Here is a 72,089-nt window from a genome sequence, read left to right as displayed (position 1 = left end):
CATTTATCACGGACTGCGAATAATAATGTTGTATAGGTACGATTTTTTCCTGTCAAACAAAACTCACCGTCAATGGTTCCTAGAATTCGAACCTATCGATATATTATTATTATTTTTGTAAAAGACGTTTATATTATAATACAATATGGTGTACTCGGTATAAGGTATGGTCTGTTCCTCGGACGACTGGATTTCGTACATATTCGACGTATATTGTGGTGGGTCACAGTTGGAAGACCACCAGCTGTTAATTATTATTATTACTATTATATATATGAAATCGGGTCCGGAAGTCTATATGCTCTCTGTCTCATTTTTCACCCGATCCGACACGGCCATGCTGGGCACTTATGGATTCAAACTATATAATGATGTTTATGATATATTCGTCTATATAAAATAATGTAGTTCACACTTAACGCGCTTAACACGGTACCTATATATATATATATATATATATATATATAATATAGTGTCATCCTGCAGGGTGTGACTTCTAAGAACTGTATTTTTTCTTATTTCTCTTGTTGAATTCGAGATGCGAAACGACTTGCGATTGAAGCTGTATAGACATTATTATTTATCGTTGCCTTATTGTGTTATACGTACGCTTTACCTATTCAATAATATTGTATATAAGTATAACAATGTGGGCAAATAGTCTAAGGTCAAAATACGCTTTTTCAAATCCAGGTTGTTTTTAGGGATTATACATGTATTCGATTAAAATACGCTTATATACATTTATATATATGTGTGTTATGCTCAACACCTACATATTATTAAATATTATATTGTTATTAGGTACTTATAAAATATGTATATAGTATGTGCCTCTCTGATAGATTTGCCATTTTGCTGACAAACCGTAACAATAAATCGAAGTTCGACAAGAAGTAACACAGCCGAGAGGATTATTTTACTCTAAGATTAATCAAAACCCTTAAAAAAATGTTTTGTGTGAATGCGTTTTGTCCATGTTTCGTTTGCAGAATTCTTAAAATTAATATATACTTATAGATACATAGATAATTTGTAGGATGTAAAACATTGTAAACTGTATTAAAACGGAATAGCGAAAGTGCGTACCTATGAAAATCTGCACCATAATATAAAATACAACATATAATTTAGGACACACTTTCAAATTGAGTTACTAATTTTGATACCTGATAAATTTACAATGCTGTAGTTATCAATTTTAATATACATAGATGAAGATAATTTGGTTCCAATTTAAGCCGAATGCATTTCGTTGTTTCACATTGCTCGCGTATAATTCACATTTTGAATTATGGGTGAGAACGCAGGTCCCCCAAATTTAAAAAAAGATAATTAATTTTATAACATTTATTAATTATTACTGTCGAAATATCGAAAGATAATTAAATAGCAGCATCGTGGTATTCAGTATTTACAGTTACTTCGATATTAGTCGCATGAGCATTCATATTTCACGAGAAAATCCTAATTGTTTATTGAGTAATTGATAAAAATATAAATTAAATTATTAAGGTATACAAGAGACAGATTTTATTATTATGAGTATTTGTACCTTTCATATATATTTAGAAAAATTGATGAATTTATAAACATCGTTGATCGTTCAATACGATAACGTTGTACTGTCCGAATTGGCACGGATACAGTGATCAATTAATTTTATAACTTACTAGTTGTAGACAATTATGTATTTGTTTTAAACACATACGTATACTTTATATTATTTACTTTGACTTTATGTCTTTATGTACATTTTAATTATTCTTGAAATGCATCATTTTAAAATAAACATAATCGGTGAATGATTTAATATTAATATAGATATTATTATATTAATAATAATAATAAGTCTAAAAGATATGTATTAATTATTCTTTAAAGTGGCGAAATTACCATTTTGATATGTTGAAAAAAGGGTGCGAATTGAAATTTGAGTAGTTACAGGATTGTACAGATTACATAATGCTTTTTTATTTAGTTTCATGAGGTACAAATTACATTTTATTTATTTATTTTTATTTTCAGTTGTTTTTAACGAAAATTACATACACCCCTTATATGACTATATAACTGAAATTAAATAATACGAGACAATAGATAATCTCGATGCTTGTCTCGGTCAAATTAGTGATTTGTTTGTGTTTTACAATATTTTTTTATAATTTGATTTATACTTCAATCGTTCAAACTAACTGACTAAGAGATGTAGAGTGTATAGTTAATAGTTATTATTTTATTAAGATTCAATTTCATTCTAAAAATACGTAAAATAAAATAAAATGTTTTGTTTCGTGACGAATTTTCAGTAAGGTAATATATATTTTGTTATATTTATTGTTTCTTCAGCATAAATTAATTACTATTTAATTTAATTAAAACATAATATTTAATAAATACATTTATTAAACAAGACGGTTGTGGTGTACATACAGACATACAATATACGCCATTATATAAACAGTGAACACGCAATAAACGAACGAATAAATATTATGCATTTCATGGTTTTTAATCAATTTCATATTTTATAAATCAAAATAAATTATTGTATTGTATACACGTAATGTTTTATAATATTAAATTTTACTTTGTTTACTGTTTTTTCTTGTTTAAAATCACAAATAAAGTGTTCTAGAATTAATTTTTAATTAACGAACAATCTTTAGTATTACATTGTAGTCATTGTACATTTACTTGACGACAATAAATACACGTGTTGTACACCAATGAGAAAATCGATATATAATTGATGAGGAATGGTCCACACTGCACATCATAATAATACACTGTACATTTTTAAATACAAAAAATGATTCTAAATTATTTTTATTTTCAACCAATTTACTTTAAAATTCTTTGCTTATGCAATATATACACTAAATAAGTATGAAAAAGTATCCCAACAATAAATTCTAGTTAGTTATAAAACATAGTCTTCAATTTTAATTTTCCATGAATTATAATAATGCATTTTTCTATAACAGAATTTAAAAAATAATAACCATTAACGGCGTTAACATAGTATACTTGTAGGTACATACTATTGTAGGCATTTTTATGCGAGTATTAAATTGTCTTTTTTTTCGTGGAATCAGTCTCTACACTGCACGCATTTAATTTAAACCTTAAATAATATATCTACCTACCTGGGATTAAGAAGCCAATGAAAAAAAAATCACTGCACAATAGACAACACCTTTTGTAGCATTATAATAATTTCGACGATAATTTATTTACAATAACGCGACTGTATGATGATAATACGGACCACGCACGATACAACTATTTCGCACAAAATACCTAATATGTTATAAGTTATATTATACGCGACGTTGTCGACGTACTATTAAGTTATTAATTTTACCCGTTACTATTCATATCATTTTCGTCGGCGTGTACCGGATATATAACACGCGTGTCACAAATAATATCGCGTACCTACAATATAATAATAATATCATATATATACCTACTTTGTGTGTGTAAACCACTGAATAGACACGTTCGCCGGATTAACTCTGAAAGCTATGGCCATTAATATATTTTTTTTTTCATTTTCGACAGCAGGGTCATCGTAAAATTATCGACTTCGGTCGACAAGTTAAATGGATATTATGCTCAGTATTGTACATATGTATTATAGATATATATTGTATACAAAAGATCAGTCTTTGTGACGCTCATTCTTAGAAATTCCTGGACAATTGGTTTCAGAGTTGGACACTTGTCAACTGTGGTCATGGTTTATTGGATTCGAATAATTCCGTTTTGTATAGATATTGTAAGATAAATACACAATGTCCACACTAGATCAATTGTGAAATTGTAAAGTGTCAACAATCGACTGCTGTGAGTATCCGCACCAAAGTCTGTCGATAATCCTGTGGAGCACGCACATTATACTTAGCCATGAAGAGATAACAGGTACGAAAAAAAAAGATTTACAGTAGAATTTGCTAGTCCCTAATAATACATTTCTGATTCACTTAATATTATTAATAATAATAATAATAATACATTTGTTCTTTTTTCACTTGGTTTTTTTTTCCGGATATTCTTTATTCCCTCCATTTTCCCTTAAAAGTTAAAATCACATTTTATGTATAAATGAGTTATAATACGTATTATTATGAGTTTTATAATACATAACATATCAGTATGGCTATATTATTATTGGGATAAGTTGAAATTTTGAATGAACATAATTAAAATAAAAAATAAAACGTTTACGTTTCTAATAAAGTAATAAACATGTATTATATCCTTACAAATAAATATACATTGTATTATATTCCGATATTTCTTTAAGAAGACCATGATGGAGTGGAGGGGAAATAGAAATATATTTTCTATACAAAAATTCCAGCCGAATTAAATATTATTTAGACGATAACCACGTTCCGCTTCCACATTGTATACCTTTATTATAGCGTGTATTAAATTTAATAAAACCAACTCCTATAATAAATAACAAACGAGCAATAGTATTTTCTTTTAAAAGGATATAACGCTAGTTAATTACATGGAAAAAAAGTCATAAATCCTGCATGTACAGCTGCGGTGATCGGTGATCACAAAATGCACACTTTAACACGAACGGAACTGGGCCAATCGTAAGTTCGATTTTTCTGTACAATGCAATTTCCTCAGTTTAATTAGGTTAGGTATCGTAAGTTCACACTATATTAACCTATGTTTCTAAATTCAGCAGTCAGTCGCTTGAATCGTGAGTAGGTATTAGGAAACAAAATTCCATACAAAACAGGTGCCATTGATTAAATATTATATGATATAGTGATATACTATATCAGATATAGTATATTTAAATATATTTGATTAATGTCGGTACAAAGTTGTCCACGCTCCGACATATTGTATGAAGTGGTGTAAGTGGGGGGGGGGGGGGTATGAGAGATGGCATCACTCTACTTTTTATATAATTTACATTATTCCTCCACCAACCATTTATATTGAGCCACTTCGACTCTATGTAGGTACAGTGTGCATGTATACTCATCTAATATTATTCACCAATATAGGTATTGGCGAATGACATGTCATAAGTCATTTGCTTCATAATTATGTTGTACGTGGTGCGCATCACACGTGTGTATTTTAATAGAGCGATAACCGATGTAATAATATCGATAAATTATTATGCCATGTTGACGGGTATCAGGATTGATGTCAACACTATTGAATATCGTTGATAAAATATTATATGAATACAACGTTTAATAAAAACAATGTCAAACATACATAATCAATTATAATTTATAATATAAAATTATATTGTTTTTGAATAGGAAAAACAATAGAAAGTTCCCAGGTCCCATACACAACATCGTACGATTCGTACGTGCAATTGTGCAAATGTGCAAAAGTTCTATCTTAATCGTGATTCACGTACAAATTGTTCCTATAACTCGCTACGTACATAGGTATTTGGTGTGTGCCCTGCGTCCGTGGAAATCGTAAGAACAATCATTAACGTCATACCTACATTTAATTTTCAAAATACAATGTTTTTTAGTTTGATGATAATATTTTTTTTCCCGTGATCAATAATAGGTGTATGACCTCGGTATATCAGTCGTATATAGCGGTGAATTGACGAAAAGGTGAAAACTTTGATTATTGTGCAGCTTGAAAATCTGTGAAAAACTGAAATTTTCATTTATCCGCGCACTGCCCGTATAAATGCTCGTGTTATTAATATTATCGTCGTTGTCGGTTGGGTTGGAGACGGGTAGAGGGTCGAACCGTGGTTTAATATAACAATATAATATTATTATTAATTATTATGATGTATAGGTGCCATTATATTGGAATTATTATTATATCGTTGGGTCCGTGTCGCCAGGGTGGGCCGCGGGTGGGAACTTAAGCAACGGCGATGCAGTGGCAGAACGGTCAACGGGCGCACGCGCGTATTGAAAATTACGTCGCCTTGCGGATCGCCGGATTTGTCATTATTTATGATCACCCCCAACCACCGACACACCACCGCCCAGATAAACTTTTGTCGCAAACTTTTCCACTTCTTCGCTGTATACATATTATATAAAATAATATACAGCTATCCACACCGTTCGCGTATTTATCGTTTCCTCCGCTCACACCTGTACGGGCCGCGATACCGGCCCGGTGTTATTACTATTATTATTATGTTATTACATAATTCAGAGTACGATTACTATTAGTTTCCTGTAAATCCGGATGCGCTCAGGCGGCCGACAGAGTTATAATATACGAACGACGACGACGACGACAACGACGACGACTTGATAATAATAATGTAATATTCAGAATCCCACAGAAAAGTAGAACTAGCTAGCTTAATATAAATTTACCCGAATGTTTTCAGGTGCGAACTCCTTTGAAGACTATACGTTTTCTATACTAACGCGAGTTCTGATATTTATAACAATTATTAATACATAATATTATAATTTATTAGACTCCTATAAGTTAGCGCTGACGTATTTTTCAAAATCATTGATCCGTCATTGGGTAAAATATGATAAAAAATCTGCAAATTTAAATGGTATGCGCGAATCCAATAATATTATTGGTCACTTGTCAAATTTGTTATATTTTCACATACGTCGGAGAATAGAATATTGATTAGCTATTTATCTCATTTATATATATTATTATTATTATTATATTTCATCACCAACTACCTATACTATCAATTCTAGCTAAGTATAATAGATACCGGTAATAAGTATACAACTGTCAAATTTCACAATTCCAAACGAATATTTAAAAAAAAACAACGATGAATAGTAAACAATTTTTATTACACGATTTCCAGTGAAAAAATATATTTCATGTGAATATGACAAATTTTAAATACTTTGAAAATAAATACTAATGACATTATAAATCTAATGATATAGAGTGTGAACGTTGATATCATAATGGCACTTCTTATTCCGAGCCTACACATTTTTCAAAGGTATAATAAACAATTTATACTAAAATACACAATTCGATTTTGTAATTTCTGTACTGGAGCTTTTTTTTTATTATTTGTAAATAGGCAGCCAGGTAGACATCTATATTTTTGGTTATTTTGACGACGTAAATCGCTGATTGTTTTTAATATATTACTTTATTAATGTTTATAATTTTTTTTTACATAATTGTAATTTTTTTACCATCAGCAGCATTTTTAAAATTATAAAATCATATTACATAAAATTTAAATTGTATCATATATATATATGATATGATATAGGTATGTTAATATAAAGTATAATGTATAAGCACGCATTAAAGATACAGTAATTGAGTTAACCAGGGTTTTTTTTTAATTTTTTCTGACTGCACAAACTTATTCCCACTAGCTGTTGCGTTATAGTTGGGAATTTGTCTACGGCTTACGCTGACCAAACCCTACAGACCATTATCCGTTGAACTATCAGGGTTGGCTCTAGCCTCCCCCCCCCCCCCCCCAAAGCTGTATTTCTAAACAATTGTATACTGTTAAAAACAAAATTACCAAAAAAAATCATCGACATTTTCTGAAAATGTCTGAAAAAAATCCTAATCACGTCTCTGGAGCCGCCCCTGTCAACTGTGCTGGCTATACGCCTATACTATACCTACTAACCTACTGTCTACTGTATACTGTACTAGGTATCTACATTTTTTACTTTCATAAGACTACATCAGGTACCTACTCAAAAACGATATGTAAAAACATATAAATCCCGACTCAGGATAATATGTATATCAAATAAATCATTTTATACTAATGCACTATTTTTAATAATTAAATTAAATAATAATTTTTAAATTTTGTTTGTAAATATAAGTAATAATACTTTTAAGAAATATTTACTTGAAACACGTAATTTGTAATAATAATAATTGTTTATAAAAATAAAAACAATCAATTGACTAGGAAGGTAGGTACCTAATTTCTTTATCATTTTTGTAATATACTTTTACATCAAATTATAGTCAAAATGATAATTTTTACAGAATCAAAATGCGTCTAGACCACTACAGCTTTTACAAAGAAAAATTGTTAGGATATGTTTAAGTAAAAATACTTTAATTGGTTCAACTAAAGAAAACTTTAAGTTATTAGATGTGTTACCATTTTAGTTTGTATAAAAAATAACTACTATATATATAATTAAAAACTTTGAATCATAGATTATCTAGATACAAAACACTACAACTTAATACCAATAAATATAAAAAGGGACATATTCTATACATAATATTCAAGATCTATACAGAAGGGAATCGTATAACTATATAGAGATGAAAAAAAAATCAGTTTTAGTTATTTTCAATACTTGAATAAATAATAAGGAATTATATTATAAGATAGTATAATAATTATTATACTCAAATATTAATTTTAATAGAAACATTTTTTATTTTTTTTTGAAGTTTATTCAATTATTGTTTTATAGTATACAATAATATATCCTATCACCCTGAAATTGTTTTTTTGTACTGCACAAAGTAACAATTTTCACTGCACAATTACTTTTCTCACTGCACAAAATGTGTCTCACTGCACACTAAAAAAAACCCTGGAGTTAACTCCAAACAACTATGCTATTATGCTAAATATCTATTGATTTATATTTTATACCCACGACAATAAGACGTTAATTATAATGTTCTGTATAATATATTAATATTCGATATGCATATATTGCATTATTGCAACCAATTTGAAATGCCACGTGACCAAATTTTCACGATCATTTTATATACACATTTAGTAGTTAAGCATACTTGTATACACCATTAACCTTTAGGGCTTGGAAATATTGGATATTTTTTAAAAATCTCGGGATCACCGTACAATGATAATTTTGATTTTGTATAGCCTGTGCGTTTTTTATTAGAAGCAAAAATGTATATTTTAATTAATAATTAATACAATACACTACGAAAACTATAAAATAAATAAATTAAAGTTAAAGAGTAATTGCTAGATATAAAACACAAAACAATTATTTTATTTATTGATAATAGATATAACCACGGTCCATGATGTATATAATACCTATAAGTTGATTTCATCTTTAAATCGCTATTATGACCAAAATTAATTTTGTTATTTGAAAATTTAATTAAATAATTATAAACATAACATAATATAGCAATGAGACGAATGCGACAACTAGAGGTGTAATGAGATTTACCTGGTTTATGGTTTTCACACAAATAATTTGCTTTTTACTGTAGAATTTTTGTAAGACTCCTTGCTTGGATTTGCTCTTAAATGAATTCAAATTTAATTTGGTTGATTCATTTTTTTTGTCTACAAATGTGAAAATCCCAATTCCTAGTTTACGTAAATAAAAATATGATATTAAAAACTGTTGTTATATACACTATAAGCTTTATGGCCAATATTTACATACATTTTTTCAACATAAATCCAAAATTAATTACGATAACGATAACAACCGATATATTATTGTCTATTGAACAATAAACGTAAAAACCCACTGGTATTTAGTATCACACTGCAAGATTAGTTTATAATTATAATACTGTTGTAAACATTTTTTTTAATCTCCAACCTGGTGGTCGTTATCATATCAGATGTACTTAGTATACGACGTAAATGATTTTTACACTTGCCTCACGTTTTATGGAAACTTCCAAATCCTATGAAAGTGTACATAGATTTTAGGTACTAAGTAATAAGTATGATATTCTATATTTGTATATTTAAAAGTTAAAACTTATATAACTGTGTACAACGATAATTTGTAATTATTGGAAATAGTATAAACTTTAAATGGAAATCAAATTTTCCTAAAGCACCGTATTACGATTTCATAAAATAATATACATCGAACTATTTAATAATGGTTAATTAATTATAATTATAGCTTGTAATGGACAAAAATAATTACGGGTAACACTGTAACAGTAACTATTAAAATAGATAAAGAATGTGGTTCGTTAGTCCTCTGCAACAATCATCCATCTATAATAAATCTATATTAATCCCAGATGGGTTAGATGTTTGAGACTGGATTTTTCAAATTTATTAGAAATGTTTCCTGAAAAATTTCATATTTGAAAAGTTGAAATTATGTTACAATTTGGATGGAATTCATTATTCATTTGAAACTTAAAAGTGTGGGTGGATATAATCTGGTGTCACGGTTAAAAATCATAATTCTTACGAATATTGCATTAGTTGATTTACGTTTAAAATACAGCAGCCAGCAGTTAAAAGTTTATTGACTATTAATTATAAAAGAAAATAATTTAGATCCCGGATAATATAAAATATGATGTTTGATTTAACGCTCTTACGCCGTAAAATATATATTATATGTTATTACATTGGTTATCGCGTAAACGAAACGACATGATACAATATTATATAAAACAGAATAGTTACCTCGTAAAATCAATATAATACAACAGCATTATGGTATACATTTATGATTACCAGTGTCACACACATACGTTTATTTTAGATACCTTTTGACGAAACTGCTTCGAATGCACAATATATATAATATATATATGTTTTGTGTGTGTTTGTGTTTGTTTTGTAGAGACTCTTTAGACTTTAGTACGGCCAAAATAGTTCTTTCTCTCTCTCTCTCACACACACACTCTATCTTCATATCATACACACAATCCACCTTACAAACGTCTCATAAGTTGTACGTCACGGGAATGACCTTGGGGAAAGTTTTTTCGGTTCATTTTTTCCGTGGAGTTATTTTGTTGACCGTAAGCATTTCCCCGAAGACGCGGTACTACACGTACGTATTTCGATATGCTAAACGGACCCGTCGCAAAGGACCACCACCGTCCAAGGTAAAATATAGTAAGTATATCGACGTGCGGTGAATGATAAATTATATTATGCGGTTGTAAATTATTACGAACGGCAATAAATCATTATAATTTAGAAAAAATAACATATTATTATACATAGATATAGATATACTATAGTGATACTCGTCGAGTATTGCGCAGAAGTGCAGTTGTACATGTTGATGTTTTATTACCGACGGTAACAACAAAAACTAACAGCCCAAAATCGCGAACATTCCGATCCGAGTTTTGGCTACAAGAGTACAAGACCGTATTCACGATGTGTGTACATTGTAAACTACAAAAGTGGCACAGAAACAAAAGTTATATGAGCCACATTGATGAACGAAATTTATGCAAAAGTGAAAATAACTAAAGTAAAACATAATTTGATATCACGAGTTTTTTGAAACTAAATAGCTTATAATCATCAAAAATCTATAGAGAAAACAAAAAAATTTTAAATTAACTATTAAAAACCTAAGTAATTATTAATTATTAAAAATTGTAAATGTTGTGTCAAAATGTTATTTATTCACATTTCTATACGCGTTTATACATTTGCGAACGAACTTCAAGTTGGCAGCCTGGTTATACTCATCGGCTATCATCCTTGTTACATTAAAATTTATTATAACAATTAATACTGTTGACATGCATAATATGTGCTATATATAAATAAATAATAATATTAGTCGGAAGTCTATTATCATGCTACATTTGTATATTATCAGCATGTCAAGCATATTTTGAAATAAATGTAATATTTTACGATAGTTTTATTTGGATTTTAGGTATTTATACTTCAACGTCGCCTATATACCCTCACATAATATAGGTACTCAATACTGAGAGTCAGGCGAGTCGACTCCATTTAGTGGTGTATTATATAGGGGTGAGGGTAAATGTGGGCATTTATTATTCTCCACCTTGTCAACGCGAGCTACTTTTAAACGTCCATTATATTTTTTTACAACTTCACACGTTATTGGTAATTATGTCCTGATTTTCGTTTTTATTATTGTTAAATATAATTACCACCTCTCTGTTCTCCCCTCTGAAAAATCTTGAATACGCCACTGTGCCGTTTTAATAAATCTGCAGTACCATAAATGAAGCGTATAAATAGTATAAAATACGTCTTCAAAATAGCCAATATAGGTATAGGTCCGGTTTAAACGTGGTTCTAGTGATTTTAGTTACCTAAAATCTAAGGTAACTTCGGTACGTATATACCATAAAGGATTATTACGGGTCTTTTAGTTAGTGGAAATACTTGGATTTGTATTGAAATCATAGTAACGGGAAAAATTTTACTGATTATTTTAATAATAATATACATGATTCGAATACATTAAGATTTAAGAACACTCAATATCTCACAAGTTCTTGCTTAGTAATGTCTTAATATATACATTTGAATATTTCAAAGTAGTTTTAACATTTTGTTTGTATTACTCTAAAGACAGTTCATATTTTTGTAATTTCATATTTTATAGTTGTGTAGAATTTTGGTCAGAAAAATATGTCTATGTATAAAATATATCAATATTATACATTGATTGAAACAATTGAGTTTATAAAAATTTGTGAACGAAGTAAAATTAGAATACAACAATGTTGATTATCATCCCTGACCACTCAACTCTTCTAGAAGTTTAAAATGCTTACAAAAAAAAAAAATCAAACATAATCAAACGTTTTCAGAAAAATATTTTGCTCCAGAGTAAATGTAATTAAAAATGTGTGTCTTTTGGTCTTTAAATAAAGAGAAAATAAGTATACATGCGATAATTGGTAGTATAGCTAGTAAAAATATGAGTGTTGGAATTACTTCATATTACGCACCATGTGGCACCATAATCACGTATTTTTTTTCACAATAGCAAGACAAAAATTGACGTGAGATAATGAGTGCATCGCGTTAAAATAATCCCACCGTGTATATAATATTTATACATAATAGTATGTATATAACAAGCTGTCGCACCGCAGCACAGCACACTTTGTAAATTAATCATTGTGCATAATAAAATATGTACAGACTTGGTAGTTCGTGTAATAACCTCGGTGGAAATATTAATACATTAATGCGCTTAGGAAAACAAACGAAAGGTAGACGTTTTATTTAAAATATTATTTTTTCCAATAATATTTACGTATAATGTATAAACAGAATATTATCGTATTCTGCAAATACAGGCGCAACTATATATAGACCAACATATTTTGTATAGACATTTTAACGGATTCCCAGACAAGCTAAGACCTTTCACACTGCTAACATATATAAATCGATAATAATTTAAAAATATTTATATTCTAATACTATATTTTAATATAAGTGAAGTGCAGCTTTTTACCACTTAACAAAAAAAAAAAAATTGTTACGACTATTTTAATATGATTTTTCAGTTCAATAATTTATATTATATTCATTTAAGTTAGTTAAGGGCGACTCTCGATTGCTCAAGCCAAAAGTTCCATTACAATGAATTATTTTAATTCAGTAGAGGAGTATTTTTAATCGGGCTGATTTGAACTAGAAGCAGAACGGCTTGAAACTGGAAGACTTGGATCGTTTATTTAATATAAAGTTTTTTTTTTACAATTACTTTATATTTTGTTAACTATTTTAACACTTATTAAAAAAACCTAGGTATTATTAATCCTTTAATATTATTATTTGCTGTAGAACATATGTGATAATATATACATTTAAATATTTTATTTTCATAAATACCCATACAAATTTGTTGAACAACACAATTTAACTGTTTACTTGTGTAGTAGGTAGTGTTAAAATAAAGTATAAATAAGGAATTAGTGTAAACGTGCTTACATTCAAATGCAGTTCTGCATTTTGCTAAAGATAAAAAGAAATATCATAACCTATGTTCATGTAGGTTAACATACTCATCCAAGTTATTTTATCGGTATATAATATAAGAATATTATGATACGAATAATAATTACGTACAAATCCATAGCTTCTGTTCAATAAAACAGTATTGATAAACTAAAGATTATTTCATAATATTATTTTATAGCTGGGAACATAATATTATGATTGTTAAATGCTTATTGTAATATTTTTCAACCTACGGTAACGGTATAATATGTAAATTGTAGGTAATAGGTATGTAGTACAAAATTCTCGTATTTATTGATAATATTTAATCCAAAATATTCTAAATAAAATGAAAAATGATTTTTTGGGGAAGCACAAGTCCAATGTTCCCCATCCTCTATTATAGTTGCGCCGATAATCGTATTACGAAATTATTGATAATAATATAATATTGTTGTATGTACTTAAACGGTTTTCAGTGACATTTGCTGCAGCATCCGTTACTTCTATATATAGGGTGTTTCATTAAGAACGCCGGATTAATTTTTTTGTTCTAACTTTATTAAAAAAAATTATTTTGAAAAAAAAATCACATCAACTTGTAGTATAATATGATATTCTGCGATTTAAGTGTGGAATATCATATCTGGCATATATATGTCCATCTAGGCTTCGCTGGCAAGCTTTTGCTGATCTGACGAGATTTGTTGTCACTTGCTGACAAATCTCCGGGTCTTACCATGGTCACAGAATACTATTAATTTGTGCCATGGTTACAAACTTACAAACATAACCGGAGAGTTTATAGATAACAATTACAAAAGAAACAAGTCAGCGAATACACAAAGCAAAAAATCCCAGCCAAATTAAATCCGGCGTTGTTCAATGAAATACCCTATATATAGGTATTAGCTATATTATAATTATTAACGTCACTGTTACAATAATAAAATGTAAGCCTCAATACAAAATATGTCCGTGGTTTGTGTAATGATGGAAATGTATTGAATAAAAAAAATCTTGAAGTGTATTCGCACCCTTTTAGTTTACAAAAAAAAAAAAAAAAAAATGGAAACAATAAACACGGAAAAAGGTGAGGTGTTAGATGAATCACCGAGGTTCACTCGCTTTTACTAAAGTACTAAAACGTGTAAGTGTGTGCGAGTGTGGAGAGGGATAAATAACAAAGGAAAGTTCGCGTAACAATATCAAAAAAGTTGTAATCCAATTAAACTTATTAAACGTGAAATACTGGAGTCAAACTAGTGAAAATGTCAAATTCGTATACAAACCTTTTATAGTTTTAAAATGCAAAAAAAATGTATGACAATTATTAACAATAATAATTAAGATCAGACCTTAAGTCCGAACAGTGTCGTCTGACGCGACCGAGGCTCTGAGCCTCTTTTTAGTTTATATACCTATTACTTATTTGCGTATCGTATGGTTGTACTCATGGACCAAGATATACTACATTTTCGAAAAGTCGAGGAGAGTAAATCCCCCAGCTTTGGCCCTCTTCCTATTACTTACAATATTGTAGGGTTTGAAAGCTTATGCATTTGCATTATGTTTTTAATGAGTACATCAAAAAGTTTACGGCTACACATTTAAAACACAAACTAACAAGTTCAAAAATGAAATTTTAGTTTGAATATTTTAAGATTTTTTTCTTAAATATACATATTTTAAAATACATTTAAAAAATAAATAATATTTCATGAAAATGACCTTCCATATCTATACAGGTGTCGATTAAAATACCAATAATCAATATCCGATTTCAATACTGTCAACCCAAACTCAATTCTGTGAAGTATACTCAATACCTTCTATATAGCAGAGCGACTTCTCTGGTTATTGTAATTTAATACAATTATTAATTATTAATTTATATGAGTATCATAAATTGTATGCCAATATACTAAGATTGTAAACAATATAGGTAGTAAATTATAAATTTGTTTCGATTGATCGGCGTATATAAATATAGTTATAGGTTTGTGTGATTTAATTGCTTATGGAAAATAATAATTTAAAATTCATATAAATGTACACGACGTTTAAGAATAATATAAAGTTTTGAAAAATAAAAGATAAATATTAAAATTCATAATTAATAAAAATTATCATTGGATTGCAATATAATTATTTTTTAATACCAATAACCTACAGTTTAAAATTTAAAATTGCTTAATTTTTAAATATGTCACTTTTCATCCAATATAAATGTATAATATGAATACATCGCACGTCCAATATGGCGCACTTCATTATTGCGTATATGTAATACTCTTTTTTTTATTCCATAAAATTGATATTTACATTTGTCATATTGAACTTGAACGGTAACCGAATTATAGTCTTTATATTTAATTATTTTATCGCGAATAATGTTTTGCTACATGTTTTAAAGTGATTAAAAAAAAATTACAATACAATAATATTTTCATTAAAAACATAATATTATATTTATCGAGTTCAAACAACATAATCATGTTATATTTCAATAGTTTATCCAAAATGCTATTAGTTTAATTTAGTCGACTGCAATTTATAATATTGAATAATAATAAATATAAAATACTCCACTGACCACCACTCACATCAAAATATAATAAATATATTGCAGTCATATTTTTCTAAACGTTCAATTTCATGGAATGATTTGTTTATATTTAAGTATTTTTAAAATTTATTAAAATACTAAAAATATTTATTTAATTACAGTATAGCTATATTTGAATCTTTTATGCGTTTGTTATTTTGTTGTGTGCCCACTGCCCACCTTTATAGACATTTAATCGAGAGTCCTTTTTGTAGAGACTACGCTTTCGATTATAATAAAATCGTATGACTATGGAAAATTTAATTTTTGCTGCTTGTGTATTTTAGATTCTGAATGTATTGATTTTATGATGTTTTTTTTTTTTTTATGTCTGTGTACAGCATAACTATAGTCGAAATAATGCTTCAATTTCAAACTTTGGGGGTGGTTTCCGATGGAAAAGTGAATAATCCTTGGTGCATTATACAGGTCAAAAGTTAACATTTTCCAACAGTTTTCAAAAAAATCGAGAAAAACAAAAAAAAAAAATGACAGAAAAACGAGAATTTTTACACAAAACCAGTTTTCAACAAAATCGATTTTGATTTTTGACGTAACTTTAAAACAAATGACCATTGATACATGAAATTTTCACCCAATGTTTATATAATTATATTTTATCCACCTTGCAATTTTCAAAAATTTTCGACTTAAATTGAACTATTCATAGGCATATGCAATTTTAGATCATTATTAGTTTTTTTTAAATTAATATCGATAAATATTTATTTTTTGGGTAGAACATCTTGAAAATTTAATACAATACTCTTAATATATTATTACAATAGCAGTTGAAAAATAAAAGAAATTCATAGTCACGATTTTTTTTTTATAAGCATTCAAATTTTGAATTTTGACAAAATACGTAAAAATCACAAAAATTCGCAAATTGTTTCAAGCTAGAAATTCATAAAAAATTTTCTTTTTAAATCTAAGGTTTGAAAATTTAATACAAGATTCCTTACAAATTTTTCAATCTTTATTAAAAAAAAAAAATGTCCACCGGAAATTCAAATTAAATTTTTATTAGCATTTGAATTTCAAATATTGACAAAAATTCGTCAAAACCATGAATATTTGCAAATTATTTTGTAGTTCAAAATTCATAAAATTGTTTGTATTTATATCTAAGGTTAAAAAATTCAACACTAAGTTTTCCATAAGTTTTGCTTCAAATAGCTATAGAGAAAATTTGAAGCGTCATTATAGGAAAAATGTTTTGAGCGTTTGAGTTTTAAATTTTTATGAAATCGCGTAATGATAACGATTTATCCTCAAACCATGTATATCTATGATAATATAAAGTGTTATGAATTATGATAACTACATGCAATGTTTTTGGAAAAATTGATTAACCATGCCTTATGCAAAATGCGTCTTAATTGAAAAATAAAATATTTGTTTCAAAATAGAATTTAATATGACAATATTTAAATATAATATATATTATCCTAGACTGACAAATCATCTCCGTTCAGAATCGTTTTTCGTATACAATGATAACTATCGTTGCATTCAAATCTAACCTACCCTATAGTCAGAGGTCCAGCCCACCACCTAATGTACAGCAGAGCGACATCCACTTACCCGCTTTTTTAAGTTTTAACTTATTTTTTCGATTATGTCATGTACTCATGTTCATTATTATTATTAAATTTTTCTAGTTTGTGATATCGTACCTTATATTTATGCGATTGATTCATTTTGTGTAAAAACATGTTTGTTACGTATAATACTTACATTCGAAAATAAGGAACTATAATTATTAGTTAGAAATGTTTAGTCTCGTTTTTGTGCCGTGTTATCTTGGGTAAGGTAAATCCTTACGATAAAAATAGGTTTTTAGTGTGATCCAGCACTAAATCAAATTTACTTCAAAAATTAAAATTGTGAGTGTGAGGCAATTCAAATGAATTTATTCTACGATTTTTTGTGATTCAGTTTGTTGAAAAAAAATCACGGTTTCTTTTGGCGTACTTTTTTTCGTATTTTTGGAATAATTATTATAACCCGTGTAGTATAAGTCATTTGTTGCATAGTATATTATGGTTTAAATGGCATTTTTATTTTTAATCTGAAATTCTGACACATAATAATTTTATTCAATATAGATTTCAATGTCAATTCTTTGAGATGTGGTTTATTATTTATACACGGATTTGTAGCGGTACAGTAGATAAAATAAATTTGAAATAAAAAATTTAAAATTTGGTGTTTTAAACACTTATAGATTCATCACTTGTGGAGGTTATATACCCAACTGATATTATAAACTTGGTACATTTTAAAAAGTGAACCAAATAAATATATCATGGTGTTGCAGAGTAATCAAGCCAGTAGATTCTCAGCCAGTGAAAGGCAAAGTAGGCAGTTGCCAAGGCGGTAGATTTTTAGTCGCGGCAATTTTAGGCTAAAATGTTTTTGGGTATACTAGGTTTTTTAGATTTTGTAATGAAGGGTGAGATTATTCTGAAGGATGGCAAATAAAAATGTTAAATAATAGCATGAACTGATGAACTCAGAACTATTACCGTTTCGATCTCTTTTCATTTAGTAATTATATTATGCATACAAAAATGTATTCAAAATATTGGTGATAGGTTATACTTTAATAAATATTGTATCGGTGTACTATTTTCTTAATCAGGAGAGTTTATAAACATAATCAATAATTGTTGTTTAGTATAATCAGTCTTAAAAATTTATTTTTTGTTGTAGTTATATTAAATAAGTACATAAAAATACGTTTTCTCATTGATAAGTTTAATAAGGCGGCAAAATAAAATTTGTATGCAATTGTGTAAATCTATTCTGTGTCTCAGCACTGTTCTTCGTTCTCGGTGTACCCACTTGTGAGGCATGACAAACAGTTGTAAATAACATATTATTATTATTATTATTATTACGTATATAAAAATACTAAATCGTATAAATCAAGAATATCAATAAACTACAATGCACACTCCGTTATACCCAGAGATTCGACCATGGAGTGGATTTACGACCTATTCGAAAATACAATAACTTTATTGAATGCGATTCTATGTAGTTTATACACCTATATGTTACGTATATATATATATAATTTATATGTATTATAGTTACCGTTGCGACTAGCTCAAAAGAGCCGCAACGGTCAGACATCACGTTCACAAACAATAGCACACCGTCAACACCGACACCGTACGGTTAGATTAAAGACGAAGTCCCGTAATACAAAACACCCTTAAATTCGTTTTAGAAAGTCTTTGAAACGGCGAGACGTCTTCTTACATGATCCAGTGAATTTCCCTTGTAACACATTTATTGGTGCCTATAACCGCCCTTACCACCCGGACGGCGATCATTGAATTCAATCCGAGCCATCCGAGGACGACTGTTCTGGGCTTCTGGCCGTTCTGGACACGTGTGCATTCTCACTTCTTTTACAAAATTCCCATCTAAATTATTTAAAATTACACTCATACTTCATAATATTATACGTATAACGGTCTATATAAACATTCAAATGTTAGGTTTTTACATTTTATGATGTGTATTTTATCGACTTGTTATCCAGATATCTGCAGAAATATTGCCTATAAAATATATACATGTGAAATTAAAATCCATTATACGCAACAATAAATTGTTTTATAGTTAATTGTCATCGATAACTGATAAGTGTGGAGAAACAGAAAATATAACTCCTACGATAAAATTGCAAGTATTTGCCAGCTATATATAGAGATGGTATAAATAACATTTTTTCTTTCGTACTCGTTGAACAATCAAATGAAGTATGCCAACAATAACAAATGTTATCATTATTTATTTATGTAGCAGTTAGACTACGCGATGATGACATCCAGGTAATTAATGTATACTCGTATATCTATGCACGTTTTGATAGTAATCGTTAAAATACGAATTTAAAATTTGAGAGATTTATTTTGTTTGCCAAAACCATGGAATATATTCTATGCCAAAACACGCATTTTCTATTAAGTTTTAATGCATTAACTGCATGTACTCTGATTGCCACGTTTTCTTCTTTGCAATATAAATTATTAGATATAGATAATGTTCTCGGATAATAAATGGACATTAATACCGATTACTGATTACTGATTAGTTGGTATTGATCAAAAATGTAATCAGCCTTTCAGCCTCATATTATATTTTTCGGTATTTTTCACTTCATCACAAGACTGTTATATTTTCCGATTGACAGACTAATTTTGAGCCTACATAATAATCGATTATGTACAAGATATAACTTAATATACTTATTACTATATTATACAAACCGGCAAATATATACGAATAACTGTGATTTATAAACGTATAGATAAGTGCATCTCTCTTGATATTGACGTTTATATTACAGCCGAATGTGTCGTATAGTTTTCACATATTAGTGTTCGATCATGATTTATATCTCCCCCTCTCTCGTCATAAGTCTATTACTTTGACAGAGGAAATAGGACGCCTTAATTAAATAATCTTAGGTTACCTATGTCGTATAGTAAATAAGCCGTCCTTGTCAATTCTTGAGTCTATCACGTTTTCGACGCCTAAAGGTCGGTAATAGCGTCAATGATGATAAATCAAAGAGTTTTCTTAACATCACATTAAGTCACTCTTTAGATTTCCCCTGAAGTTATATACAGTATTTGTAAACACATTATTATGACTGTTGGGCATCAGACATTTAAAAAAAAAACACCGTACTAGTTAATTTACTAAAAATACTAATATCACGTTACATTTTTATAATATACTGTACAATCAACATTTAGTTTATTTCCAAATCTCTATTGCATGGTATACTTAATTGCATTCATATGACTTAATTATGTCTTATATTTATCTAAAATACCGTGTGTTCATTTTAAAGGTAAACATTTCGAACGCATTATACTTAGAATTTGATTCGGTTTTTTTTTTTTATAGAAAAGTAAAATTTAATTTCGTATTTCTTTATTAAGAATTGCATTTTTTCGCTTTTAATAATATTAATCATTGTTTGTTTTCACAATATTATTGTTTATTAACTTCAAGTTTTGGTTTAGGAACCATAATTACTACAAGATAATAATTTGTTGAACATCAAAGCAGTTTGTTATTCAAAATATAGATAGGGTTTTGCGTACTTGTTTAAGTTTAGTTGAAATTTATTTGTAATATAATTATAATTTGTGCTGTAATTTAATAAGTACTTTATCTATTACTAATGATTTTATATTATAAACCTAAGACAAATAGATGTAACTAAAATTGATTTATTTTATGCATTAGGCATATTATATTATATAATGGGTATACGGTATACGGCGTATACCAATGCACATAAACTTATTTAATAATCCTAGTAATTGAAGCCTTTATGTTAATAAAAAAAAAAAAAAAAAAAAAAACTTATTTAAATTAATCTGCTATATACAGTTACGTATACGTCTCAAGACTCAAATACAATGCATCTATAACTGGACCATGGGCCATGGGTGTTATCAAATTAATTAATATAACAATTACTAAAAAACCTATTTCTGATAAAAGATATATTATAGCGACCGTACTGACATAATTCTTTATTTTTAATTTATTAGAAAAAATTACCACGATTTAACAAAATTTATCATTGGATTGATCAGCGGATTTCAGTCATTCGTTGTTGACTAAAAAATCGAAAAGTACTTATCAAAAATGGGCTTCCGTTAATGACTTTTCCATAAATGTCTTTAATTTTGTTTTACGGTTTCAGAGAGTTATTTCTGGAAGCGTGATCAAAACACCTGCGATCTATATTTGGCACACATATTAGGTGTATGCAATTTCATAAAAAGGCAAATGGTGATCATTGGTGATCAATTCCATCCAAACTGTATTGTTTCTACAGACGTTTAATAAAGGCATCGTTCGATTTTGGTTTTTGCTGAAACTATTTCTACTTGTCATTATCAGTTGAAAAGATGATATAATTCTAAATCACTTTAAGTACAGCTGCTGTTATCGGAGACCACCAAGCCGTGTGTAATGTGAAAATAATAATTATTGAAGTACATCACAAAATACGATCGTATCAATATTTAAGTACTTCCATATTTTAAGTAAGTTAACCTAACCCATATGTGTAAACTAAGGCGTGTAGGTACTCCCTTTATCGTTGTTGACAATCGATTTGTCCGTGAATTATCAATTGCCGGTTTTCAAAGTCACACGATAACGTTTAAGATGAATTTATTGATTTTACAATGAAGTGTATGTTTTACGTGTCGGTTTACTGGGTTTAGGTACACGATAAAATGTTAAAGTAAAAAAAATTCTTTCATATTTAACTTTGAGTGTGGTCAATGGTTATTTATATGAACAAATTAGATCTATTTGGTGCACTTTAGAAGTCTCAATTGAAAATGTCCAGTATTTTTAAAAATAATTAGGTAAAACAGCGGTTATTTTGAAAAGTAATTTTTACTTCTCAAAAATATTAGCAAGCTTTGCGTACTTACCTGGACAGAAGTCAAAGTTGAAAACCGAAGCATTTTTTTCCCTATAAATCATGCTCACATACACAGAAGTCAATAAAACAAATTTCATAGTACATACAATATACACACATCACTCCGCTCAGAATCTATTAGCAGAACTGTGGTGTACCTCTATATTAGCAACTTGTATTTTTAAAGTTGCAAAAAATACTGATAGGTGATTTAAAAAAGATCCATTTAAAATTACAAATTGTTTTATGTGCATTCTAATATTTCTTTTGTTTTGATTTTCTGCAAGTTGCAACTAATTAGTAGGCACAACTAATATGATGTAGGTATATAAACTATGAAGTTTTAAAACTTTAGAATAATAAACTCTGCAAGCATGACACGAGTATTAATATATTTTATTCTATTTTAATGTTACTAATTTGTAATTACTAATTATGTAAATAAAATGTATGTTAAGTATAGGTACAATATAGTCTTAATCCGATTTATTGAAACACTTTTTTGATCGATTATTCGTTTCCTCCAAATCGATTTCATATACACTTTTACAGTGTGGTAAATCGATAAAAATAATTGATGATACCATATGGTTAATATGTTTCGGCGTCGGTCAAAATTAATTATTCTGATCACACATAGCGATTAGTATAAGCTATTTAGGTACATCAGTGTTGTGGGTTTACTTTAAGCTATCAGTCATCACTCATCTTTATGGTAGTAACGTAATTAATAAAATCAATAAAATGTTTATATTATAAAAAAAAAATTGTGGAGAATGTGTTTTCGTGAATATCCATAAGATACTACGGTTTAGGTATTTATTATAAATTATTATTGTCCGTACTACGGATTTTCGTGAAACTTATATTTTATCATTTTAAATGGGTAATACTGGTAATGGTATTGATTATATAAACTAGTTATTTTTAATTAATGATAATAAGTGCATACTACATAGCTGCGTAGGCGTGTTTCGTATAAACAGGGTGTTTCACCGAGCATAATATTTTTCATTCTCATTTACAATTTTAATAAGTTATTTAATCAAAATCTGAGTTTATGACTTGAGTATAGCTACTTAAAGTTCAGAATTTCAATAAACATAGTTGTTTTTAATGTGATTTAAGGAAATTACTTATACAAAATTATTTTTTTCAAACGTGAACCATAACAAAATATCTAATGTTTTAGAGTAACATTTGAAAATTAAAAAAACTAGAAATTTATAAACGCATTATGAAATGATTGAAATAAATGTGAGCATACTTGGTGAGTCTTGGTGGATCACCAAATTGTGTGTAAAAAAAAGTCATATTATAATTTAACCTTATTACTTTTTATCGAATTAGAAAATGTTTCAATTTGTGTTCTTGCAAAAAACAAGCAATCGATGTAATATTATACAACAGTATCGTATATGTATTATTACGTGTACCTGTACGAAGTCTGAAAACGATAAATATAACATATTATTATTGTATTATATAATAACGATAAGCCTCTATTTGGCGTTTGCGAAACGTGCGATTGACGTGAATACAGTTACCCAGACATAGTGCGTAGGTATATAATATTATGTCTGTAGGTGCATATGTTATATAGTGCAGTGCCGGGTGTTGGAGTGGAAAGGGAGAAAGTACAATTTGATGCAATGCGGCTTATAATATATAGAATTACACGGTTTTCCGGGAAATCAAGAAAGAAAATAAAATTTTTTAAATAATAGACAGGTACTTAGAATGGAAAAAGAATAATAAGAACTAACGACTATATACTACAGACGGTATATTTCAGTCGGTTGACTCGTGAATAATTTATGTATAATGTCTTATAGAACAGTATCGATTAAACACGGAGACCATCGGTTATATTATAATATTATATACCAACCTCATTATTTATACTTCGGATCTATAGTAATATATACCGCAGAAATGTCCGAGCCGTCTTTATTTTCATTTTATCAGTTCATAAATGTATAATATAATATTATAATATAATTTTAATGATTTTGAAGAAAGTGGTGAAATATTTTATTGCACATGTTGTCAGTATAATATTAATATGATATCTATTGTTTACACGCCGTCGCCTATGTGGTGTACCCACAAGGAGTATATTATGTTTAAAATGTGTTCAGATTTTCAAAATAAAAATACGTGACACGTTTATTTGTATGTACCTGTTTGCATAGTGCTTAAATTGAAAGACAATTAGAAGGTGATTGTCGCAAAAATGTGTAAAAAAATATGCTTACCCGAATATTTGCATTAGCACATATTATAACGGCTGTTATAATATTATTGATTATGATATAATCAGAAGGAGTAAATAATACGCAAAAATATATTTAAGAAAAAGTGAGATTGATTGAGTCCTCCCGTGACCCCTCGATCTAAGCACTAGGGCTGTTTGGCGACCTTCTGCAAAAAGTTTGCCGCTCAGACCGTAACACACTATATTATATTGACATCCACATACACGGTATAATAACAGCGTAGGTATATTATTCTGTATGAAAGTTTAGTTTATTTTTAAACGGATCTTGTTCCCACCCTTGTTCATTTCTTGACATGAAAACTCGTTCCAGTCCCTTGTTCCTGTTTCAAAGAAGGAATTTGCTCCAAATCTAGTTCTTCTAAAAAATAATAACTTGTTTCAATTTTCGATTCTTTTTTAACCACGATAATTTAAAAATTGTGGTTTTAGAATATAGTATCTAAAGCCCTATATAGGTAAAGAAAAACAATAAATAAATCATTTAAAAATATACCGTCTTACCCATAGTAACGCGTAAAAAAAATAAAAACTAAATTTAAATTTAAATTGACTGTGGTTTTCGTTGGTTCCTCAAAAAAAAAATATCTTAAAGCTTAAAAAAGTAGTTTCAAGCATTATTCCAATAAAAAGAGTTCGTTTCAGGAATCCGTTCTTTTTGTAATTAGTTTCTTCTCAACACTGATATTACCATGGTATACATTTTTACGATTGTAAATATTAGCCATTTGATATCGGTAGGTATACCAACTATAATGTATATTCACTAGTCAATGGATACCATTGGTAGTATTACCATTGGTTATATTATAATATTTTATACTTACCTACCATATTGTTAATATACCCCACAGCTATATAAATATACCTAGTGTGCTACAGAACGAGCCATTTTTATTTACATTTTATGCGTATAATAATATATATATTTTTATACACATTTTAAAATTTATAATATATACACATCTATTTATATATTAACGATTTTGCATACATTGACGAAGTATTTTCGTAAATGTTGTCAAATAATAATATTATATGATATTGTATATACGCGTGGTTAAACTTGTATAGTGTATAACGCACAAGTGAGATAGGGTGCATTCAGATTTTTAAAATAAAAATATGTGACACATTTTGACATGTTTATCTATGTACACTTTAAAAATACTTGTATGATGGTGACCCTCCGCTATAGAAAAAAGTTAGAGTCCATCCAACACACTATTTTCATATCATCAGGTTAGGTAGCATCGTTTCATAGCATCGTCGTCAAATTACGGCGTTCATTATTATATAGTAAGTTTTTTAAGACTATATAATATAATATCATATTTACTATTTGGTACCTATACTATTTTATATTCGCGAGTCATGGCATATCGCGACTGGTTTATAAACGCATTATCGTGTTGATAGACTTTTATCGCTATATTTTATTATAGCGATTAAATGGTCTCACTATGGATGTGTTCAATAAAAACCTCTCGTCAATATTCATCAAAATTTAATTTTTCGGTGAGGGGTAAAATATTAGACACGCGTACCGAATAAGGTAGGTATGATACTTTTCTAATAATATATGTAAATTGTATGATATAAATAGGTTTACTACCAAAACTTTCAGTGTGCGAAATCATTTTTTAATTTCCCCCTTTGTGTATCAAACATACTATTAGAATTTCTATTATTAATTGTATCAGTACTACGCATCAGAAAATTGCAAAAAACCTGTTACCTATATTTAATATTATGCAGTGCATATAGGTATAATTATATATACGATTGCCGATGATAAATGTTTTGCTTTAAACAATCCAATTTCTTGGATAAATGAGAAAATTTCGTTCTGTTTTTTCATTAACTGTCATATAACCGATTAAAATTTAAATCATTAATAATAATCACATCTACTTATAGGATCGTTTTATCGTTGAATTTTTATTTAACACATCCGCATTACAGTGACCTACTCAATGACAATAGGTGCACTCGAAATCTACATAGCCGTGTGACGTGTTTCCTGTTTTTTTTTTTTTTTTGCGGAATTCGGTGTGCAAGAGACAGAGACAAAGACAGACAACGATGGCATTATAATGCGTTTTTATGAAAATGACGTCGTTTGTATATAATCTGGAATATGAATAATAGTTTTTATACTAATTAATTGACTTTGATTTTAAAATAAAATACTTTGCTGATTTCTTACCATATTATACAAATCAATATTATAACAAACATATAATATTAGGGGTTAATATACTCTTACTAACACTTATGTAGTTAACCTATAAAAATCCTATAATTATAATTTATTAGTAGGCGCTATATTATAGTGAGTATCATATTTTTATAATGTAGTTATGTTACTCGAAACAGATTATAATAAACGCATTACGCGTATATAGGTTTAATTCTTTAATTATTCAAAAGACTTCGCGTTTTTTACGGGTGGGTAATTTTTTTCAAGAGTACATCGCGTGTCTGATGGTAAATTAATACTAATAAACTCGTATATATTTTTTTTGGTTAAAGTTGTGGACGTGAACTACTTACATCCAGTCCGCAATACGCTCGAAAACACTATAAAATGACGTAATATTCAATCTAAACCTCTGTCACCAATGCAAATGGAAGTCAAAAGTTATTTATTCAAAATATAATATTCTTGTACGACACTATATACAGTACCTATACATATAAATGTATTATTATGTTAAGTGGTTATGACGTTTCGTAGATGATAAAAACTGAATTAATCGGCCACAGAGGATGCCATGACGGACTTCTCTTGTTCTATAGCCATATCACGCGTATCATAATATAAAAACGAATAAATAATTTTTTTCATTTACGTAGGTACTTAGGTACTTCATAAATTTGTATGGAGAAGTTACACTGTCGTCGTCTGCTGTAGCTTCGAGATGTGGTTTTGACCATTGCTCTTAAATTAGTTACCTATATATATATTATAGACTATAGTATGGTTTATAAGTCCCTATAATCTCTATTATTACTTATATAGACGGTATCTACTACCTTATATACCTGCAGACTGGAGGCTGTATTTTGTCCCGTCGTTATAATAATATGGTATAATATAATATAAAAGTGCCGTCAACGGGACATAATCACTATACAGCGTTATGGTATATCAGGACAATACAATTTAAAAAAAACTGCTCTTCCTACTCGTCCTTTTAAGTAACCACGAATTTTCTTCGGGGGAGATTGTATGATTGTATTTTATACCGAAGGAATGAAACTGTTTGAGTTGGCCGAATCGTGGGCTTGAACACAGTGGCAGTAGGTAAACGTTTCCGTAACTCGGGTAAACCAACGTACACCCTCAGGCTTCAGGTTGGTGCGTGAGATCATTTCCATTGATGGATCAGAATTATTCAGATTACAAGTAAGCAAGAACCCGATCAGCTGAACGAGTGTGGCTTCTATATTGTTCTTTGTTTATTTAGTAAACTACAAGTGGTGAAGACTTTAGTAAAGGTGTGTTTATGACAACTGTAATGGTTGGTATGAAGGCGATGCGTGTAAATTTTTACTATACATTAGATACGTAAATATTTCATAGATTTGATGGCATACTAATGATTAATGAATTGTTTATATACATATATAATAAATTAATAATAATGAATACTATCAGCTCAGTGAAGTCTGACGGTTAATTTGCATATCATGTAATATTTTATATTTTTAAATATTGGTGTTCTTGCTATAACTTGGGAGACATGAGGGCGTTACGGGTATAATTTTTTCAATTAAATTACTACCTACTCCAAGATATTAGGAAATAAGAGACCAATTATTTTGGCCATTGACTGTATAAGTAGAGATTTGATTGTATTTTAGAGAGGATTTGAATCTTTCTTTATAAAACAAGAAGTGGAGGTTTTAAAAAATGTTCAATAATTTGGAGGGGGCTAGGCTAAGCTAATGACCATTAAGCATACCTCAATCATCACCTTTGCCGTTGAGCATCAGATGGTATAGTTTTTGGGAATAACTGCTGCTGCAATGCTTTTCGCTGGATTGACGACAGTGTTTTGTCTTTATACCTCTTTAGGATTTCATCGAGATCAGTTTGGATGTTTTCGATTACGTTTTCAACTATACCAGAACTAAATATATGTCACTGATTCACAATCATTCGAGTATAGACTTTTATTTCAGTGTTCATATGGTGAATAGTGAAAAAGTCATAAACATATATAAATTTAATATGAATGAAGATGATTATGAACTTTTTGCAAGTACACCTGCATTTATTTGTTTAATAAGCGAGTTGTCTGTCATTTATTTGAACGCTAAAACGGTGAGAATAGATAACAGATTTGATGAGGTTGAAGATTACTCTGGGTGTATTGAGACATTTTAATTTGTAGAGCAAACCGTCGAACCAGACGTTTTGATCGATCGCTTGCAGTATATCTAGAAATAAGGCTGTTTCGGTTTTTTTCTCGAACCCATTATACCCACATATTATGATATTATAATATCGTATCTATGTATGTAATATTCTATATACTTATCAGTTACCGCTGTAGAACATTTTATATTAGCACATCATCTATATTTTATTACTTTAGTCTACTATATAATATATGATACGTAGAATGCCGCTATAGCACCTGTACAGAGTCTAAAACTTAAAATTTTAATTTTTGAGTTCAATGATCATTATTATTCATTATAGTACCTACACATACGACGTACTATAAAAGTTATTTTATTATATAGCTCTTATGAAAATATTGTATACTTGGGTATTTTATTTTGTTCAACCTTATGTTCTTATAACCATGGAATTAATATACATTTTTGTTTTTAAACGTCGTATAATATTTATATAATCTGAATACAATAAAATAATAATCTTGATTTAGGCAATTAGGCGTATATAGTTATCATATTATACTGAATGAAAAGTTTCATATTATTAACCAATGAGAGTTTATTATAATGTTTTGATAAGAGGAAAGTGATAATGTAATCCAATAAACTTAAATTTAACACATTTACGGTGACCTATAGGTACTTAATGACAAGTTATATTAAAACCTAAACTATACTGCGGATCAGGTTCCTCTTTTTTTAATGCATGTTTATAAAGCAAGAGACGCAGTTGTACTTTCTGCAGCCCTTTTACTCCGTGTGGCTAGTTATACTATTCACATAATCTCCGATTGGCATATGCAATTTTCAATAATTATTAGTTTTTCTAAAATTAATATCGATCAAAATTTATTTGTTGGGTAGAAAAGCTTGAAAATGTAATGCAAGGCTCTTAACACATTGTTACAATAGCAGTTGAAAATATTAAAAATACATAGGCACGATTTTTTTCTATAAGCATTTAAAGTTCAAATTTTGACTAAATACTTAAAAATTACGGTAATGTTCAAATTATCTTAGATAGAAATTCATAAAAATTTTCCTTTTATATCTAAGATTTGAAAATTTGATACAAGGCTCCTAACATATTTTTACAACAGCAGTTGAAAATAAAAGAAATACAGTCACAATTTTTTTTTACAAGCATTAAAATTTTAATTTTGATAACATACGTAAAAGTCACAAAAATTCGCAAATTATTTTAAACTAGAAATTCATAAAAATTTTTCTTTTTAAATTTAAAATTTGAAAATTTTTAATAATCTTTAATATATCCTAGACAGATAAACCGTCTCCGCTTAGAATCGTTTTTTGTATACAATGATATAATATCACTGAATTCAAATTTAATTCCATCCATTATCCATTACAATAACGTACTGTACATCAAAGCGACATCCACGACTTGCTCTCTTTTTTATATATTTTTTTACTAAATTACTAAATTTTTTGTATTTTTTTACCTAATTACTAAATGTTTTTAATATTTTTTTTATTAAATAAGAAATATAATATAATACAGTACAAAAACTAATTATTAAATAAAAATTGAATGATTTTCAAAGTATTAAAAAACTAAAAAAACAACATTTTTGAGGAACTTGTCAGCCAACCTCCTCTTAGTGTTTTTTGGGTTATGCAAATAGGCTAAATATTTTACTAAGCATTAAAAAAATGTATAATGACCCGGGATTCAACTCGTACGCAGCTGGACTTATAATACCTATTACAGTATTATCTGTCCAAACCAAAATTATATTCTGTACTGTATGTACTTTCCACAACACGGATTTTCTCTTTTATCATCGTTTCATTTATTATATTTTTATTAAATTAGTTTACATGTACAATTAATATTAAACGTGTAATAATATTTACGTCTATGAACTATTTTTTTTTCTTTTTTATTAAATTACAGTAATTTGCCATCAGTGCGTAGTATGTAAACATTTCCATACGAACACGCATCGCATGCATCCATGCGATGCATATTATTACTGTACGACAGAATATATCAATATTATACCATTATATTATATCGACGACAAATAGACTTAAATTTTTTATCGACTCGTGTTGAAGACTACGGTAATAGTCTCCGACGAAGCATAAGTATTAGGTACACGGATATTATATGGTATGGGGTTTCATAATTTATTATTAAACTATGTATAAAAAAATCAGACAATTTTTTTGTCAGGTAAGCAGAAAAAAATGCATATTTATATAGCAATTTAGACCCAAGTATATATTTTTTTTTTATAATGTAATATGCTCATAGAAACCGAGTTATATGGGACTTTTCCAATGTTGGCTTGTAATATTATTATAATATATTGTATTGTTCGCACGCTCATAACATTGAATACTACGACGATATGGGTGAAAAGGCCGCGGACCACCCTGTAGTCATATATATATATATATATATCAGCTGGTAACCCGTGCGAATGTTGATAATGTAATTTATAGTGTTTGCGCAATCATTTATACATCATATGTATGCGAATTTTCGGGGTATATTATAATATATTATATATTTCTATATGCTGGGTGTACCACAGTCCTCAATACCTGCTGCTTGCTCGCCCAAGGCTTGAACAGCTTACGACGATAATAAACATGAAAAAGTTTAGGTAAACCACACAATAATAATAATAATAATAATACGAACCATGTGCGATCATTGTTCATCTTTTGTGACTCATTCGAATTTGACGAAGCCGGCAGTATGGATTTGTCGCCGAACGATTGTCACTACTTTCATTGTTTTTTTTTTTTTCTGATTTGTTAAAACATTGGCAATTAAGACCATTGGACATTAGGAATCCATTCTATACGTGTTGTAAGTAACAGGCTTGGCTTATGTTTATCATTGCATTGAAATGTATTTATAAATAGGTATACTCAATAAGATAAGTGTACTGTGCACATACATTATAATATTGTATTTTTTTATAAATCGTCTAATTTATTTCTATATTAAGTTCAGAATTTCAAATAATGATAACGCTAATAAAGTAAAAAAAATATCTTGTAGTTCAATTCATCAATGTCTTGAAATTATACATTTTATAATACAATATAACATTAATTAAACAATTTTATTCAAATAATAACCTTACCATTTAAATTATAAATGAAAAAAAAAAAAATTCTTCTGTAATATATAGGTCAAAATAGTAATGAAACGTGTTTATATGTGAGTACGTAACTTATTTTTGTGATCGGTGATCTGGGGGTTATCACCAACTAGATTCACTTTCCTACATAAAAAATGGTGAAACAGAAAATTGAAGCATTTTTACTGCCTTAACAAAAATGATAGTCATAAAATGCTTTTTTTTAAAACACACTACTATTTAATCAATACATTGATCATATTACGCTTAGAATATTAAATATTCAGACATATATGGACTACAATGCACTACATAGTGTAGCCAAAATAACATCCAAAATCGTGATACGAGACACGAGTATTCGGCAACTAATAACGTTGACACGCAGTAAAAAATTATCAAATAATTTGTAATATAAGTACATCGGCCCAGAGTTTTAATATTAGCATCAGTTTATCAGGAACTTTTTCAGTATCTCGGTGGATCAATCCGTCACTGGTTCTGGCTTAAGAATTCCGAAAGATGCGGCTGCATATTCCTAATTATCTCTTTTTCTTTTACGTATGTATTAATCCATATATAGCTATCGCAAAAAATTGCAAAAAAGTATTACTTATTAGAAATACTAGCTGGTTGGGTTTTTTGTTTTTGGATTAAAAATATTTATACATTTTTCTCACTGATATCAAATATTATATGTACCTATAGAATTTTAAATCTCTTGACCTGATTTTCTACCAGCGCAGGTTTGAAAATATCGTTTTCCAATACCATACTATTATGTGTACTATATAGGATATTGTGATACTCGAAATGTAACCAAGAAATTGAAATTTGCAGCACCATTAGAATTGCGCCATGAAAATTAAATTTTTATACTGAATAATAGGTGGTGAAAAGCAACAGAACAATAATACGTTTATTATTCGTGTTATGGACGTGTAAAAAGTGAACATTTGTAAACATACAATTTACACTTGAAAACTAGACGGGAACGAAAGTCATGGGATTCGCGTGGAAATAATCTATTACACAAATTATTCAAAATTAAACCCTATAATATTATATTAATAACACGGTAAGTATCATAAAGTCTTAACACAAAACGTATATTATAATTGTGATAGCGATAGCATGTGTAACGTATACGACAACACGCACACTACTACACTGGTACAATGTGTACTTAAAGTTTTTTAACTTATCAAATATTGGTCTGAGCTGTCTTCATAAATGTATAATTAACTGTTTTGATAAAATCGACTAAGTGCGTGTGCGCGTGTGTGTGTGTGTGTGTGTGCGCGCGCGCGTGCGCCTAACAGTAAGTACGTTTACTGTATTATAGTAAAATTGTGGTTCGCGATAAGACAGAAGAAACTTTTATTGTTTTTTTTTTTAACTTTTGTAAACAATATATAAATTATAACTTATACTTATGCTTTAATCATTCGACGTTATTTATTCGTATTTTTGAAATAAATACTTTGTCCAATCGATACATAACATCATAGAAAACTACACCATGTTATTTTAATTACCTAAATTGTCAAAATTACCTAAATTCTAAATCATAATTTATAATATAACATTCTAAATATACAAGAACAATAATAGACAATAGTACGTGTTTAATTCTCGTAGACGGCCCACGTGTGTTTACCATTTCAGTCACTAATTGTGTGCACGCATTCATAATGCTTCAGAAATCGCATTGCAGTAACAATCCATGAGAACAAGGTATGGGATTTTAAACTATTTTATGTATACCTAAAATAATGAGGAGATGGGAAAAAATGAATTCTCCAATATCTCCCAAAGGGGTACCCAAAAACAAATTGCGAGCCATCGAACCACTCAATTGCCTAAAACACCAATTAAAACTACCTCTATACATTTACCAAACCACAAAATCGTTAAAATATCATCTATGAAATCAAAAACTACTCAAAACACAATATAATCGAACAATATTAATTTGAAATCATCAAATCCAATAAACGAATCAACCAGACCTAACCTAACCACAGAAAGCCCTTAAAATCAACTAGAAATAGCATAGAACTATGCCACAGCGACAGCGAAAAACAACATCCCCCAAAAAAACTAAGTAATAGTCATTAACATTAAAGATAACGCAGACATAATCTTACAAAAAGATTGCATTATGGCTATGGCTAACATTATTTCACCAAAAAATTTAGTTTTTATATCACGCATATCGAAAAACAGACTTGTATTTCTTTATCAAACAAAAACTGGGTCGATGAATTAACTAACAATCATGAAACCATATACATAAGCGATAAACCAATTAAAATAAGAAGATATCATAATAAAAAAAAAAAATAATTATTATACTATCCAATGTATGCCCTACGATTCCTAACAAAATAATATTACAAGCATTATATTCAGTAAACATTACACCAGTCAGCTTAATCTATAATATATAGGAGCTGGAATACACAAAGTAGAATTTTAACATATTCTCACTTTTTGTAGACAAATTTACTTAATACCAGATGATTTGGATAAAGTACCCAGTTCTGTGCTAGTCTTTCATGGAAACATGAACTATCGAATATTTATGACAGATCAACAATTAACATGTTTTGAGTGTCATTAAAAAAACACACCTCCATACGCTGCGCTGTAAATAATTCTATCAATACTAATGACGCCACAAAAACAATTAATAAAATCCCACAAGCAAATAGCACACAACATAAGACTTATATAAATAATGAACATAACAATAATAATAATAATATATCAGATATCGCTAATGATAGTAATGATGCATCTCTAATTAATCAAATTTCCCTAACCCCAGGCAAACAAAATAAATACAAGTAGACAAAGAACTGGAAAAAAATAATAAACTCCCTGAACTATCATGAACCGCTTAAAAGAAAAGGCAACTCATCAGTTCATATATCTGAGTCACAAAACAGCAGGAAAACAACAAATATAAATACACCGACTGAATATAAAAACGAACAAACAAGCAATAGTATTAAAGCACACAAAATAAATAAAGTAAATTTACCGAAAGCATAGATGAACTACTAGAACCAGCAAGAGAACCATATAATAATCAAAATGATATACCACTAACGTTTGAGCAATTTAAACGCCTAATCGAAAATATACAAGGCCATGGCCAATGCATTCGTTCCCTCTAGAAGTCATAACACAATGCGGTATCGATAGCATGCAAATGATTGAAACTCTGGAATTAATAAGACCCAAACAAAAATCTGTATGTGCTAAAAATAATATCACAAGAGTAACAAACAAAATTTTCAAGAAAGTCGAAACGAACGAAATGGAAACTGAAAGTGAATTATTGGAAACTTACTAAAACAATAAGACACATTTTCGGTCTATTATTTGCCAAAGAAACACAAATTCTCCAATTAAATATAAGATTTCAACACTAACAACTAGGTATAATTGTATTTATATATGTATTTTTTTTAAATATGTATCTCATATATTTTTTCCTTTGTATTATATTAAATGTAATGCTAATGGTCTTTGTTGTTAAAGCAGAAATTATTAATTAATTTCAGGACCAATAAAAAAAAAAAAGATCAATAATATAGTTTTGAATAGTAATTGTAATTGTGTTTACTATGTAGGTAACATAATAATAAGAAATATTTATGATAAAATTGTTGTCATGCTGTGCCTATAAAGGATGTTAATATTAGTATTAAGATTAAGCTTGCAAAGAGTTATATATAAGATAATGTCTGAATTTTGTAATTTAAATTATGTTTATATTATATTATACTTATTATAATATAATATTATGAAAAATTGTGGACAATAATTGATTATTTTTTCCGGGTATATTTTCTCATATTTACGAGATCTCAGATCTAATTCATAACTTTAAATTTTGTATTGGATATTGTGCGCTTAATCAGATAAATCATTTAAAGCAAATCTAATTCTTCATTTCACACAGGGAAACAGTCCACTGGACACATTTTTAATTATCCAATTTCAATCTCGGGTCTCAGAATTTGATTAGAATGAAACAATTTAATGGAATCAATTTGCATAAATATAAATTCTAGAGTTTATTATATAAATTATTAAAAAATCGTTAAAAGCCCGTCTGTTGAATAATTCATAGTATAGTATTCGACGAAATATTCGCATGTCTTGCGGACTTAATGATAATTTTCTGCTTTAACACTTTTCCAGCCATATACTTGTGCCTATTTATAATTGATCCTATACGTTTACTTATATACTAAGCTTTTATTTTATATAGCACGTTAGCATTTGTGCGTAATTCGTTTTTTGATTAAAATAATAATTAATACTTCACATCATCTTCAGTGTTGTAAATAAAGTTAAATATATTTTTTATATCTAATGTTTAATTTTAGATTCTGAGCGGAGCGATGAATGTATTGATTTTACCATGATGTGTGTTTTTTTTTGTGCCTGTCATCACGTTTTGGGGCAGTAAAAGTGCTTCGATTTTTGACTTCAGTACCTCGTTCGATCAGAAAGTAAATCTAGTTGGTACGTTGAGGGATCAAAAGTAAAAAATTCTCAATATTTTTCTAGATAATCGGGATGAACCAACTAAAAATTAAGGGAAAAACGAGAAATTTTACGCACAATCAATTTTCGAGAAAAACGATTTTGGTTTTTGATGTAACTTTAAAACAAATGACCATATAGATACATGAAATTTTCACCGAATGTTTATGTAAGTATATTCTATCCACCATGCAATTTTCAAAAAATTTCGACTTAATTTGAACTATTCATAGGCATTTCAAATTTTCGATCATTATTAATTTTTTTAAATAAATATTGATATAAATTTATTTGTTGGGTAGAAAATTGAAAATGTAATACAATACTCTTAACATATTGTTACAATAGCAGTTGAAAAATAAAATAAATTCATAGTCACAATATTTTTATAAGCATTCAAAGTTTGAATTTTGACAAAATACGTAAAAATCACGAAAATTCGCAAATTATTTTAAGCTAGAAATTCATAAAAAAATTACTTTTTAAATCTAAGATTTAAAAATTTAAATGGCTGTTTACTGACATTTTAATTTTTCAACTTTTTTGGTTTTTTTTTCTATAAATATCGATAAAAATGTATTTGTTGGGTAGAAAAGCTTGAAAATTTAATAAAAGGTTTCCAGCACATTGTAACAATAGCAGTTGAAAAATATTAAAAAATACATACACAATTTTTTTTTTATAAGCACTTAAAGTTCAAATTTTGACTAAATTCGTAAAAATTACGGCAATGTTCAAATTATTTTATATAGAAATTCATAAAAGTTTTTATTTTAAATCTAAGATTTGAAAATTTTTAATAATCTATAATATATCCTAGACAGATAAACCGTCTTCGCTCAGAATCATTTTTCGTATACAATGATACAATATCATTGGATTCAAATTTAATTCCATCCATTACAGTAACCCACTTGTAACCTACTATACAGCAGAGTGACATCCACTTTACCGCTTTTTAATTATAAATTTTAGTGATTGTATTGTTAGTTATACAAGCCAATATTGTTATACTACGGGTAAAAAATATTTAGAGAAGACTATAAGACTATAGTGAAGTAAACAATTAATTTTTCAAGGTTCTTAATAATAATTATCTCGTTTTGTGATATTATTTATGATATTTATTGTTGATATGTTATGAATTCAGAATTTATGATATGAACGTATATATACGGAAAATATTGTTCTACCTGCCACCCACCTATATGAGGCATTGACAATAATAATTCTATATTTAAATAACCGTTTTTACTCAAAACATCTTTAAAAGTTATAATTTTATAAAAAGTAATTTAAATTCTACTTTCGAAACCAGAATATAATTAAAAGTCACGTTTATACGAAGACCAGACATATCATTATACAAAAACTAAATACTATAATGTTATCTTATCATTGTGGCTTTAATAGCGTTAACCCATTTTCGGTAGAATTTCTCAGTGTGATACAATATACGTTATGGATTGCCGAAATTTAACCTTTTGGCTTTTACATAATATAAATTTAGTTTCTATATTATGCACAGTCGTTTCCGGCTCCTTTAAATCGAACAAAGTCCTTTGTGTAGTTTCCCATTTTGACGTACAACATAAACATATATTATTATTGTATATTGTACATTTTGTGTGTATATATGTATATATTATAATATGTGCATCCGGTAAAAACGATTTTTTTTCGGTAGAAAGCAAATTGTATCACAATTATTAAATAGCTATTTATATTCGTTGGCAATACGAATTATGTAGTGTGTATGAACAACAAAATATAATATATTATTATTATTATTATTATTATTACGTATGTAAAAATTGAAATTTATCTATACTACTAATCGGTTATGTATATAATAATATTATGTAACGCTATAGCAGCAGCGAAACCTATTTATTTACAAATAATATACATTATATGTATATATATCACGTACTTATGTACAATAATACATTATATTAAATTCGTTATATCCCCGATGGTACACTGTTTAATTGTATTAACTAAAATATGTTGAACGATATCAGAGTAATCGTCATGATTCGATAGGTGATTAAGTTTTATAGGCGGTATTTCATGACTAGTAAATCGATTTCATTCTATTCGTAGACAATAGTATGATTTGTCACTAATGGATGCTTCAATAATTGGCAGTTGCCATAATATAAAATCTGTAAAAGATTTTGTGTTTGACGCTTTGACGACTAACGTATATAATTATTATTTGAAACTTTAGTCACATACTATGATCACACGGCGTTTAGGATAGGCTTTTTTGCTACACCACTGACTTGTTGGTCTGTTTCCCTAGTTTTATAAAATGCTTGGATAATAGTTAAAACTTTAATACATCAAATTATCATAATCTAAGTAAACGAGTAAAAATCTATGTACAACCTAGGTGAAATAATTATTCAAATTAGTAATTCAGTTTTTTACATTTTTATCTGTTTTGATTAAAAATCTATAAATTAAAAAAATTATTTAAAAATACAAAACGATAATGTTTATCAAAATAAAAATTAACTATTAATAGTAATTATTCTAAACGTTTTCTTAACCCGAATGAGAATTAAATAGAATAGGTAAGTTAGGAATCGGTATTATATAAATATCATAATTCTATATTACGCAAACGGTTTATTGTATTATGATATAATATTTAAATCTTTAAAATTAGAGAAATTTTAGAGTAGAAAAGACAGATTGTTGAAAAATGTTTAAATACTTCTTACAGTCACATATTATACACAAAAAAAAAAAAAAAAAAATAGTACTTTATGACTAGCTAACACAATTGTATTTATTAGTATATAAACAATTTTTATTTCTAAATCTCATAAAGAATATAAAAAAATTGCGTAAAAAACATTAAAATTGCGTATCTAAAAAGGGTGTTCAGAGAAGTTAATAGTTCCTAAGGAGTGATAAGTTAAAGTTTTGTCTTAAATATATAATATACGTATAACTTTATGTTTATGGATCTGACCTCACTACTATGGTCAGAACTTATTTAGTTTAAATTAAATCAAAAGTAACTTTTAGATTATTTTTTTAAGTGCTCTTGACCAAATCTATGAAATAGTTTTGAACATGCTTAATATTTAATAGGTATTATTACACGTATATCATAGACGTTTTATACATTTTTCCGACTGAAAGTATTTAAAATCAAATTATTGTAAATAATAAAATACTCCAGTGATTTCGCGATACTACTTGATGGGAAGCAAAAACTCCCCCTCACCCCTATAACCACCCCTTCTGAGAATATATGATCTGTATTAAGGTTGCCGTGTATATAGTGAAGCCAAACCCCTACGCACGATTCGGAGGCCGAGTACGTTTATTAACTTAAATTGGGACTAGAATTTGGGGTGTTATAAAATATGAATAAATGGCACCCTTAGCTCTCCCGCGGTTTACGCCAACGGGTACCACCATAAGAAATAACACGACCGTTGCTTTGGTTGTAGTTTCGCCAGTTTCGGTTAACGTGACGAAATGGAGCCAGGCCAACGGATCGGTTTGCTCTAGCGATGACCAGTTCGGCGAGCATGATAGCAGCGGCAACGGCGACGGACAAGCCAAAAATGATGAGCAATCCAAGTACGTGTCCGATGGTCACTTCTATGCTGTCAGCTTCCGTGATCGTCCAGTCACGGAATTCCCGAGATAGCCATTTCTTCTGTAAGTAGTCCACCACTCCGTTGGTGAGCAACGACACCATACTGCGCAAGAGTCGATAATATAACCGTTAAAACCATATACATTCATATATAATATACACACATATATATATATATATACATAGTGCAGACAAGAATTAATTTTTTATATGATAAATTGTATAGTCAGAAATATATAGCTAGAAAAATTCTCGGGTATACCGTATACGCATCCTTTTTTAATTACATATAGGCGACAATGGTAAAAATTTAAAAAAAATATATTTTTCACTTCACTCGAAATTGTTATTTTCTCCGCGTAAGTACTTATTTTGCAAATCGTATATTCAAGTATAGTTTGTAAGGAGGTCATTTTGGGATATTTCTTGTAGCATCTTTGCATAACCAATTTAAATTACCTGAATTATAAATATTTGGACATAAAATATTGGGTATTATGTTTGGTGGTTTGATAATCACCTGATATCTTACTAGATGAGTACCAACTACCGTAAGTTTAAAGATTCCCAATATACCACTGTATATATGTACCTACTGCACTACTGCATTACTACTGCTTACCTTAAATATTAAATACTTACCCCATTATTTTGTGATTATATTGATTACTAAGAATTTTTACATTTATTCAATCGATAACGGATTAGCAAATAGCCATAGTTATTTAAAATAGGTACAATGATCAGAGTTTATTCCTAAACAAATATTCACGTATTTATCGTCCATAATTATTGCAGTGGACATAAAATTGCTTGATCGCTTTTCTTTTGACGTCGTGCCAATTACGTTTTAACAGTACATTCCTCACATTTGTATTCAGACGGTAATTAGGTATCTTATAGATATATATTGCATATCTTTTGATTAGCGATAACCACTCTAACTACTACTTTGGGTTAGAAGAAAATCCAAAAAGTAGTATTGTGGTATAGATTATTCAATATAGTCACATTTAAAGTAATAATTGATGTGAAGTTTTATCTTTTTTAATTTTAACCTTAAAAGTACCATAGTTTCCAATGCGTTTTGGGGAGTGGAAAAAAAACGATAAGATCGTGGCCGATTTCTGATTGAAATTTTGAAGTGAAGGAATCTGTTACAGCAGCAGGGTGGCGTAGGGTATATCGGCCTTTATAATATGTAAACTGCAGAGTTTTCAATATCTACTATATTATATAACATAATATATGGGTCGGCGTCACTGCAACAGCTGCCTATAGACTTGCGTATATTATTACCATCGTAATAATATAATATTAAAATGGTGTGACACCCACCGTTATGGCGTTATTACTTATTGTAAAAATATTATATCATATAGAAATAGGAACGAACTAAATTCGATACGAAAAAAATACTAGCATACGAGCATACCATATGAAGAAAGACCGAATTAAATTATTTTTTATTTTTCATCGAATCTGAGGGTAGTTAATAGTACAGTTTTGATAATGTTCTATTAAATGTAGGCCGTAGGGGTTGTAAGTGTTGAGGTTTTGGAAATTTGTAAGATTTAGTTAAGCTTGAACAATAATTTATTAGGCAAATTCGTAGATTCAAGATTTAATTTACCTTTTATAAACCTATATATCTATCACAAATAGCTTAAGTGCGATTAGCTAATAACTCAGAAATTGAATTCCACTAAAATTCCTCTTCACTCTTAAGAGGCTTTATAATATTATACCTACTTACCACTATTACGCCTCTTATTAAATTGTCGCTTGTTCTGTACTTTGTGATTACTATTATTTGTTATCGGGACGTTTTATCGATTGGTCGGCCGAATAGTGTAGCTGACAACTGGTGTTGATATATAGCTATAGGTTATAATAGTGTTATTATATTATTATTAAATCACGACGCGGAACTCTATCTGGCGGACGGATAAGGTCTGTGGGCCGGAACCGATAGTCGAGCAACGGATCGCGCTAGTTTTCTCGCCCACACACCCGAATTGAAGATGTTGCGGCGACGGCGAACGAAAGGCTAAAACCCACCCGTAGAACCATATCGGTAAGTAGGTAACTCACACGATATTATAATACCACAGTATTATTTTCGATCAGACTTTTTTTATTTTCACGTGTGCGCGATCAGCGAAAAATCGTGAATTTCCGTCGCCGGTACGATGTTATTATTATTGCGCAGAGAGGTGTATTACTATGTCGAGAGCGAAAAAAATGATATACGATATTTTTTATTCGAATTTTAAACGACGGTAGCGTGTCGTAGCTGTTTCTCTCGGCACCTCTCGACATGTCCCCGTGGGTCGAGTATAGGTTGACCGCTTGTGCATAACTATATAGTCTAATACCATTATATAGTAGGTAGGTACATCATAATATGTAATATATAATATATATATATAGTATATGATATATTGTTTTCTATATAACGTGCGCACAGGGTAGTTTTTTATTTTCCAAGTGGGTTTATCTATTTATAATACTGAGGAATCTTGTGAAATATTCATATTTCTGTTTGTTTTATTCTTCAATTTTATTTTATACAGTTTTTCACATAACCGTGCTACTATTTTATCATAAAAATCGTCCGATATCGCACTGACAGGCGACAGCATTTATATTATATGATTATTGTTAATTGTTAGAAGTCGTGATTACATAGATTGTATGAGTATACCTACAGGTGGGTGTCTAGTCAAAATTAATATTCTATTATATAATACATATTATGAAATAGACAAGAAAAATGTTAAAATTCTTCGTCAGTTGGTAGAATTAAAATTGTTATGAATTTATGATTAATGATCCAATGTCTGGTAAAAAACATAGAAAATCATTCAATTTTAAAAATTACTATTACCTACCTGTAATTGTTATTATTATCATTTATGTGTTCGTATTTCAAGAAGTCGAATGCAGTTTTTAATTATAGCAAAACAGGTATAATATAGGCTTTGTTCTAACGGACAAGTGTAAGTAGCTACTTATGTGGTTTAAACCATTGTAATTAATAACTAGATGTCTAGGTATATGAATAAATACGCGTAGTAACGCGTTAATATCATTTCGTAGTCGTGTGTAAACGTCAAGGATAGTGAATTTCCGAAACAAAAATCATTTTAATATTTTCTTCGGTATCAAGTCATAGAATAGTGTCGAAACGGTTATTATATTATTTGACAAGTTGATGCGGTTGTCGGTCAATATTGATAATATACTCAATTCAAACCTCAACAGCACCTAAATATAATATATATTTGCATATTATATATATATATATATATTGTAATTAGTGGCTTGTGGGTGAATGTATCGCAATATAATATGTGATTTATATAAAATATGGATTTTTTTCATTTATGACAACCCAAGTCGTGGTGGAGTGGTAGTTGACAGGCGAGCATCAATAATTAATGATATTCGCGCCGCGCCCTTGAACGAGATATAGATGATTACAGAGGAGACATAGGGACATCATAATAACATTGCGTGAATTACTAACTACGCCTGATGCGTCTGCTGTACTATTGTAAAAGTCAAACTAAACTCGCACTTTTTACTGAGATTTGGAACCTCACGTTCACAGAAAAAATTGAATTTGAAAATGTTGTGTTTCGTGTAGAAATAATAAAGGGATTTCTAAGAAATAAAATAGCGATATATTTAATAAACGAATAAATGTAGTGGTTAAAATATTATGATAACGGGCTATATGGTAGGACAAAAGTTCAAAACCAAAAAGTACGTAATACTTTTGGAAAATCTCGCGTTGTTTGAAAACCTTGTTTCATGTGCATAGCTCATATTACAGCTTTGATATGCGTGTTATCCTTACCGACATAATTTTTTTTGGTGTAATGTAAAGATGAATGACTACATAATTTTTTATGCTACTGCTAAAAGATGGCCCGATTCTTCTGAAGTTTGTTGATTTCGAATCAATTGATGTTTATAGCAACAATTTGGTAAGTTTATTTAAAATACACTTGTAAACATAAATTATTACATTGGGCTTCTCATTTTATTTTTGTCCTAGACCTCAAAAATTCCAAAGACGACCCTGAACATATTTTGCATCTTTACACCGTGTTTTTTGTATTATTATAACTCCATAAGTATAAGTTTACTTGCATCTCATTGATCTGGGATGTGTACGGCGATCCCTTGACCGTCAACACTGATGCGTAGGCAACCGCGTGACGACCGGTCACTGACATTACTCGACACCCGTTCTGGTGACTCATAGCCCTGGCCATCACCATAGGTGTCTCTAACACCAAAATGGTTTGATCGCTGCAAACCGACTTGGCCATCACTTCGATGTCACCGAACTCGTACTGGGGGCACGGTGGCTCGTTCACCACTCCCAGCCACCGGTCCATTATAAACGCATCCGTCTCGTTTGCCTGCGGATATAATCAATAATTAACAATAATCAGCACTAAACTGAAGTGTAACTGTAAATAGTAGTAAAATCTTTATTAAATAATTCTGAGGTATGGTGGCTAAATGATTAATAAATAAATAAATATTAAATAAAATAATATTCAATTTAACTTTTAATGTTCGGTTGGAGTTCGATAAAATATTTGAAGAGTTCGGTTCGGTTCGGTTTCGATTAAAAGTGTATAGGTTCGAATCTGTTCGAGTTCGTTAATTTAAAGAAAAGTTCGGTTCGGGTTCGGTTCGACCTTAAATATTATGGTTCGTAACATCTCTAAAATATATACTATATTAATTATTTTATATTGTTGAAACCTGATAAAAATTAATGCAATTTTTATTTTTATAATATACCTACTGATTTGTGTTTATTTAATGTAATATATATTTATATTATATTATTCTCTTAATTGATATTATAATAGGTTTATTATATAATTTACCACGCTTTTAGAACATTTTAAAGTGAATTTCGTGAATCATCTTATAATATAGTTCCTATTTTGCATTGTTTATAATTATATATTGACACCAAAAAATTACTTAAAATTATATGTAATAAATACGTGTTTAGGAAAAGCATCCAATAGGTGTTTAGTTTTTGTGTACAAATATCTATACTATATGTCTATATCTATGGGTTAGTGAATGATGTGAACAAGAGATAGAAATATATGAGTGTACTAACTTTCCTAATATCGTGTATACTTGAAATAAAATAAAATATTCATATGTAAAAAAGTTTGACTTTTAATCATCCATTACCCAGTATGATCAATTTCGATGAGTTACTTGTTAGGTTAGTGATAGTACTAATTATTGATTATATATTGAGATTATAATGATTGTTTTTGGTTCAGTACCTACGCGTTTAATAATAACCGAAATACTTCAATTAATTTAATTCTTAACTTTGTGAAAAACAAAAACATTCCATGTTTCCATTATAGCATATTGTATTCACTTTTACAATTTAATACTTAGTATTATTATTATTAAATTTATTATTTAAACTATTAACGCTTAAAAAAAGAAATTGTGACTTACGATTTTTGATTTTTTTTAACTACAATAAGAACAACTCATAAGAAACCTTGTATTAAATTTTCAAGTTTTTTTGGTCATCAGACATATTTTTATCAAGATATTTGATACAATTTTCAAAATATTTAGATTTTTTTTGAGCTGTTTACTGACATTTTAATTTTTCGACTTCTTTAGTTTTTTTTTTCTATAAATATCGATAAAAATGTATTTGTTGGGTTGAAAAGCTTGAAAATTTAATACAAGGCTTCTAACACATTGTAACAATAGCAGTTTATGTCATAACTAAAGACCAGATTTATTCGTTTTTACATATCGTTACTGAGCCTATGCAGTTTATGAGAGTAATGTGGATGATTCGTTCAATACTGATATATATATATAAAGAAAGGGGATGATTATCCGGAAAATATAAGGGATGATTATCCGGAAAATTAGGGATGATTATCTGGAAAATTTAGGAGACGATTATCCAAAAATTTAGAGGATGATACTCCGGGAAATATAGGGGATGGTCATTCGGAAATTAGGGGTGATTATATGGAAAATTTAGGGGATGATATTCCGGGAAATATAGGGGTTGATCATCCAGTAAAATTTAGGGGAACATTATCTGGAAGATATAGGGGATGATTATCCGTAAAATTAAGGGGATGACTATCCGTGAAATTTAGGGGATGATTATCCGTTGCATATAGGTGAAGATTATCCCTGAAAATATAAGGGACGATTATTCAGTAAAATTTAGGGGAACATTATCTGAAAGATATAGGGGATGATTATCCGTAAAATTAAGGGGATGATTATCCGTGAAATTTAGGGGATTATCCGGAAAATTAGGGATGATTATCTGAAAATTTAGGGGATGATTATCCGGAAGATATAAGGGTTGATTATCCCGAAAAATTAAAGAAATACTATTATAGAATTAATTTTATATGTCACATTGATATCAAAATTTAAAAATTTAGTACTCAAAATAATGATGTTAAATTGATATTATGAAAAAAATTTAAAAGGATTATTATTGGTTCTGAACAGAGTTATTTGAATTTACAATTATGTTTTTTTTAAATGTTTTTTCTCTGTATACCAGGTGATTCATTTATCATAAAAATTATTAATGTTTTAGAAAATATTATTTTACTTAGTTTCAAGTTGTTTAAAAACCAACATTTTTATTAAAAAATTAGATTTATAAATATATTTTATCCTTATCATTTTTTAAGTTTTTTACTTTTTTGAATGACAACATAGAGTTTTAATTTCATATTCCAAAGCTGAATATTTTTCTAAGTATTTTGATTCATGCAAATTGAATTTAGGACGAGTAGTTAATGAGTTATAAGTATTTAATGCTTAGACAAGCGGAGTAGTGGACAAACATTTTGCGGGGTAACCCCGTACCACTCCACTCTGCCAATCTTTATGAATCAAAATACTTAGAAAAATATTCTGCTTTGGAATATGAAATTAAAACTATGTTATCATTAAAAAAAAAAACTTAAAAAATGATAAAAAATATTTTTTAATAAAAACGTTGGTTTTTGAACAACTTGAAACTATATAAAAAAATATTTTCAAATACATTAGTAATTTTTGAAATGATGAGTGTTCAATGATAAAAGAATCACCCGGTATAAAACTTGAAAAATATTTTGAATCATGTTGAACTATTTAAAGGCATATGAAATTGAAAATTAATTAAAAAAAAATTTTTAAGTCACAATAATTTTTTATGATAGTAATTTTGACAAAATTCGTAAAGTACAGTGTGCTATTCGTTTTATTGTATCATTTTATTCGTTTTGGAAATTCAAATTAAATTGTTATGAGGATTTGATATTTAAATTTTTAAAACATTGGATTTTTACTGGATTTCATATTTAGCAATTTTCTTATTTTGGTGTAACTCTAAAAAAAAAACGACCGCAGATATTTGAAATTTTAACTGAATGCATTTTATTTTTGTAATTTTATTGTATTGTATTATAATTTTTTTTGTGTTTTATTGTTTAATATAGGTATTTTCTATATTTGATAAATTTTTCAAAATATTTAGATTTGTTTTGAGCTGTTTTATTACTGACATTTTAATTTTTCAACTTTTTTTGTTTTTTTTTCAATTAATATCGATAAAAATTTATTTGTTTTTTGAAATGTTATTTAAAAAAAATTAAACAGATTGTTATTAGCCAGTTTTAATTTTTTTATAAATTTTTTTTAATAACATTAATTATGATTCAATTTATATGTAACAAACTATTGTATCTTATACAACTTTATCATAATATTATGCAATAATACCTAATACCTATGTATGTAATAATATCAAGAAACAATTAAATACTTAGATTTATTTGCATTTTTATTTATTGTTGCCACTTTTAATCTGATATGTCGTAAAACTCATTATTTCCAAAAATACAATCTGGTGATGGTATAAACTGCAATAGTTAATAGGTATATTAACATATTCAATTTTATTTAAATATTAGTATACTTAGACATGCAATAACAGAAATGTTAAGATCCCTAAATAATTTTGGCGTTAGTAAAATAAATGCTAAATTGACCATACTGGGTAATGGATGATTAAAAGTCAAACTTCTTTTTATAGTTTTTATATATAAATTTTTATTTTATTTCAAGTATACAAGATATTAGGAAAGTTATTACACTCATATATTTCTATCTCTTGTTCACATCATTCACTAACCCATAGATATAGACATATAGTATAGGCATTTGTACACAAAAACTAAGCACTATTGGATGCTTTTCCTAAAACACGTATTTATTACATATAATTTTAAGTAATTTTTTTGTTGTCAATATAATTATAAACAACGCAAAATAGGAACTATATTATAAGATGATTCACGAAATTCACTTTCAAATGTTCTAAAAGCGTGGTAAATTATATATTAAACATATTATAATATCAATTAAGAGAATAATATAATATAAATATATATTACATTAAATAAACACAAATCACTAGGTATATTATAAAAATAAAAATTGTATTAATTTTTATCAGGTTTCAACAATATAATATAGTATATATTTATAGATATAACGATATTATATAAATACTGTTGTTAAAAACTGATTTTCTGGGGCGTGTCGACATCAAAAAAATCTGAGTGTGGTCAATCAAATACAAACCAATGACGCACTAAATATTGATTATGAAAATGTCTGCAATGTCTATTATTTACAGTGGTAAGGAGGGGAGAGTTTCTAAGAAAACGTTTCTCCAGTCCCGTACACGGAAAACCGATTTTCCGAGGTGAACTGACATCAAACAAATGACGTAGAAAATCTGGTAAAAGTGATATGTTGTGGTGGGGGGGTGGGGGGCTGGGGAAACGTACCTACGTAACCAAATGGCTAATTCAAATATTTTTAGAATTTATAATACACAAAGTTCCAATGGTAGAGGTAAGGCAGTAACATTCCTATTATAATTTTTATACATTTATTTTACACTGAACACGGCATCTATCTCAGGTTATGAAGGAAATTGAAGCAGAAGGCGTCCCATATAGATATGATGATGGTTTTTCTAATTCTAAATTGAAAATTGAAAAATATTTTATATTTCATATTATATACAGGTCAATTTGATACTAATTTAATATCAAACAAACATTAATTCAATATTATCTGATGATAATAAAATGCTGAAAAAGGTTAGTATTTACACAAATTTGAAATTCCACCAAAAAATGCAAACGAAAGAAGTTAGGCCGTTAAGGTGATTTTTGTGTTATTATTTATATTTGAAATATTATTCATATTAGTGTTTGTCGAATTGTTTTTTTACGTTTTAAATACATAAATACAATATTCATTTCGACCATTTTTATGCAGTTGTCACTGGTCATTGGTCAAGCAACGGGAGATCTAATTTTTAATCGTTTTGGACGCAGACAGATATTAATTATTATCCACATATTCGCTTTTTATCGCTCGATTTTTCTTTTCATTGTGTATTTTTAACGGAAAAACACTCCAAATATTGTTTTTAATAATTTTGAATAAAGGTCTGTTTTTCGATTTTATCTCGAAAACAACCCATCAACGTCATCATGTAAAATATGTGTGGTTTTCAAATTTAAAAATGTAGGTGAAATAATTTAATATTATTGTTTTCATATTGCGTTGCAGCAAGTGATGTTCATAGTTCATAATATTTACTGATATACTCGTATATTGTATTAATTATTAATATATACTAATTAAATATAATATTTCATTTATTCTATGTATATGTATAACAAGTGGTAGTTGTCATAAATTTTTGAAATCTTAGTGTTTTAACATGGATATTCTTATATTTTCCTGATAATCACAAATTAAGTTGTTTCTTTATATTCAAAGAAAATTAATAAAAATGTCAATACATTGAATAAATTAATAAAGTATACTTCTCAAAGAATCTAAATGATTCGTTCTATTGCTTCAAGCAGGCAGCATCCACAATTCAAAATTATGAACTTATTACTTTAAATCGATATTTTTGTTTTATTAAACGCTTTTAGATTTAACTTAGATGACCGATATGGTGATATCAAACCTTTTGAAAGTCGTATATGGCGGCGTTTTCTTTATTATTATTATAAATATAATATTATAATGTATATAATTACTTTGAACAGCAGGTATCCAAAACTGTTGCGCCGCACGCACAGCACGTGAGTGCGCATCCTGGACAGCGAGTCCAACGATGGTATAACTAGGTCGGACTTGTCAACGGTCAATCGGGAGAACAGCACGGCTGAGTACGACGCACTTATGCACAATCCGAACAGTAACGTAACCCAGGATACGACGCGCACAGAACAGGCGTTGGCGTTGACAGTGTGAAGTCCTACGAATAATAATGATAATAATGGTTTAGATGATGAATTTTGTAACTACTGACCACTATGAATCTAAGAAAAATTACCCGGGAAAGAAATATGCACAGAAAAAATGCCCTAGGAAATAATACCTGAAAGAAAAAATACCCTTGGAAATAATACCCAAAATCAAAAATATCCAATGAAATATAGGTAACCCATTTTACATAAATATTTGAAAAAAATAATAATTATTATTATAAACATATTAATAAGTACATTAAAATAAAATATATATTTTCATATTTGATATTATTTTGAGTAAATTTAAAAAAATTGAATACAGATACACAAAATAATATTTATCATAATAATATAATAATAATTCGACAACTTTTATAAAATAATATATATTTTATATTATGTTAATAATTATTAATATCACAAAAAAATGAATACAGTTATATAAAATAACATTTGTCATAATTAAATAATAATTCGGCTACTTGTATATAACAATAAACGAGTGTTAATAATTATTAATATCTAAATCAATTTTAAGAAACGTACTAACATTGGGCAACTAATATAAAATAATTAAAAATATATTATATTATGTCTATTTTAAATGTTTTATCACATAACTTGCTGCAAGTAAAAAGTTATTTATGGTTTTATTACCATTATTATATTTAGTAGTTAATATTTTTAATTTATTTAAATATTTTCATTTTTTTTTTTTTTTTTTTTTTGTGGGGGGGGGGGGTGGTTGTCCTATTTCTCTTTGTAACAAATGCGTTTTGTTAACCACGACTTCTAGACGCATTTTTTCAATTAAATGTCATATGGATGGATATGTTTGATTAACAAGTTTAAAAAAGTGATGATTTTATCCTTTTGTTTGATTGTTTGTCCGTTCATTATCATTTAAAGTGATTAAATGAACATTCCAAACAGAAGGAGGTAATAAAGGAGCCGGAATGTTTTTAACTTTAATTATTTTATTTTTATCTAATATTTTGGAACAACCATTTATGTATGTGGATTCAATATATTTTACGAGGTCTGTCGCTTCATCCGGCATAAGACTTTTTAAAAATTCTAAACCATTAGGAACATCAAATATGCTATCCATCTAATATACTACAAAATTGATTAAATATTTCATTTTGTCTATAATGACGTTCTAAACCTAGTGTTTGGATTTTACGATGTGATGATACTAAATACAAATTACCACCTTTGCTTTTGTATACTTTATATTGGATATTATTTTCATCGGTATTATTTCCACAGGTATTTTTCTACTGGGTATTATTTCCACGGGAATTTTGATCAGTGAGTATTTTTTACAGGGTATTTTTTCCATGGTTACTTTTTCCTCGGGTATTTTTACCGATTACCGACCACTATCATTGTACACATTAATATTAATTTTAAATATATTAATTGCAGCAGGTAATATGGCCGGTGTTGGTTTTTTATTTTTTATTTATGCCAATATTGATTTATTCAAATCATGTGCTGAAAGATAAATTAAACAAAAATCCTAAATTTATAATTTGCTATAGCATGTGCTAATTCAGTGACCGAACTACGTATTTTGGATCCCTGGGAAATATTTTAGGTGGAGCATACATTTTTTTTCTCTGCATGCTATAAAATTATGAAAAACAAATAAGTAGACATGCCCCCCTCTGACCATGGGGCCATGGTAGTGTCCACTACCTAGCGCCGTCACTGTGTTAATAGTTAATTGTTACATTATACTGTTAACATAAATATTACTTAAATAAATGGAGTTGATATCCGTAATAAAGATTCTCATTATAACTGCATGTTATTATTATTATTATTACATGCTGTGAAAACGATATAAAATATGTTTAATAATACGTAGTATACGTATGTAACTATAAGATAAGTACTGTCTAGCTCTAGAAATTTGTTTTAACTTTCAAATTATTTATAATATAAATTATAAGCTGTATGCAATAATCATGATATTATTTTGTTATTTTGACTTATATCTATTATATTTTTAATATTTTACCTAATATAATATGCAAGAAGTACGAAATAATATTTTCATTTTCTTTAACATTTTTTTTTTCTGTCAGTGAAATATAGTCAAATGTCTATATATTAACAACATAAAATTATGTTTTAGTAATTTATATGACATTTTTTTTTTAGTTACTATTAAGCCGCGAAACTGTATTGCAGTTTGAAAATCAGAAATTGACGTTAGAACGTGGACAACAAACAATTTATGATTGAGTTTTGCAGAGATCCAGAGAATATAGAGACTCGGAGATAAAAATGTACCTCTTTCGTATACCTACTGTAGGTATTAGGTACACGTATTAACAATAATTTACATTTTTGAGTTGTGACACTGCGATAATTACGACCGTGTGTTTATTGTTTCGGAGGTAAACTATATACGATTTATCACGGGTGCTAAAATCGCCTAGCACCGCTTCGATCTATGTCTGTGCGCGTTTTTCTATACACATGTAACACATGACGGATATAGGTACCTTGACTGCAAATCGATCCCCATACGATGAAGAAATAAGATATAAGGCTAGGAGATTCGGTGGTCGATTGCTGCTGCAACTTTAACACGGGTACGTCGTCCTCCAATGGCATTATATGTCTGAAACACAATAACTATAGGTATATTATTCGTGACAATATTAGTGGATATAAGATGTTTCCAACTATTTTATACGCTATACATGGGTACAGGTCAAATCGATAAGATTTTGCTAGTTTACCATCAGCTGTTTCATATCACCTATTCTCCACTATCTTTCGTTAAAAAAATCTCATTACGCTATCGATTGTACAGAAAAAAGTACACCTACATCGATTTATTTCCATATAAAATGATCATATTTTAAGCATACGTTTTTCAGTCTCGTGCCATTCATCCTCTGAATTATTAAAAAAAAAAGATGGAGCACTTGCTTAAAACAATCGAAAGACATGTCATTCTTTCTAATCGAATTCTGGTAAAAAAAATAAAAATAAAAAATGCGTGTATATTATTGTCAGGGTTCGGGACTTATAACACTAAAAAACACTAAAATGTGCGGTTAATATGACCCGATAAACATTAAAATATGCACTAAAAATGAAAAAATTAGCACGTAAAAAGTCATTAAAAAAGGATTTATTTCATATAAATATTAATAAATATATAAGCAGAATAAATTATTATTATTATATTTTTTGCTTGTTTATCGCTAATATACATCACACAAATCAAAAAAGGAAATGTTAATATTAATAATATTATGTCGAATTGATAATATTTTGATGAACGATGTTCTAGAATGAGAAATAAAGGAAGAAGTAAAAGTGTACTGTTTGTTTTAAGCGGAAAAGTTCGAATTGTCAGGTGGACTACACCTACACGCCAAACCTCTGAGCGTGCTACAGGATCCTAAGATCCTGGTACAAAGCTTACGATCACCCTGGAGGGGTGAAAAAGGTCCGTCACACACACAAGCTCATAAACACACTCATACATATATACTGGGCTATTGATTTTACCCTTCTCTGATAATGTACGGAGACCCTTTTGTACGGGCATTATACGAACATTTGCAAAGGTTACATTTGCATATTATTGTACCGGCTTGAATAGATTCGTCTTAGTATATATTTTACATATATATTGTATAATACTCGTTTCGACCGACGAACCGTTTAAACCGAATGGTCGAATGGTTCGATTTAGGTTTGGTGTAATAATTAAACCAGATTATCGATAATTTTTATGTGGCACGTAGCACAATATTCTCGAGAACACAATGGATCTATATATTAGCTGACCATTCAGTGGAGGCATCAAACCACTGTTTAATTTGTTTGACATAATATTCTATTACGAGAATATGACGTTAAATTTTGTAACCAATATCAGTTCTAAAAATATACCGTCAATAGAAGATTTATAATATTATTCATTTTGCTACATTTAAAATTCTAAAACGTTGAAATGTGATTAATCTAATATATTTTACAGTTAGACGTGTGTCATGTATGATATATAACACAAATATTTTATGGAACCGTTGTTTTTAGTTAGAACTATTAAATTGCATTTAACAGCACCGCACACCGCACACGTGAAAAGCTTAAATAAATAATCCTTTTTTTAAAACATTTCTCTCGTATAAATACATTAAAATAATATTCATACATATAGCTTGTGTTTAAGTTATAATTTATTTAAAACTTTGTTGTAGATATACATAACCTACATAACCCAAATAGCATATACACAAACGGTGTATTTACCTAAGTTATTTAAAGTTTTGATAAGACAAGTAAATATTTATATTCCCGCAGATCCATTGATGTCTTTACGGCACTAGGCACTGAAATTAAGGATGAATAGCAACTTAATTATTAATGATAGTTTTATTCAATTGTTTACTTTTAAAGCCGTAGTTTGATACAAAAAAAAAAAATTAAACAATTTATTATTAATATAAGTTGTACTTTTTCACACGATATGATGTATTTTTCGGTATCGTTTTAATGAGTTCGATCTGTTTTAATTTTTTTTATGTTGAAAACCAATATTGTGCAATATTATATCGTTGGAATTTTACAAACTCAAAATTTTAATAAAACTGAATAAATATTAATTTAAATTTATCACTAAAATAATACATATTAGTATATTACCTATTATATTCATTTTTATTAAAAAATGTAGGCCAGTGGGTAGCTTTGCTGTTCATTATAAAGGTGTTATAGGTGTTGAGTAGGTGGGTTATTGTAATTGATGTGTTAGATTTGAATTCGATGAAAGGTATATTATCATTGTATACGAAACACTATCTGAGCTGTATGACAGCTTATATAGAGCAAATATTTTCATACCATATTTTAGATTCTGAACAAAGTGATGAATGTATTGATTTTACAATGATGTGTGTGTTTTTTTTTTGTGTGTGTGTGTACAGCATAACTAGGTAGTAGAAATAATGCTTCAATTTCAAACTTTGGGGGTGGTTTCTGGTGTAAAAGTGAATATCCTTGGTGCATTATAGAGGTCAAAAGTAAACATTTTCCAACAGTTTTCAAAAAACTCAAAAAAAATGACAGAAAAACGGGAATTTTTACGCAAAACCAGTTTTCGACCAAATCGATTTATTAATTATATGTTTGTAATTCAAAAAATAATCACTGTAAATACTTGAAATTTTCACCAAATGTTTATGTTAGTGTTATATATATACAGTTTAATTTTCAAAAAATTTTTACTTTTTTTGAATTATTTATAGACAACTGAAATTTTCGATTTTTATGAGAATATTTTTTTGAAGTGTCGTGTCGGTAAAAAAACTTTGGATGACCAAAAAAACTTGAAAATGTAATACAAGGTTCCTTATGAGTTGTTCTTATTGTAGCTAAACAAAAATTGAAAATCGTTACTCACAATTATTTTTATAAGTGTTTAAAGTTCAAATTTTTACGAAATCCGTCGAAAACGCGAAAATTTGCAAGTAATTTTGAAGTTGAAAAATCATTTTTGTGTTTATAACTAAGGATTAAAAATACAACACTAAGTTTTCCGTAAGTTTTACTTCAAGTAGCTATAGAGAAAATTCGAAGCATCATTAAAAGAAAAATTTTAAGTGTGTTTGAATTTTTACGAAATATCGTTGCGCGATAACGATTTATCCTGAAACGATTTTAAATATTTGTTATTATTCAAAAAGTATAATTCGTAGATACTTGAAAATTTTATCAGTTATTTAGATTGGCATTTTCTTTACATGATTTAATTTTCAAAATATTTTGACTCTTTTTGAGATATTAATAGACAACTAAAATTTTCAATTTTTCTGAAAATTGTTTTTTTTTTAAGTGTCGATAAAATTTTTTTGGTTATAAGTTATTCTTATAGTTATTAAAAAATTATAAGAATACATAGGCACAATTTTTTTTATTAGCATTTTAAGTTAAAATATTTACAAAAATTCGTCAAAACCATGAATATTTGCAAATTAAATTGTAGTTCAAAATTCATAAAACTGTTTGTATTTATATCTAAGATTAAAAAATTCAACACTAAGTTTTCCATAAGTTTTTCTTCATAAAGCTATAAAGGAAATTTGAAGCGTCATTATAGGAAAAATGTTTTGAGCGTTTGAGTTTTAAATTTTTATGAAATCGCGTAACGATAACGATTTATCCTCAAAACCGGGAATATGTATATTTATGATAATATGAATTATGATAACTACATGCAATGTTTTCGGAAAAATTGATTAACCATGCCTTATGCAAAATGCGTCCTAATTGGAAAATAAAATACCTTCAAAATAGAATACCTATATGACAATATTTAAATATAATATATCCTATATAGACTGACAAATCATCTCCGTTCAGAATTGTTTTTCGTATACAATGATACCTATCATTGCATTCAAATCTAACCTACCCTAGTCAGAAGTCCACCCCACCACCTAATGTAAAGCAAAGCGACATCCACTTACCGGCTTTTTAATATTACTATTAAAGTAGGTAATTTATTTCACTATTAGTATCATACGGAAGGTTGATTACTCGTACATGTTTACGAGAACATTGTATTTATTATATAAATTAATATTTAATTCATAAAATATAGTATATCGCTATAATATGTTACTGTTGATTTTTGTTTCAATAACTGGATACCCCCTAGGTACCGTAATAGAATAATGTGAATATATTAATATAGGATAGGAGTGGTGTATAAATAGTAGCTATAGTATAGTGGTTATAGTTTAAAATTAATCCTATTATTTTGAAAATGTCAATAATAAATTATGATGTAAAAGCTCCACTAATAATGTTTTTGAATTGTATCCAAATCATAAACATTGTTATTCTTTGTTTAAAGATATAATTCTTGTAAATTTTAAATTTTGAATCTAATGAATTCTGTGTTTATAAATTTTTCGATGACAATACTATTATCTACCCATGATAAAACCTTGTTTTAGATTTTAAATTTTAATTGTAAAAATTGTTTCAATTTTTATTAAAATGTAAACTCTAAATGCTTATAAAAAAATCGTTCTTTGGTAATAAATTATGTATATCTTAATATTTTTAAAACGCTATTAAACCTGATTTTTAAGATTTTTGATCTAGTGAAATTATCTTTATCGATTATATACAGAAAAAAGCTAAAAAGAGAAGGCAAATTCCTCATTTCTATAAATAGCTCTAAAAGAGTTAAAATATTTTAAAAACTCTATATTTTATGAAAAATGTTTTTTTGTTTATTTGTTTACCTATTACAAAAACAAAATCAAATAGATTTTATCAAAAAACTGGAAATTTTTATTTTTTGCCCCACCCCCGCCTTAAAATATCAACTAGTTTGATTTTCCTATAAGAAAAAATGCTAAAGTAGAAAATCTAAGCATTTTTTTGCATCTATATCGTATAAATATTTTTTTTTGCCGCCGGTGAAGGGAATAAAATCGATCAATAATCGATTCGCTACGACGGTCATAAAAACTCATAACATTTATGACTTGTAACTGCAATATATTATATATTATATTGGTACTATAAGTACCGACCTTTCTCTCAATAATTCTCGCGTGACATCAGCAGCCTAGATATACATAAATCGCCACCTCAGCCTACTTATTTAACAATTATAGCGGAATACAACGAGATAATCACAAAACTGAAAATGTAACTGCATATCATACAAAAAATTTTACTTTTAAATCATTTGTTATTATTATTAAGCTTTATCATACTACAGCAGACCTGATTTTCATGACAAACCACATGCATACGACGATCACGAACATCGTCAACAAGAACGCAGCCCATACTTCCGGACTCCAGGTTACCAAGTACGACAACGAAGTGGCCCGGTTGACGGTATACTTTGCGTAAAGTTCGTACCTGCAAGACCAAGCAGAATTTAAGGCCAGGTTGATTCTATATGATTAATTTAAATTGGAATTCACACATGTATAAGACTATACGGTTTGCAATGAACATACCTAGTATTATTTTAATTTGTGATATTAAATTATAATTTTTAATATGCGTACACGCATGTCGGCATGTATATTAATATTATATAATTGTTTTTCAAATTTCGTATTTTAATAGTTTCTACAACGTTACAATAAAAATAAAAATTTTCAATATTGCCCTAGTCTTGGAATTATGTAATACACATGTTATTATTATTATTATTATTATTTCCTACGATTTTTATCACATTTACCATTTACGTATTGTAAGTAGTTGTAGTACACACACATACACCAACGTGATTAACTCGTTCACGTTCAAATGGCTTTCGTGATATTGTATATTATTATTATGTGCGTTCGAGATTTTACGGTATTGCGATAAATAATTCATAGTATATAGTTATAGCACTTATAATATGTAGGTAATGCATTATTCGTTGCAATAAAATTAAATGCACTTGCTCAGAAAAAACACGTAAACAAAAATATTAAATATAAGAATAATGTATATACCTATATTATACATATTATATGTATACCTAGTATGCCTACGATCGCATTATTGTACAAATATATGGCGATGTAGGATGTTGCAGAAATCGCACGTACTGACGTACTTATAGATATTAAATATTTTCCAACGAAAAAAGTGAACAATTTATAAAATGTTCGAAATGACGAGCGCTACTGCTATGAAAATAATTACCGTTTACCGTAATAAAATAGGTACTAAGCATATTATAGTATAATATGACGAGCTCGTAATTTACAATAACGTACCACGTTTTGAAAATTGGAATTGAGAAGTCGAAATCCTGTACGTCAATAGTGGTGACCACGATCGGCACCAAGAGAATGTCACCGGTGTTTTCTTTCAACATTGATCTACCCGCCTTAAAGTCTCCTTGCACGTAATTGCTCCTGCTCGCAAACAGATGTAATCATCTTTTTTAGTAGACATATAATATATTAAATAACACATTAGTATCATATTTGAGGGGGACAGTGATTAGACCAAAAATCCCCCCCCCCCCCGGAAAGTAGGGATATGTTTTGTTATTATTATTGTACACAATTATCAAATATAAAAAACGGTATTTAGATTAAATACAGTTCGGTCACAAGTTCACAACGTTCAATGTGAAAACAGGTACCTACTTTGCAATCGTCTGCCCTCCGTTATCGTCGGAAATAATCATTTGTCCTTGATTAAACCGCAATAATATCAATTTTACCTAATAATAATAATGTCATCTATATGAATAAATCTCAGAAAAACGGCATCGCGGCCTACAAAAAGAAACTTGTCCAACACATCAATTTCGCCTAGTTTAAATGGCATTTGGTTTTTATCTCACCAAATCGTTGCGCCTTACTCGACACTGATGAAAACAATGTATTCACCACAACCACGAATAACACGATGGAAGATCCAGACTGCTTGCCTCACAAAAATCACAATATGGATCCTCTGGCCACAACCACGTCACATAAAAAAGGTAACACAAACTTATCTGATTTCAACACTGTCCTAAAAAACAGCACTAGTCCAAATGGTTTCACCTGCAGTAAGTCTACTCTATTATATCTTTATATCTCACTAGCTGTACAACCCTCAGATCCTCGTATAGTTAAAACACAATTATAGTTCATTTACGTGAAACTAAAGCTAGTTTCCATTTGTAAACCCCTCCTAGTCACGAGTCATCGTCATAAGACGAGCGAGTGTATACCAAATACCGAAATAGTCTCGCTAAAAGCGCTTTATGTACCTTAGACCACACCGCGAACTTCAAGGGATGTCCAGCATTCAAGTCAGCATTTAAAAAGTCTTCCTCAAAAGTTTAATCAGTCAAAAACTCTTGATTTCAACACTCAACCCAGGAACAAATCATATGCAGAAGCCACCAACAGTCAAAATATGAACATAGACCAAATCTCCAATATCTTTTCAAACTTTATAACAACTCTTAATTCATTAATTTCCAATTTTCTCCAGTTCTAAATGCACTAATCGCAAAAGGCACTATATCTATCCATAATCCGTTATCATTGCACAAAACTAGCTATTATAGATATAAAATCTTATCCAGCACTATATCACCAAATTGGAATTTTTAAACTGTATACATTAACTCGCATTCTTATCTTAATTTTCAAAACTACCAATATTACCTATGCTATGTTACTGAAATTATAATTTATAATATTAATAGGTAATAAAAATTGTACAAAAGCCAATACTTGTAAAGTTGTAACAGTACGTAATGTGCTGAAATATTTTAATTTACTATAAATAAAAAAAATTATTTAATACAAGTATAAAATGGATATCAATTTAAAAATAATAATTGAGAGGTTGATAATACATAATTATATATAGACGTCAGGGGGAGTTTTACATGTTCTATTATATCTTATTTTACGATATTTTAATTTTTAAGTGAGTTATGGGTATGTAAATTATGAATATTTTAAAATGTTCATAACTCACTTAAAAATTAAAATATCTTAAAAAACCAACGAGAGAATACAGATAATGTTGCTACCTAAAAGTTTGATAATAGGTGGATTCACTCAAATATTAAAACTGACAATATCCTATTGAAACTAGCAAATGATAATTTTCTAGGTCGTGCGTGTGTAAGACGGAGACAACACATGCGGGTTAGACGTCCTCTTAAAATTAAAAATTACATCGAACGTTTTGCGTTTAACTACATATATAATATCTAATATATTATTATTTCTGATTTTGTGCATATACTTACACACACTAATACTCGTATATATATAACCTACACCTACGCGAAAGATACACATTTTAATATTGGCATTAATTACACGTCGCTAGTTTGGCAATACAGTATGTACAATGTACATACATAATAATACGTGTGTACAAACCAGTTGTCATAATAATAATAATAATAATAATAATGTCATCAACGCATCATAACCGCGGTCGTATGCATGACGAATGGAGATGAACTACAGTACTTTATACTCATATGTATATATATACACTTATTATACATATAATACGCTAGACACACACACACACACACGCATCAGTATTACCTGTCGTTATTTGCTTGACATCGATTTATCGGTCTCGTCGGGGAAAAAAAAAAATGGTAAACACCTCGTTTCACAATTTAAAATTCGCAAACACACGCGTGTATAATTGCCCGACGACATTTATATATATATAAGCGCGGAGAGGAGGTACCTACTTATTAGCAATGTATGTATGTATGTATAATTATCACGTTTATGTGTATAAATATATATTATAATATACGCTGCACCGGTACCAGAAACGCGGTGATATACAATAGCGCTGTTCTGACATTTTGTTTTGTTTTTTTCACGATGTTTAGGGTTTTACATATTTTTCAATGACACGTTTATTGTGTTGTACGCGCCGAACATATTATAGACATAGGCATATTGTTACGACCGCGTCTCTGTACGCGCACGCCGCGAGAACTGCGGGCGCCATAATATTATAAATTTCCAATTGACCGTCGTGTTGTTTCGAACGCCGACGACGAAGCGAAGTAGAAGACGTATCCGCCGCCGCGTGTACCTTCGTAGCTATTCCGTTTCGTGAGAAAATTGTTCGTCGTAACTACAACACAGCAATAATTAGTATAATTTATAAGCATTGTACACTGTCGTAATAATATTATAATTATCATCGGGTCGGAAATCGCAGCGACGCCGCCAACATGAGGGGACATTGGATTTTCGTCCTTTTGTGCTTGTCGTTTGTCGGACAGCTAGTGCTCGGCGTAAGTTATTGTGTCGTTGTTCGTATATTATAGCTATACCTACTATATATTATAATATTTTGTTAGGTGATATGACCGTGTACGAGCAGTCACTCCTGATTATTATATTATTTTATTACCTATATGTTATGTCTAATTTGGTAATGTTTTACAGAATAAACAGAATAAACTTCAATATTGTTAGGTAGGCAACCTACTAGTTTTCTATAATTTATGATAATAACTCGGTAATATCATACGCTGGCGATTAATGGGGCACGCTCGATTTTATCACAAATTTATAACTGTGCACTATTTAAATAATTGTTTAGAGGCAACATCAACTTCTGTAGGATCATATTTTCCAATATAATATTATAATAAATTATTCTTGGATATATCGTAAAATGTTAATAGTTATGATTATACCAACTAATAAATATAGTAATATTTATAGTTGAGTGCCTATACTGCGCATTACACTATTTCTTAGGTATATAAAATTCAGACGATTAAAAAAAAAATGTAAAACTAATTTATTATCTGTTCTATCTACTTATCAAAATCTTAAATTTTACATACCTAACTTTGAGATCATCTATGTAGGTACATTGCCCATATATATTATATATCCATTCAAAAATCCAATATACTTTTATAATTGTTTTGCTTAACTTTTATAGTACTTACAAGTTTAACTAGGAATATTTTTTAAGGAGAGGAGCTAAAATTGTATCAACAGCATAAACGCCGATCATTAATATTTTAAACTAAAATTTGAATAAAAAACTGTAGGGGCTATGACTATAAATCGTTTGTTTTTACACTAGTCTTAGTTCTTAAAACTCATTTAATGGCTTTGAAACCGATCGTAGGTACCCATAATTGTTATATAATATTAAGTACCTACATAAGATTTTATTTAAAAAAAAAAACGATAAGTCTAAAACTCGTTTTAAATGAATAATTTGAAGGTAAATCGATAAATGATAATCTTGTGATCATTGTAAATTTATAAAATAATATTATTGTGTTATTTTGTAACCCAAATAATGCGATTACGTTAACAATACGTCAAATATTATTCAACAGCAGAAACGGGATGTACTTTATGCAATATCTAATTTCAGAAAAAAAAATATCTTATAAAATATCTGTATATACTTTCCTATGTTAGATCATGGACCAATTGCGCATAAAACAAACTTTGTGTTTTTGGATAAGTTAACCACTTGAATTCCTTTTTTACTGTCAATATATCAATGCATGCTCATCTTTAAGTTTTATAGTTGTGAATATAATTGTTTTATATTTATATATTATTACTGCATGCGACCCTATTAAATATATTTTGTATTTGAAAAACAAAAAAAGTTGTTAATAGTTAATTCGGTGCCTATATTCTCTATTAATATCGAAACATTCATAAAACATTATTGTTTCATTATTAGGTATTAAATAACTAAATTATGAATTTGAGTGATAGAAGAATACAAGTTTTCATTATTGTTACATATCTATTAAACGACCAGATTGGCATGTTACACACTTCTATATTTATATATACAGAGTAACTCGATTATGATAACAGATACTTTTATGTGACCAATATAAAATAATGTCATTCTGAATGACTCATTCATTTATATTTCACCCAACATATGGCTTGTATATTTACTGAAATTTAACAATCAAAAAGTGTTCTAAAAAAACTAAAAAACTTATCTTGTTAAGTATTAGTAGGAATTTCGAGTATTTTGTTTTGACGTTTCATTAATAATTTAATATGGAACGTGTTCAACAACTGTTGTCTCAACTTTGAAAATGACTGTAATTTGGTCTATTGACTCTAAAATGTTTTGAACACAATTAGTATATTATGAAAAGGTAATTTGAAGCGCAATTGGTAGAGAACCATGTTAAATACATAATTAATATATATTGAATTTTCTCTTTATTTTAGAAGAATTAATTATCTATGCAGATGGTATATATAGGGGGAGGGGATGGTGCCTTTGCTCTTTTGCAAAAATTCTTAAGAGATCAAACAACCCCTTACAATGATTACGTCACTAAAACTATTACTAAAAGTAGAATAAAATAGAATCAGAAACTACATAATTAATCGAATTTCATATTTGAAAACATGGTTTTTTTTAGTCCTAACCTCATTGATATAGGTATACTCTTATACAGTGGCGTGCCCAGGAAATTTCAATGGGGAGGGATATATTTTATAAATTTTTTAGTAAAGTAGGTACATTTAAATTAATCATGGTTATCCAAACACAAAAATTGCTAAACATATGTACATTCATGCATATTGAGTATCATTCTACAATTAGAATTAATTTAAATAGCCACACACTATACACTATTGTTTAAGTAAAATGGCAACATTAAACTAAAAACATTTATAACCTTAATTAAAATAATTAATATACAAAAGAAAAATAATTCTTAAAAACAACTTAGTTATTCGTTATTCCAAACGAAAATTTATATTTATACTTTTAGTCTACGTGATAAGCATGATCCATCATTCTATCTTATATCTTACCATAAACATAATTAATTATTAATTATTACTTAGAGGATTTATTGCTCATGAACATGAATGCATAATCACTGATCTATAATCAGTATAATCCGTATAGTGAATGTTTATAATAGCCAACGGGAAATAATTTATAAGCAATAACTTATTACTGATAATTTTAAAAGTAATATCCATATCCATATATAAATGTTTATATATGTCAATGGTAATATCTAATAAGTTGAAGTTAACAAAAAAAGCCAATGGGGGGGAGGGGGGGTATAACCTCTAACCTCCCCCCCTTGGGCACACCACTGCACTTATAACACAATCACACGTCACCAATATTAAACACTGTAATTTGGCGGTATACTATTTTTTATGTTTTGATTTAGAGTTTGTTTCCTCCAATCCCTCAGGACCCTTCAACTGCAACGCACACAGACCCCGTGCCTACACAACAAGAAGTAAGGAACGTGTATTTTTAACTGTCTAAACAGTTTTTATGTACATTTTAAAATGCAATGTACATAGTCTAGTATTAATCATAAATTGAGTATGATTTAAGGTCAATTGGCCACCAAACAATATAGCCACACCTGAAGTGATTGTCATCAGAGAAGCAGCCAGTGCCACGCTTAATACCAGAGGTTTCAACACGGAACAAACTAGAGACAAGCCATTGGAAACCAGTTCTTCAAAATCCGAAGAAATATCACCAAAAGTTATTGTTAATAGCACTGAACAAAAAGGACTTGATGAAATTGTAACCAAAAATAACGCAGAAATAGAAACTAAAAACTTAGCCTTGACCAACAATGGATAACAATTCGGTTAACACTACACTTGATCACATTAAACATAATGTAACATTTTTTTAAACTATAAATATTAATCACGATACAAAAATTAAAATTGGAGAATGAAAACATTATATATCAAATTACCTGAAATCCAGACGTTTTTCAATGATTTTCCAAATTTCACCTACATATCCTGAGATATCATTAATGTTACCGTTCTCTGTCATTAACAACAAATAAGGTGGCATCTATATGTCAAGCAAAATTAAATAAGTATAAGTTATATTTGGAAATTTATAATCTAATTAACTATTTAAAAATTAGCAGAATACAATCTTTAGCTGATAATAAGTAAGTAAACATAAATTAACTAAAAACCATTTAATCTGTACCTAAATAATTAAACATTTACTTACATGATCAACTATCACATTGAGTGTTACAGACATTTTAAAAAACTATAATGGATTAGTATACAAAGTGGTCACATGACTGTATATTATAATATATAAGTAACAATAAAAAGCTCAACAGTCAACATAAACATTTTAACAATAAAGATAGGTCAGTTTGATAATATTATTTTGTACCACCATTATTGTTAAATGAAATTCTTTTTTTCGAGTTATTCACAATAGTGTAACTAGGTCAATAATAATAATGTTAATTAGCCTATATGGGCTATATATTTTAAATTATAAAAAGAATTAGCTTAGTATAAAAATCTAAAAATTCTATAATATTTATATGTACAAGTTAGTAAAATACACAGCAGTAAAATGTATGAAATAAAAAGTACATAGAGAACAACAGTTAAAACATAATATTATATAAATACACTATAGTATAATTTATAATATGTGATATATTGGTTATTCTTTTGTGTTGTATAATAAAGCTAACAGGCCTTGGATATCTTTGTTCTGATTATACAATGTTACTGCCTTCATAACTATCTGATTATGCGGAATAATGTCAATAACTGTGCATGAAAACATAAATAAAAATTAGTAAAAAAATTAAATAAATGTCAAATAAAATTAAATCTAACAGTGATTATATTATTGTGTACCTAATACAAGGGTTAAAATCATATAAGATTACTCTTAACTTATGAATCATAACTGACATAAATAAACAAGATATATATGTATATTGTATACACAATTTTTTTTTTTAAATTAAACTGTAAATGTTACAATTCATTGATATTTGATAATCAAGATGAACAATATTAAAAACAATATTATTTGTATTTCATTTATTCATAGTTTTGATTAATTTAGATTAGTATATTTTAACTCAATTCTACCAATTGTTTAAATTATGTTTGTTATACTATAATAACTTTTTTTTGAAAAATACTTAATAGACTTTATTTTTAATAAAATGTGATTTTATCACATGCAATTATGAAAATTTTATAGTAAAATTTAACTAAATTAAATAGTAACAAGGAAATTATAATTACTTTATAGATATTATTTTTGGTACCTTAAGCACATTTTTGCAGTGTGAAATATCTATTTTATCTATATTATTATTTTAATACAAAATTATAAAATAGAGATATGCATAAAATTATATTGATGATATTATAGTATTATAATCTTGGTAGATCTTCAAAATTCTATAAAATTAATTTTTAATTATCTGTTCATATTATAATTAGGTTTCATAAATACAAACTTCATCACAAAATACTAAATAAAATAAAATAAAATAAAAGCAGGTACACAACACTTACCTTTGAAATTGTTATCATTTTCCTCAAAAATGATTTTGTAATCTGAATTATTTTTTACATTTTTCATGTTAATATTGATAATGGTATTTATTTCATTACTTTCAATATTCATCTTCAACTGTAAAAATCGCTCATACATGTTTACTCCAGTTCTGAATGAATTTATTTCTCTTTTAAGTTTTTTTATGCTTGCTTTTTTTTCTAAAAATTAATAAATAATAACTTTTAAGATAATAATGAAAAAACAAAACATTTTTCTTCACATGTACATACTATTTAGCATGGCTCATTATCTTCTCTAATGAATAAACAAAAATAAAATGTAGAATGTATTGACATAAATTATACGTAGGTTACCTTTATATACTTGGGTGAGTTGCTCTTTGGTTTTATTGATCACATCATTCAACTCAAGTTCTGTAACTTCCAAACTATTACATTCATTATTAATAGACTCCAAGCGATCGTTTTCTGTTTGCAATATCTGTTGTTCACATTTGACTTTATCAGATATGTGCTGTAGTGTATCACGGCTCTGGTTAATTTTGTTATTTACATCCGTGAGATTTTCTAAATATAATCAATACAAAACATTGATAATCTATAATACATCTGGAATTATAAAATACATACTTAATGTCTTGCTGTATTTATCTATGTCCTGTGAGTATAATTTCAGTATATCATCATCAAATCTTTTTATTTCATCGGTAAAGTTTTCATATGAATTTTGGTATGCTAATTCATAATCTGTGGTTATATTATCAATATCAACATTAAAATATCTCGTCATAGTGGAAACTGAAAGTAAAAATAAATCAATATAAAGTTTATTTTTTATCAAGTCAAACATAATCATTTGTCTACAGTGCAGTTTAGTTACATATCATTATTTTATAATAATATGTTTTATTATATCAGTTAAATGTCATTTTAAATCGTATTTGAATGAAAAGTTTAAACCAGAAGTCAATATGCTTTAGGTGTCTTATAGGTTGTACGATTTTTTTTTTAATTATCAAACGAGTGACAATATATTACTCTGATCGACATAAGGGCATAATACAATAGTTGTGCATACCATTGTAATATTGTTTGTTACACATTTTACAAATGGGTTTCGGAAACTGCAACTGAACATGTATTAATTGACAGAAATTATTACAGATTTTACAAAACTTACAATATTATATTAAGAGTTCTAATGTCGGCAAAAGGCAAATGATCGATGACCGGATGCGATAATGGTAATGAAATCTATACAACTATGCCTATGCGGCTGTTGGCTGCTTGTTGACTGTAGTCTGTAGTTGTTCAAGTTGTTGTCTTGTTGATGGCTAATAATAACTACCGTTGACACTCTAATCAGTAAATTAACTCACTTGAGTACTTGACTCGACTCATTGATTTACCTAATGTTTATCTATATTCTATACACATTCTACATCTACATTAATCACGACTGGTTTCTACGTCTTGCTGTTGTCGTTGATAAGAGGAACGATAACGGTCGTTTGAATATTTGAAACGATTACACCAATCATGCGCATGCGTCAACATTTTGCGGATTACGACACACCGCGCCATCTATGTTTTACTATCGCGTTTCGTGTTCCTTTTTGTAACTTCACTCTTGTCCCATAGATCCCGCTTATATTATTATAGTATTTCTTCAATATTATTCATGCTATTTCTTCAATATTATTCATGCTATTTCTAAAATAATGAGGTTTTCCTATAACTAGCGCTCGAAAGTTAAAGGAACTACAAGGGCAAAATATACTTACAATTAATTGTCCTAAATTATTGTAAAACAAAAAACATCTGGAATAATGGTGTTATTAATCACCGTCGTACAAGTGCATAGCATATAGCGAATTACGCTCAGCAGATCACGTTTAGCTTCGTTAGTTTAAAAATTAAAATTAATTGACCTCTTATAAAATTTAAAGTTAAGAACATAATCTATGTTCGTATGTTTTATGATAGGTATTTTAGTTTTTAGTGTGTTATGTAACTTATGTGTTATGATCATTTTTAATTTACGCTATATTATGTACACAAAACTTGCTATACAATTATTGTACTATAGTAAACCTGGGCATACGAACACAGATAATGCTTACCTTTAAATTTTATAAGAGGTCAATTCACTTAAACTTTTAAACCAACGGATCTAAACTTGATTTGCTGAGTGTAAATCTGCTATGTTATGTACTTGTAAGATGGAGACAACACAACACATGCGGGTATGGCGTCTTCTTAATAATTATTTATTAGTTATTGCATTTTGTTACTAGGTACATTGAAGAAAAATATTTTTTTAATAAAACGTATTTTATATTTTCTTATAATATAACAACAGTAGGTAAACTTATGAAGATTTAATATTTTTCTGGTTTAAAAATCTCGTATGATAATTTAACTGTTTATTCACGTGTAATGAATTATCATTGAATTCAAATTAACACGTACATTTTCTAAAACATTGTATTTGTACACGAAAAACTATTCTTAGCGGAGTGTATTTGCTTAATTTTCTTGGAGTGTCCTGTGGCGATCAAACTTTTGATTTTCAAATGAGAACCCCAATTTTTGATTATAAATTATTTAGCGGATAATTTTTTTGAAAATTTTGATGTATTGGCATCAAAATTCTAATGAGTAGTTTTTGAGTTATTTACCTTTGTGTTATCAGGATAAAACGCCACAATTAAGGTTTATAAGATAATATATGGTCTATGGTGGATTTGAAAATATTAGTCATTGATATTAATCTGTCAACATAAATAATTTGTAAAAACAACCTAATTAGCATAAATACTAATTCCAATAATATGAGTATTTTATACTTTTGTAAAACGATTCTTAAGGACTATTATCCTTAGCACAAACATTTTAATAACTAGGGAACTACTCGTTCGAATTTTTATTTCGATACATCAAAGTTCTCAACAAAATATCTGCTAAATAATTTACAGTAAAAAACTGGGATTCTCATTTGAAAAATAAAAGTTTGTATAGGACACTCCTTAAGTGGTATACAACAAATCTCAAGAATTCATAAATATGGTCTTTGAGTATATTTAAAGATTCCAAAAATCAGATTTTGAATAACTTCATTATTAAAGATAAAAAAGGGGTGAACAATGAACATGTTTGGCGAATCACCTTCTATACCTATTCCATGACACATTGCTGCAGACAAGGTATGTTAAGTCTCTACGAACTTATAGTTTTTTCATAATTTATCAGTCTTAATAAGATGATAGGTTGAAATAATTTTTGTCAAAAATACCTCAGAGGTATAATATTATACTTGTTATAATAATACCTATAATAATTATATTGTTACCATCTTATATACATCCTTCGTATAAAAAATCAAATTGTGCTCAAAGGCGCAATTTGTACCTATATTTCTTTCAAAAAAAAAAAATTATAATAATAATAATCATTAATCTTTGAGATTTGAAACTTTCCAACAGTACGTATATGACTATATTATTATTTATTACTCGGCGAAATTTTCAAAATATTAATGCTAATTGTATTTTATTTTATTTTTTATGCCTCGAAACCTATACATACTATCTTACTATACACGAGTACATATGTTATTGACTTTTAATTGTAAAGGAAGAAGCCACCCAGTGATAGCACTATACTTCACTTTAAATACATTATACCATCATGATAGCTAAAATCGTTGTTTCATTTAAATATTCAATTTTTCTAAAAATTAGAGTTTAAAATAAACAAAACACGAAAAATAAAAATAAAAACACATTTATAGTTTGGAAATCATACAGACGTATAATACTGTACAGTACACTAGTACAGGTGGTCTTACGGCTTACACGATCATTAATTTCAATCGAACGATTTTATTGAATATTCATTTGAGTAACCGTGGTCCGTGGCTGATGTTTAGTGACGAACAATTCCCGATACTATTTTTATACAACACAAACACGTCATACTAAAATGGTGCAATGGTTTGGTTTACAAAATAATGCTATGCCCGAGTTCTTAAGTCTCACCAATAGGTAT

At 28.4% G+C, this 72,089-nt stretch overlaps 3 protein-coding genes across 4 annotated transcripts; 1 reads left to right on the top strand and 2 right to left on the bottom strand.

Moving 5' to 3' along the window:
- Positions 1–39,864: 39,864 nt before the first annotated feature.
- On the bottom strand, positions 39,865–62,359 carry LOC149055934 (glutamate receptor ionotropic, delta-1-like). Its single transcript, XM_089226759.1, has 7 exons — positions 62,253–62,359; positions 59,952–60,092; positions 58,951–59,091; positions 53,688–53,806; positions 50,953–51,173; positions 44,939–45,213; positions 39,865–40,880 (listed from the first exon to the last, which is right to left on the bottom strand). Exons 2-7 carry the CDS (start codon positions 60,050–60,052, stop codon positions 40,556–40,558), a joined length of 1,182 nt encoding a protein of 393 aa, XP_089082885.1. The 5' UTR covers positions 60,053–60,092; positions 62,253–62,359; the 3' UTR covers positions 39,865–40,555.
- Positions 62,360–62,438: 79 nt separating this feature from the next.
- On the top strand, positions 62,439–66,439 carry LOC107163432 (uncharacterized). Its single transcript, XM_089226762.1, has 3 exons — positions 62,439–62,968; positions 65,882–65,953; positions 66,055–66,439. The coding sequence occupies exons 1-3, from the start codon at positions 62,906–62,908 to the stop codon at positions 66,310–66,312; spliced, it is 393 nt and encodes a 130-aa protein (XP_089082888.1). The 5' UTR covers positions 62,439–62,905; the 3' UTR covers positions 66,313–66,439.
- A 216-nt stretch (positions 66,440–66,655) lies between these two features.
- LOC107169504 (uncharacterized) lies at positions 66,656–69,520 on the bottom strand. 2 transcript variants are annotated; one of them, XM_089226760.1, is made up of 5 exons: positions 69,118–69,520; positions 68,670–68,837; positions 68,394–68,606; positions 68,037–68,237; positions 66,656–67,271 (listed from the first exon to the last, which is right to left on the bottom strand). In XM_089226760.1, exons 1-5 carry the CDS (start codon positions 69,140–69,142, stop codon positions 67,162–67,164), a joined length of 717 nt encoding a protein of 238 aa, XP_089082886.1. In that variant the 5' UTR covers positions 69,143–69,520; the 3' UTR covers positions 66,656–67,161. The 2 variants fall into 2 exon arrangements, with proteins under 2 accessions (XP_089082886.1, XP_089082887.1); XM_089226761.1 differs by having other exon boundaries at positions 69,220–69,519.
- Between the last annotated feature and the right edge of the window lie 2,569 nt (positions 69,521–72,089).

Source organism: Diuraphis noxia, unplaced genomic scaffold (assembly GCF_037042655.1).
Source record: "Diuraphis noxia isolate RWA-SAM2 unplaced genomic scaffold, SU_Dnox_SAM2 contig0004, whole genome shotgun sequence".
NCBI classification, from domain to species: domain Eukaryota; kingdom Metazoa; phylum Arthropoda; class Insecta; order Hemiptera; family Aphididae; genus Diuraphis; species Diuraphis noxia.
The sequence above is the reverse complement of the archived record's forward strand: the minus strand, read 5'-3'. Positions and strand labels throughout refer to the sequence as shown.

What these genes read in the sequence shown, in the direction of transcription:
- LOC149055934 (XM_089226759.1), bottom strand. Translation starts at nt 60,052, where the DNA reads ATGTTGAAAGAAAACACCGGTGACATTCTCTTGGTGCCGATCGTGGTC. An exon ending in ATTCCAATTTTCAAAACGTG is followed by an intron (nt 59,092 to 59,951) that starts GTACGTTATTGT and finishes TTGGTCTTGCAG; the next exon opens with GTACGAACTTTACGCAAAGT. An exon ending in TTGGATACCTGCTGTTCAAA is followed by an intron (nt 45,214 to 50,952) that starts GTAATTATATAC and finishes TTATATCCGCAG; the next exon opens with GCAAACGAGACGGATGCGTT.
- LOC107163432 (XM_089226762.1), top strand. Translation starts at nt 62,906, where the DNA reads ATGAGGGGACATTGGATTTTCGTCCTTTTGTGCTTGTCGTTTGTCGGA. An exon ending in TCGGACAGCTAGTGCTCGGC is followed by an intron (nt 62,969 to 65,881) that starts GTAAGTTATTGT and finishes GTTTTGATTTAG; the next exon opens with AGTTTGTTTCCTCCAATCCC. An exon ending in CCGTGCCTACACAACAAGAA is followed by an intron (nt 65,954 to 66,054) that starts GTAAGGAACGTG and finishes GTATGATTTAAG; the next exon opens with GTCAATTGGCCACCAAACAA.
- LOC107169504 (XM_089226760.1), bottom strand. Translation starts at nt 69,142, where the DNA reads ATGTGTAACAAACAATATTACAATG. An exon ending in TAACAAACAATATTACAATG is followed by an intron (nt 68,838 to 69,117) that starts GTATGCACAACT and finishes TTTTACTTTCAG; the next exon opens with TTTCCACTATGACGAGATAT. An exon ending in TAAATACAGCAAGACATTAA is followed by an intron (nt 68,607 to 68,669) that starts GTATGTATTTTA and finishes GATTATATTTAG; the next exon opens with AAAATCTCACGGATGTAAAT.